Source organism: Neolamprologus brichardi, chromosome 9 (assembly GCF_056152115.1).
Source record: "Neolamprologus brichardi isolate AB-2024 chromosome 9, ASM5615211v1, whole genome shotgun sequence".
Taxonomy (NCBI): domain Eukaryota; kingdom Metazoa; phylum Chordata; class Actinopteri; order Cichliformes; family Cichlidae; genus Neolamprologus; species Neolamprologus brichardi.
Window position 1 is genome coordinate 36,681,618 of NC_142112.1, and position 63,144 is coordinate 36,744,761.

At 42.1% G+C, this 63,144-nt stretch overlaps 3 protein-coding genes across 4 annotated transcripts; 2 read left to right on the forward strand and 1 right to left on the reverse strand.

The window, feature by feature from the left end:
* Nucleotides 1–4,511: 4,511 nt before the first annotated feature.
* Nucleotides 4,512–25,656, forward strand: cip2a (cellular inhibitor of PP2A). Its single transcript, XM_087846488.1, has 22 exons — nt 4,512–4,583; nt 4,819–4,951; nt 5,151–5,298; nt 8,809–8,921; nt 9,945–10,039; nt 10,150–10,246; nt 10,477–10,599; nt 10,999–11,144; nt 11,220–11,295; nt 15,542–15,763; nt 15,888–16,050; nt 16,133–16,280; nt 18,895–18,994; nt 19,100–19,218; nt 19,308–19,488; nt 21,048–21,122; nt 21,317–21,427; nt 21,885–22,081; nt 22,537–22,650; nt 22,742–22,824; nt 23,131–23,270; nt 25,364–25,656. The coding sequence occupies exons 2-22, from the start codon at nt 4,850–4,852 to the stop codon at nt 25,508–25,510; spliced, it is 2,700 nt and encodes an 899-aa protein (XP_087702614.1). The 5' UTR covers nt 4,512–4,583; nt 4,819–4,849; the 3' UTR covers nt 25,511–25,656.
* Nucleotides 25,657–27,822: 2,166 nt separating this feature from the next.
* Nucleotides 27,823–41,662, forward strand: chrnd (cholinergic receptor, nicotinic, delta (muscle)). Its single transcript, XM_087846514.1, has 12 exons — nt 27,823–27,983; nt 30,647–30,792; nt 30,927–30,971; nt 31,081–31,190; nt 32,783–32,938; nt 33,096–33,208; nt 35,116–35,316; nt 36,472–36,583; nt 37,481–37,595; nt 38,722–38,932; nt 39,101–39,219; nt 41,307–41,662. Exons 1-12 carry the CDS (start codon nt 27,926–27,928, stop codon nt 41,493–41,495), a joined length of 1,575 nt encoding a protein of 524 aa, XP_087702640.1. The 5' UTR covers nt 27,823–27,925; the 3' UTR covers nt 41,496–41,662.
* Nucleotides 41,663–44,625: 2,963 nt separating this feature from the next.
* On the reverse strand, nt 44,626–54,307 carry LOC148101589 (V-set domain-containing T-cell activation inhibitor 1-like). 2 transcript variants are annotated; one of them, XM_087846540.1, is made up of 6 exons: nt 54,216–54,307; nt 50,016–50,330; nt 49,639–49,905; nt 48,052–48,348; nt 46,771–46,864; nt 44,626–45,263 (listed from the first exon to the last, which is right to left on the reverse strand). In XM_087846540.1, the coding sequence occupies exons 1-6, from the start codon at nt 54,274–54,276 to the stop codon at nt 45,260–45,262; spliced, it is 1,038 nt and encodes a 345-aa protein (XP_087702666.1). In that variant the 5' UTR covers nt 54,277–54,307; the 3' UTR covers nt 44,626–45,259. The 2 variants fall into 2 exon arrangements, with proteins under 2 accessions (XP_087702666.1, XP_087702665.1); XM_087846539.1 differs by lacking the exon at nt 44,626–45,263 and having other exon boundaries at nt 46,740–46,864.
* Between the last annotated feature and the right edge of the window lie 8,837 nt (nt 54,308–63,144).

Below are 63,144 nucleotides of genomic sequence, written 5' to 3' on the forward strand. Positions count from 1 at the left end.
TGCATGCTGAAGCTTCCTTTGGTTACAAGATGCAGAACCAACGTTAGTGTGAATGAGACTGTGAGAATGTTTACAGCATTCGCTCCACTTTGAATTCAGTTTGAAGAAGTAAAGAGACCAAAACACAGACACCGCAAAAGGACGAAACACAGGCAAGAAGCTAAGTAACCAGAAAAGAAAACAAGGAAATAGAAAGATAAGATCCACGTGAATAGAATAGAATAGAATAGAATAGAAGAGACAAAATACGGGTGCTCCAAGCAAACTGTGCAGGAATAAAATATAAATAGCAAACAGCAGAAATAAATAACAAATGGGGAAAAATATGTAGGATGAACAGGAACAAAGACACTGGGGAACAAAGTGGTGAGGGTTACTCAGACCAACATTAACTGACTAAATACATGAGAACTGGCACAGTGAGACGCGGTCAGAGAGCATGACAAGGTACAAGGCGCAAAATTAGACGTCTATCAGAAGTACAGAATACAGAGACAGACAGACAGTGAAACAAACGTGGAGACAAAACCCGCTACACACAGAGACAACACTAACACGGCCTGAACATGAAAGGAAACAAATTTAGACAAGCAACTAAGAACGAGAACCATGAATAATTAAAGTATTTTAATTTGGAAGGGAAATAATACTAGACACATGGTGCACTCTGAATATCACCAGTCTGTTGCACAGCTAACCTAGACAGACAAGCATTCACACCTACAGCTAATTTAAAGTTACCACTTCAGTGTCACAGCTGGGTCCTTCTCTGTGTTATAAACACACAGAGAAGCTGTGACGCCACAGTGGTTCATTTGTTGACTGATACATCGATGTAGTCTCTCAGGAACGAGGGCGAAATGCCAACGACCGCCTGTCTGTTCAGGGCTGTGTTTGAAGCCGTGCTCAAATCAGGCAAAGTTTTAAGTGTTGCACATTTCGATGGGTTTCTTTATGCTGACATAGTTTCCATTTGGGTCATGTAGCGTTAGATACCCCAGCGTGTGGTCAGGGGGTGAAGAGCCCGGACGGTTAGTGGGATTTTAGGTGTGGTGCTTTAAGGATTAACGTACAACCATACTTGGGCTGAGTTTGACACTGGTTCTCATCAGTAATTAAAATAGCTTTTACACATGATAAGATCAAACGTCAGCTGCACTGTGACAGTCGAGGGGCCACACTCAGATATATTTTTTCGCTTGTTCTCTTTGTGTGATAAGAGTTTCCATCTGAATTTAACCCTTGTGTGGGGCTGATCTTTCATTTCATTTTATTTCAAGCTCAGATTCTTTGCCTTTGGCACATTTTCTGTGACGAGACTTCAAACCATTCCCACCATCTTTATTAACCAACACGGTGAAGTGATTCTTCGGAAGGTGATGGGATAGGAAGAGTTTTCAGAAAATGAGGACTTTTGTCTTTATTGGAGAGGTCAGTGCAGACAGGACGGATGGGGGGAAGGCGAGGGGGGAATGACACACAGGAAATGGTGTTGGTCAGACCCAAAGACAGGCGGAGGAGTGAGGACTCCCACCTTCAGCGGCTCTGTCTAATCAGTCTGACAGTGAGTCTGAAGACAGAGCAACCCAACAACACACGTTACTATGTTACCGCTAAGCAGGACATTAAATCAAATTAATGAGACACCAAAACAAGAGCTGGAGCCCAAGACAGCCATGAAGTCACAGTGTACACAAATACTCAAGAAACACAGAAACCAGCTGGATGGATGTGGCTCGGGAACCTTCTGTTACCTTGAATGTTTTGAACGCTGGCTGCTCCAGTCTGCTTGTATTTGTCCAAGATTTCCCCTCATATCTTGGTTATGTTTATTTTTTCTTTTATTAAACTGATCACTCATGAATGTGCTCTAACCATCACATAACCATCTACACAGTGTGTATTGTCTGGGAGTGAGAACACTACACAAAGGGTTGATCTCGATCGTACTTTCCTCGGTTTCTGAAACCTTTTGCGCTTCAAAGCAGAAGAAATGTTGGTGTGAACCCTGCTTTCACTTCACAGCACTCGCTGGTTACATTTTTGGGTGCTATTGTGTGAAAATCTGAAATATGACGATTCACATCTCTGCAGCTACGTATCTCAAACAAGATTTACATTTAGACGCAGGTTTTTCCCCCTCATGCAAGCGGAGTTATCGCTTCTATGATTTCAGTTATTTTTAGTACAGAGAAAAACTCTGCTGTCCTTTGTACGTGGGAGTTTTTTTTTAAGCTATGGAACCTTTTAAAATTAAATGAGTTTTAAATAATGTGATTATAATGAGGAGGCAATCGCTAATCTGCATATCTGTCTATTTTACTTCCTCACCCGTTGTGTTTGCTCATTGCTGTTACATGCCGTTAAATTTCAGTCTTAAAGGAGCCTGTAATTCGGCGATTGTCTATTATTTGTGCAAAACGAGCTTCTTTCTTCAAAGTGAAGAGCTTAAGCCTCGTTGTCGGCACGGGCAACACACAGTTGCACATCCTGTGTTTGTTTTCACACCCTTTCAGCACGAACTGCTTCTGTTCCTCACTGACCTTTGTTAAACATAATGCCCGCTGTGCCTGAGATCAGCTGGGGTTTAATCACTGGGCGCAAATTTTTTTTATTGAACATCATCATCCGTTTAAATACATGCAGTCTTTTTTTCTTTTTTTAAAATAAAACCGGCAGACAGGAAAACGCCTAAGACACATAAGAAGAACAGAGCGCGGCAGAAAGCAGTGATGGGCCCCTAAGACCATCAGCATGGTCTAACCACAGTTTCCACACTCAGACACTGAATCAAAAAGATGCGCACACCACACACATCCACCCACCATTGTCTGCAGTCAGCAGTCTGCAGAGAATTCAATTAATTTGATCAAAGTCACTGCAGCTTCTCTTGTGTTCTTTCATTTGTTAGACTTCATAGTGTTTGCATGGGCTGCTGAGGTCAGCTGCACATGCATCATCATGTGGATGCAAAGTGCTTCTTTTTGTCTGCATGTGTCCTAAAAACAACATGCGACCTATATATGGCAACAAGAAACCTCAGTGCTCGATATCCTCTTTCGGCTAGTCACGTCACCCTTGAGACATTATTTATGTTTCCTTATGTTTACCTAGTTATGTTCATGTCATTTATTATTATTATTTCTTTCTTTCTGTGGAATTTGGTCACAGTTCTTGAGCTGCTTTCCAGACTAAAGTGAAGTGTTGTAATTGGTATGTTTAACTAAATGACTCATATTCTGATAACACAACATGCATCATTTATTTGCCTGCTTCTAAGAAGCCGGCAAATGCAAATGTGATTTTTTAAAGCAGTCTGAGCAGTAGTTTTCAGGGTCTCTGAAGGACTTTCAGCTTTTCTTTTCTTTTTATTTCAGTGGCTACTTTACCACTTATCTTCAGTCACTCGTACTTTATCAGTATCAGATTAATGTTTGTTTTTGTTTGTTTGTTTATTAGATATGACAAATACTACAAGAACTGGACTGAAACATCAGTGGCAGACGGTCTCGTAGAGTGCTGAATCCAGATTTAGGAGGAGAGAGTTACAATAATTAATTTCCACAGCTTTCTGTAAAACACAGTGGAGGCTCTGTTGTGGTTTGGGGATGCATTTCAGCCAGGGATGTTGGTCTTTACAAAATTAATGGAATTGTGGAAATAGAAAAATACAGACTGGTTTTGAGGCATTTTCAGCACAATGATGAACCCATACACACTGCAGCCAATGCAGTTAAAGCATACCTGGATAGAAAACACATTGGAGCACTATCAGTCGTGGATTGGCCTCTCCAGACCCCGATCCCACTGAAGAATACTGAAAGAAATAATGAGAATGGTTGCCTAAGAAATTTCAGACCACGTTGAAGAAAACAGGTGGTTATATAAAAAACTGATGTATACTCTTGTTGCTATTCTAACAAGGGTATACTTCAGGACAGGAAAATATGCCCCCCCCCCCCCCCCCCCCCCCACACACACACACACACACACACACACACGCACACACACCACACACACACACACACACACTGTTTTGGTTTCTATTTTTTGGTGAAAAGTATACTGTGGAAGAAACTGTTTGCCCCTTACAGGGGTTTGTGTGTAAAAATCAATTACATTTGTTGATAAATAATTCAATAAAATAACATTTTCTGAAAGTCATGTTTCAATGTAAATTTATTACATTTAAATAAATTTAATAATTCAATTTAATTCATTTTTCACTGTTGAACTACTACGGGTAATTGTTGCTCCGCCCCCTCTTGTTACGTGTATTCTCACATGGTCTCGTCCCTGTAATAAGGGTGTGCATTTTCAACAGCTTAATCTGCTTTAAGCCATTACCGTTAAATTACTAAACATTGTTTCAATATGGCTCTTAAAACCCCTCTTCATTTTTAAAAGTTGTGTAAATATGGCACCAAATAATCAATTATAATGTCGGTAATATTGATTTCATTTATTGTCTCCCCCTTTCTCGTACATGGTACGATCTCTTCCCGTTCGAAGTTGAAGCGGGAGGAAGTTGTCGACGTGTTGCCGGTTGTTGATGTTTCTCTAAAAAAGAAAAGGCACCGCAGGTATATTATTTATCGAATTGACATTTATCGTATTTATTGTAATTTAATCCTATGTTTTGAATAAACGAGTCACAGTTTCAGGCTTTTTTGATTTGACTATGATTAGTTTATTTTCTGTTGTCATTACAATGAAAGATAAGCTGGCTAGCTAGTGTTAGCTTGCAGACTTAACACGGACGTTGGTTGAAAGCTTGTAAACTAAATAGTTTCTCTCGTGTCTCTCTCTTTGACAAAGTCTCCTTACAGTGCAGTTTTTGTTGTACAAGATGGACGTGACGACCTGTCTGAAGTCTCTGCTGCTGGCTATACAGCAGTACAGAGACAGCAGGACAGCGCAGCACGCAGCGCAGCTACAAAAACAGGTGGAGGTGAGCTAACTGTTCAGTTTATACATCCGTCAAACTGGAGAATCACACCTGAGTGGCTTTATGAGGCACCACGTGAGGCAAGCAGTGGTTTGGGAGTAGAATATACAAACTAGGGGTTTGCTGTGTAAATCCCTAAATGCTGTTAGGGATATGTGTATCCTATCCCTGTGTAGTTTACGTACATGCGGTGTGTTTGCAGAAGTTTTCAGGCCTAAAGTGCGAGCAGCTGCTGTCCTCAGCTCAGGTTCTGCCCAGCGAGTGTGTGAGTGGGCTGGTAGAGCTGGCTGGAAACCCAAGCACCAGCCCCACCCTGACGAGCTCCATCATCGCCCTGCTGTCACAGCTAGGTACAGAAGACCTCTTCATACTGTATACACACTTCAGCACCAGTAATGGACCATCAGCTGAGTGCTCTGGCATTTTGAATTCAAGTTTATTAGTTAACTAAAACTTTCTCTTTTCACAGAAATGTGAAATTCCAGAAAAGTCCCAGATTTGAGTCTTTATGTGATTGCTTCTGTCAACCCAACAAGCATTAGGGGCCTTTGTAATCATGTCATAGGGATGTAGTTTTATCTAAATGGCATAAACTATTGTGTTTATATTGTAAGCAGAGGAGTAGTTGCTAGAGCAAAAGTATTTAAAACATTCACAGACAACTTAATCTGTATCGGTTGTCATTATAAAAGTGTTGTAAAGCCTTCTTTAGGGATCAAAAAGCTGCTGGTGTCACAGATTAGTTGCTCAGAAATGAGCACACCTGATGAGGGAGTCTGTTGAAGCCAGTGATGCTATAACAAAAATAATATAGTGAACACGCAGGTTTTACACATGTCCCTCTCTGAAAACGGTGTGACAAATGAGAGGAGGTTGAAGAAGAATCAATATATTTTTCTATAAGGGTGAACTTATCTGATAGAGTTCGTTAGGGACTGTTATGAGGTCCTGTGGTCTGAGACTCGGGTGGAGCGGAGGATTTATCTTGAAGACAGCTGTATTACCACAAACTGTCCCACCGTGTACATCTGTGTGTAACAGCTGATCTGTACAATGTGCAGAAGAACACAAAGTACTTGCCATCGCCTCTGTCAGTGCACCCAGGGCGGCTGTGGCTACAATGTAGCTGTGTGAATGTGTGTGTGAATGTGTGGATGACTGAATGTGTAAAGCACTTTGGGGTCCTTAGGGTCTAGTAAAGCGCTATACAAATACAGGCCATTTACCATCAGATCTCAACTTCTCTGAAGACATATGGCGTGTGTGTGCATTTTTTTTTAACCTTGAAATACCGATCATTACATGACATAAAGAAAAGAGATCAGTGTGTCGATTTATGCATGTGACACAGTAATGTGTAACTTCAACACAGGGACAGGTTAGGATCAGAGTGTAAATAACATCTTGTGTTCTTCTTTGCACATCGACACTGTCAAAGATTCCTATGTGGTTGAATAGTTTGGAATAAAACAGCTCTACTCTGGATGAGTCCTACCTCCACCTGAGTCTTCAGATACATGTGTTACTCTTGAGGTTAATGCTAGAATAGAGGGACAATTCAAAATTCACCAGATAATGAGGCAGAGGGATGGCATTGCAGTCAGAGGGGTGACCTATCATACAGGGAAGAATAAAAAAGAGAGGAGAAAATGCAAGCACCATGTAGGAACTAATGAAGATGGGCACACAGATGACTTTATGTTCTTTAATTCAGTCTGAAGTTTTATTACTTTTCCTGTGTTATAGCCGAGCAATGTAAATTTACCGCTGTGGTGAAATAACCTTAAAAACAAGTCAAATGTGCACATATATGACCGATATGCTATTCTGCATAAAAAACTGCACTTCACATCCGATTGCAATGCCTCATTGAGCTGTTGACAAGAACCTTTCATAGTATAACTGGCCCAAACACTAAGTCTGTGAAGGTTCTCAGTCATCCAGGTCATCGTAGTCTAAGGAGCTTGTAAAGAAAAGCGTCTGGACTTCTTTAAGTTGCTTGAAGACGTTTCACTTCTCATCCAAGAAGCTTGTTCAGTTCCTGGGTCAAATGGTGGAGAGTCCAAGATTTAAGCCCTGTGGGAGTAACCCCCCCGAGAGGGACAAAAGGACCCCCTAATGATCCTCATGAGCCAAGGTGTGAAAACGGATGTAGGTCACAATCAGCCAAGGTTTTGGGTGAGCTCATTGTGAAACCTAGCCCCACCCTATCATGTGATTTCCTGAGGTCAGATGGCAAAGGGTGTGAGTGGGCATTAAGGCGTCTGGGAAGGGATCTCAAGCTTCTCAGATGAGAGGTGAAACGTCTTCAAGCAACTTAAAGAAGTCCAGACGCTTTTCTTTCCAAGCTCCTTAGTCCAAACACTAAAACTGAAAACTAAACTCAAACGAGCAAATCTGGAACTGAAATTAAACTGAGTGGAAATCAAATTCAAAGAGAACTAATGTGGAAGAAGTCATGAGAAAATCTAAAGCATCAGTAACTTTGTTTACAGCTGTGTGGACATCATATAAAGTGCGTTTTTCACTGCCACAAAGACTGTTACAGGTTCAAGCTCACACAGCAAATCTCCGGCTTTATATAAAATATTGTCGCTTTCAAAGTATTTCTGTGATGCAGTGTTATTTTATAGAACAAATGTTGATTATACAGGCATAATATATAGAAATACACGGTGCCACTGGCTTGAAAATATATCATCCTGAAACCTTTGGTGGGAACCTGAGTCTGAGACCTCTGCGTCTAACCGTCTATGTGAGCCCATTATATTGATGGGAACTGCAACTTTCACATGTTATGGCCATAAGGGACATTTAAGTGTGTGTGTGTGTTTGTTTTGTTTTGTTTTTTCAAAATTAAAAAAAGTCTTAACTTTGATTTCAGGATTTCAGAAATCTACAGTATTTTTTTCCAATTCAAAACCAAAACTTTCATTCATTGCCCTTTACTACAGTGTTCTTACTGCCTCAAATGTTTAACTCATGTCCATACTGCAGGCAGAGGGGAGTCAGACGTAGTGCTGTAAGACCGGACATTAGAACAGGAATGTTTTGAGAAGCCTGAGCATGGACAGTGTATAATCTGGGGCTTTGAAGTTTAAGTATTATGATTCCTACAAGGGAAGTAAGAACCTTGTCAGGTAATCAGTAATCTAAGATCCAGATGTTCTCATCCCTGGTTTTATCCAGTTCAGTCAGTTCAGACAGATTCTTCGATATAAGGGAGTCCAAATTAAGAAATAGTTTGTGGTAAGGGGGAGAGAATAAATCCCTCTGAAAAGTGAGACCTCTCTTAAAGATAGTTCAGCAAGTCTCCCTTAATCTGCTAAGACCATAGAAGGATGGTTCACAGCCTGGTGTTCTACATGTAGCTTATACACATATACACTCCTGCACAGGCTTCTCAGACCCTGGTATGTCCTCTGAGGTTTCACCTTCTTTTCTCAATGTCAGGCCCTCGTTCACCTCATCTCCTTACAGCACTAAGAAGCTGCCCTCCTACGGTTCTGAGTAAAATCGTGTCTGCCTCAAATATATGTGCAGTATGTGGATTTCCACTGTTTTTACAAAATTCCGATAATAACAGCAAACTATTTGTTTGTGTGCCGAACTTTTCACAGTGTGCTGGAAGCTAACCTTCGAATGCATAAATAATCAGAGGCCAGTTGGTCAGTTAGGGTTATTATCGTCTCCCAAAGAATCCTATCATATCGGGTCAGGAAGCTGCTGCATCAGTAAGCAGAGAATAGTAAACAGAATGTAAAGTGTAGTAAGAATAATAATTTAAAAAAAGTATGTTTATGATTTCTGAGACAGAAAATCCAAATGCTAACGACTTCATACACACTCATTCCTCACAGCCTGCGACGATCAGAGCCGGGAGATTTTGCACAGCAGCTACAACCTCACCAGCACCCTGGCTGCTGTCATACACTGTCACAGCAACACACCCGGGGAGCCTCTGGTGCTGCAGGTAAGCCCATTAATACAGCCGGTGTGCTGCTAGCTGGGGGTGAGACTTAAGCAATTACAGGAAACGTTGTAGCTGTTTACACAAACTGAAGCCCTGAAGTCTACTCCAGCGGTCTCCAACCTTTTTTGCGCCACGGACCGGTTTATGCCCGACAATATTTTCACGGACCGGCCTTTAAGGTGTCGCGGATAAATACAACAAAATAAAACTAGTACCGGTACCGAAAAAAAGAAGATTTCTTCATAACACACGTGAAAAGACCCAGGAAAACCGAGTTAACGATACAAACGATAACAAAATAACGCTGAAAACCGATAAAAACCCTGAAAACTATACATTTCACACCTGAGCCTCAACTCTCGCGGCCCGGTACCAAACGACTCACAGACCGGTACCGGTCCGAGGCCCGGGGGTTGGGGACCGCTGGTCTACATTACCGTCAGCTTGTGCGAGCACAAACGTCTCTGCCAGTTCACAGTGACAGCACGAGTGTCGTGTGTCAGCTATAGGACGTCAGATTGTAGATGAAAAAATTCAAAGACATAATTTTCATTAAGTGTAATAAAACTACTGTCCAGATAAAGTCATGTAGAAATCTAACAAGGTTGGTTGTTTTTTAATGCTTTGGTGCTTTGTGAAAATCACTGCAGTGTTTCAGAACTAGCAGAAAGAAAGTGCCGTGGTGCTTCTGCTCTTGGTGTCCTTGACATTTATACAAGTTAATGCATATTTCATGAGCAAAATGTAAAATTGAGAATTGTGTTTTACAAGAAACTCTTTACCCCTTGAAGGCATACAAGGACTAAGCGTTGAAGCCCTTTTCTGTACTGAGCAGAACAAACTGTGTGCATCAGGAGCTCGTGAGCGTAGTTTCTGCCTGTGTAGACAAACCCAAACCTATTCCAAGAGTGGTCAAACCAAATCTTTATTAATATAGATGTAGTAATTAACTGAAGCAGATTCATGACTGTACTGTCTTTCTCTAAAACTGTGTTGTCTGTGTTGTGTTGCTCTGTATTTCAGTGCCTCCAGGTGCTGCAGAAGCTGACCTACAACACTCGCATCTTCCAGTCCGCCAGCTGCATCCACGAGCTCATCACTTTTCTCATGACCAACATGTGAGAAACACATCTCATCTCTGCCTTTATGTTATACTGAATTACTGCTCTTTATTTTTTGATTCAATTATGTTTCAATTAACGAGATTACCGACGGTCTTTCATCACAGCCAATCTCAAAATGAAGACGTTGTCATGTCATGTCTCGGCCTCTTGGCCAATCTCTGTCGCGACAACGTCTCCGTGCAGATCTACATCAAGTCTCTGGTGAGTTTCTGCTGATTCACATACAAGAGGAAGACTTCTAAGAATTGGAGGCCCGAGAAATTCATGAGCCGTAAACCACAATCGTCAAAATTAAACCAGAAAGGCCTTTAAATATTTCACAATACAATAATAGGATACTCTGTTTTTGAGATGCACTATTCAGTTTTTTGGGCCACATGCATTTATTGTTGGTGACCAGTAGGAGTGAAACTGGTTATGTTGTTTTGTAGGACAACGTGAAGCAGTTTTATCGCACACTGATCAACTTTCTGGCGCACAACAGCCTGACTGTGGTGGTCTTCACGCTGTCTATACTGGCCAGCCTCAGCCTGAATGAGAAGGTTGGAGAGAAGGTAGGTGAACGCTGCCGCGATCTGCGCTTAACAAAGTGTCTAAAGACGAAACAAAGAAATCTTTCTGTAAATGTTCAGGTGCACAGACTGGACTGAAAAAGCAGCTAACGTCCAAAAATAAGAAAACTTTGAAAGAACTCCAACAAACCTGCAGAACTTTTGCTCAAAAAACACTTTTTTAAACATTACAAGGCAATCTGAGAAAATGTCATCAAACGAGACTCAAGACTTCTGCAGGTCTCTGCCATGACTCGATTTTTTTTCTTAACAGCAGAAACAATTGTTCCTTTTTTACTTTGTTCCTATTTTCTCTTCTCGTTTTTATCTGTTGAACATATAAACAACATTCATGCTGATTCACACAACATCCTGTCTCTAATCTCTGGGATTTCCTCGTAGCTCTTTGATGCAAAGAACATCCATCAAACGTTCCAGCTTGTGTTCAACATCATCGTGAACGGTGATGGTACTCTGACCAGAAAATACTCAGTCGACCTTTTGGTTGATTTGTTAAAGAACCCCAAAATAGCTGATTACCTAACAAGGTATGCAGATGATTCACAGCTCTTTTCCTGAATAGCTGCTTTAAAACTCTGCTGAAAGCCTTTGTCCGTTTCCAGGTATCCCCACTTCTCGGCATGTGTGTCTCAAGTGTTAGGACTGCTGCATTCGAAAGACCCAGACCCTGCAGCCAAGGTGAGAGACGACAAATATGAGAACCCACAGCAGCTGTGCTTAACTCTGTAAGTTCCCAGTTTTCCCTGAAACCATCACGCGTGACACAGTTTGCATCAGACGTGATGCAGCTGACGTCAACTCTGACCTTCTTGTGGCAACAAAGTGGGTCGCTCTTAGACAGTAAATTCCAGTGTGGTCCATGATGAGTCCAGCCATGTGACTTCCTCGCTACTAAATATTCCACAGTCAGCTGTTAGTGGTATTATCACAAGGTGGAAGTGATTGGGAGTGACAGCAACTGAGCCACAAAGTGGTAGGCCATGTAAAATCACAGGGCGAGGTCAGCGTATGCTGAGGAGCAGTGCACAGAGATCACTACAGACCTCCGATTTCACCTGGTCTTCAGATTAGCTCAGAGGCAGCGCATAGAGAGCCTCATGGATTGGGCTTCCATGGCTGAGCAGCTGCGTCCAAGCCGTACATCACCAAGCGCAACGCTAAGCTTTAAATGCAGTGATGTAAAGCACCACTGGACTCTAGAGTGGGGAGTGTTCTCTGGAGAGACGTTGGTGGAGGGGGGATTATGGTGTGGGGTTGTTTTTCAGGAGTTGTGCTCAGGCTCGTCGTTCCACTGAAAGCAGCTCAAGGTACCAAAACATTTTGGACAATTTCATGATCACAACTTTGTGGGAACATTTCATCTCTCTGCGTTCCAACATGGCTGTGCACCGGAAACAATACAAAGTCCATAAAGACGTAGATGAGTGAGTTTGATGTGCAGGAATTTGACTGACCTGCACAGAGTCCTGACCTCAACCTGATAGAAGGCCGAGCCTATGAATGAAGAATGGGATGTCACTCAAGTTCATATGCACATGAAGGCAAACAAGCAAGTCCTGCTCAAACAAAAGGTAGCACTCAGGTAAACTTGAGGGATATGAGCATGTCCAGGTAAGAAGCAGAAGCCTGGGTGGATCCGTTTCACCTACTTTGATGCAAATCACAACAAGAGGAGCGCATTCAGCATGGCTGAGGGATAGAAAGCTGTACTTTAGTCTTGGTTTTGTCTTTATGGCTCTGAGACGTCTGTCTGAACATCAGCAAATTATTGTTAGCGTCTGCACCATCACGCCGTCTCGTTTCAAGCAGCACAAAAGCTTTGCATCAAATCACGGAGCAGCTTCAGGATATGCTCACGTCTGTTCAGTGCAGCCACTGAACCACAAGGCTTACAGACACAAACTCACTCATCTCTGCACTTTAACACATAAAATTAATATATTTAAAAATATATAAAACAATAAAATACATTTCTGACGTAAATACAAATGTTTTTTTGTTTGTTTTTAGACAAATAATTCTTTTAAATATTTCTTACTGCTCGTTAATAAGACAGAAGTATTTCATATCCTGTCACTTAATCGATTATTATCAATTTTTCAACTCACTCCACACTTGTACAAATCATAGTTTCAAAGTTCTAAACTTGTCTGACATCGAAGACCTTTGAGGTTTGACCAGAAGAACGATCGATGCAGCGAACGCTGAGGTTCACAGAGCTGCTGTTTCAGCACTGCAGAGAGGCTGTGATGTGTTTCAGTGGGGATGGTTAGTGTTTGGTTTCACAGCTTATTTTGGGACCTGGTGTTGAAATTCTAACATAAATATCTGTGTTAACTCAAAGTGATTAACTGAAGTCAAACGGACAGAAATGTCCTTAGTGAGCACAAGAGCTGAGAGGAGTCTCACTGTGGATTACTGAGCGTGCATACAGATGGTCCAAATGTGTTTCTGTGTGTTTACAATAGCAGCATTTTGCTGTTGTTGTTTTGTTTTGTTGTGCAGCAGTTAAAGAAAGCTGTTCTCACACAGACTCACATGTTTTTTCTTCCTGTTGTAACTGGACAGCAGCGTTTCTGATAAACCGGTGTCTCCTATTAACTGATGACAGTGAAACAACGCTTACAGGAGCTGCTGCCGACAAACCAGCAAATAAATGCAAGGAATATTTAGTCTTTAAAAATGTTAATGTTGTTTTTTTGTAACAGCCTGCTCTCTCATTATTTGTGCGTGCAGGTTTAAGTGGTTACGTTTGAGTTGAACGATTCGGACACGACATCTGCAGCTGTCGGCGTTTTTATCAACTGCTGCCTTATAAAGAGACTGTGCAACACATTAGATGTCATGATGAGTTCATTTTTTGTTAATCTGGAAGAACAGAAGCAGAAATGACCTCATACTTTCTTAAACTGAAAAACTAAACTGAAATGATAAAAATCTTCTATCAAAAACTGGAACTAAACTGAACTAAAAAGAAACAATAAAACGTCCCGAAACACGAAAGGATTCAACTTGAATTTCGAGGTTTTCTTACATTTGTTCAGGAGTTTAAACAGAAACTAAAATTGATTTATAAATTTAGGAAACTGTTGATTTTAAAGTCACTCAGTGTGTTTCCTTGAAATGAAAACGTGATGCTGTAAAATAACCAAAACCACGAGCACAAGAGGAAGCAGGGCGGGGGCTTCACGGCACTTTGGTTGCACTTTACCTTTGATGTTTGAATTGAAAAATGAAACGCTGTAAAAACTGTAGTTAATAGTTTTAATATTAACAAGCAATACAATTATATTGTTTAACTGGTTCATAGCTGGTTTGCAAACCTTCTTTTTGTGATATCAGCTGAAGAGCTGTTGGACATTTGTTGGTTATTATTTGGTCGATGGTTTTATATCACAAGACCGAACTTGTTCAGTTTTGCTTTCATCTTTCATGTTTTGCTTTCGCTACCTTTTCCATGATGCTCAGGAACTAATAACACAGGTTTAGGAACTCATCATGGTTTGGGTTAAAATATCAGGAGTGAAACCGGTGACAATGTGTAACGTCACAAAAGCAACGGCAACAGATTTCTTTTAATAGGCAAGTTTATTTGTATAGCACAATTCAACAACAAGGTGATTCAAAGTGCTTTACAAAGACATTAGAAACAAAAACAAATAAAAAGCATGATTTAAAATTGATTAAAACAAGCAAACAAACAAAACAGTATATAAAATCAAAACAGATAAAATCAGAACAGTAGATAAAATCAGTAGTTAAAATGTAAGTTTTGAAATTTAAGCTTAAAAGTGTGGATTTGGTGTTTTATTCAAATGCAGCTGAGAACAGGTGAGTCTTCAACCTGGATTTAAATAAACTGAGTGTTTCAGCTGATCTGAGGCTTTCTGGGAGTTTGTTCCAGATATAAGGAGCATAAAAGCTGAATGCAGCTTCTCCGTGTCTGGTTCTGACTCTGGGAACTGATAAAAAAACGGCTCCAGATGACCTGAGGGATCTGGAAGGTTCATACTGGGTCAGGAGGTCACTGATGTATTTTGGTCTAAACCATTCAGAGCTTTATAGACCAGCATCAGAACTTTAAAGTCTATCCTCTGATGAACAGGCAGCCAGTGTAAAGACCTCAGAGCTGGACTGATGTGGTCCACTTTTTTGGTCTTAGTGAGGACTCGAGCAGCAGAGTTCTGAATGAGCTGTAGTTGTCTGACTGATTTTTTAGGTAGACCTGTAAAGATGCTGTTACAGTAATCAAGCCTACTAAAGATGAATGCATGGACTAGTTTTTCCAGGTCCTGTTGAGACATCAGATCTTTTATCCTTGAAATATTCTTGAGGTGATAGTAAGCTGATTATAATAATAGATACTTTTTATATACATACTAACATAAATATACAAATGTGCCATAATAATATTATTAATGTTTAAATAATTAAAATAATTTAATAAAATTTTGTTATATATAGATTCGTCTGTTCACAATTTATCAATAAATAAATGGATATCCAAGTTTCAGTGGTACAAAACTGAGAAAAGTATCAGATGTTTGTTGCAGTTTTATTAGATTTTTAGTCAATTCTGTGATTATTATAAGCCTGAAGCTGCTGCTCGTATTACTCACAGGTTATGTTGAAATTTGGTTGTTTTTTCTCTGAAGTTTATCTAAAGATTGTGAGCAGATGCATGAAGATGCTTCTATCTACTGTGAATATTATCAGACTGTTCCTACTCTTAATCAGCATCCATTCTAACATATAAGACAGAAAATGGAAAAGCATTATCCCCCACCTTGAGTTTTACTGCATGATTGCACACTTGCCTCTTTCTGCAGCTTATTTTTGGATAAAGGGGAAGGAAAGCCTTTGTAAGCCATGCTCAGCTGCTACAAACCTTCATCTTGATGTGTGTTACGTGTGTGCTTTGCAGGTGTTGGAGCTTCTCCTCGCCATGTGCAGTGTCTCAGGTCTGCGCTCGCTCCTGTGCGAGGTGGTTTTCAAACCGGCGGGACCTAAACTCAGAGCCGCAGGAGGGGACGGTGGACGCAAGGCGCAGTGTGGGCTGGCACTGGTGCAGTGGCTGAGCTCGGCCGTGGAGGGTGGCGAATCTTGCTCTCTGCAGGTCCTGCAGCTATTGAGCGAGTTACTGGAGGTAAGGTAGACCCACTGGGATACAGGGGAGAACGTTTTCTTCTGATTACCTGGAAGCCGTAGTCATGATTAAAATAAAATGTGTTAGCTGTCCACCCACTTCTCTTCCTGTCCTCTCCATCCAGGAGACGCTGGGAGCAGAGAGTATGCCTGATTCTACACTGAGCTTTGTGGAAATGCTGCTTCCGACACTGTTAGGGCTGCTGAAGGGCCTCAATCTCTCACAGGGAGATGCTCACCTGAGAAAACACTGTCTCCGCATCAGCTACGTCACCAGCCTGCTGCTAAATATCCTTCACGCGACCCTGCCGCCCTGCAGTCTGTCTGTATCTGCACATGTCTGATTCCTTCGAAGCCTTAACTCTCCCACTCCTGTGCACGGAGGAGGCCACCAGATCCTCGGTGTCCTGTCAGATAAGCGCTCAGCTGTGCCTCTCACAGGTTGAAGCGCTCCTCTCATGTTGCCATAGCAGCAATCCACTCAGCTGTCTACCTCCCAGCTCTGACGATGATCTCAGGTGAGTGAAAGCTCTGACGATGTTTTGCTCAGCTTTTTCTGGGTTCAAGTGATTTTTAGAGATGCTAGAAAAGCAGTGGGATTTCCAGACCGTGCATTATTAATGCAAAATACAGCTGCACTGCTTTATGTGATCAGTGCTTTGTACTCACATAGTCCCTAAAGATCTTTAACTCTTTACCCCTTGAAAGTTTACCATGAGTAATACTTGAAGCTCTTTTCTGAACTGAGTGGTTTCTGCCATTTTTCAGGTGTTTGCATCAGACATTAGTGAGGGCGAGGGTGGTGTCTGCCCATGCAGCTACCCAAAAATGATTCTTAGTGTTGTCAAACTGCATCTTTTTGATATTTACTGACGTGTCAAACCTCGTCGGTAAAGGTGCGGTGGAGATCATCAAATGTAATTATGGAGGGAAAAGATTTCAGAAAATCCCCTAAAACAGCCGTGCTGAGCCAAGTCAGCCATGTTCCATTTATTGGTCACTATTGGTGGTTGTTATGAAACTTCACCCACTGGCTCTGATATGTAGAGAAAAACCAACCAACCATCAACACAGCCCACGAGCTGAACCAAAGATGTCAGCAGCCCAGGTGACTCCTCTGCTGGGATAAGCTGGCTAATGCTAACACGATGCCCAACAAGCTGTGGGAGAACGTCTGTTTGTTGTTGTTGTTTCTTTAATTCTCAATTACACAAAGAGCCACAAGCAAGAGTAAACATGAGAGACACAGCGCTGATCTACATAACAGATAAGGAAAGCAATCCACTAAATGCTGTATCAACTTTTATTTTTATTTTTAAAGAGCACATTCACTTCACTTCTACAGAGGCATCCGCTAAGTAATCCACTATGTAATTAACTGAAACTAGACTAAAAACTAAAACTACATATGAAAAAAAATTGAGTTCATTCAAATAAAAATATAACAAACAAGACTTTTGAGAAAAGTTTAAGCTATTTTAGGAACTCGAAAAACAAATAAAAATATAAAAACAGGAAATATCCTCAGTTTTACTGCTTGTTAATCTGATACAGTTTGGTGTCATAACTTAGCTGATGAGGCTTTGGTGGACGTGTTTATTGAGTCATTGGATGTCTACAGACTGAAGACTGTCCTTCATACTAGGGCTGCCACGATTAGTCGACTAGTCACGATTAGTCGACTATCAAAATCGTCGACGACTGATTTAATAGTCGACGCGTCGCTTGAAGCTTTGTAAGATCACAAAAGACGCAGGAATAAGTAGTAGGATTTAAGAGTGTAATAACCGACTGAAACAGAAGATGGCAGCACTGCATGTACAAGGATGCAAGCTGCCGTTAAACCCCGAAGAAGAAGAAGCTGTGTCCCAGAATTCATAGCAGCCCAGCTCAGTTTCCAACAATGGCTAGTTAGTTTTAATATTACTCTTATTATTCTTTCTGGGTCATAAAATAAACGTTTAACATATTTTCAGGTGAGAATGTAGCAAAAAGCAAATATCTGCTCAGTTTATCAAGACACCACATATTTTCAAAAGCGCTCCGACGTTTTCGGAGACGTCTGTTAGCCACTAGCTCGATAGCTAGCCGGGGGCTAGGCTAACTAGAGCCGGGAGAACACCGGACTCCCGGCTAATCGTTTTCAAACCCACCGCCATCTGTCGCTACTCACGTTAAACATGATATATGAGTCACTTAGATAACTTAAAAATGTTATTGTTTGGCTTTTTTTAGTATTTTATTTGTTCCTGAGTAAATCGGTTTGGCTGAGATTAAAGTTATAGTTTTTACACAGCTGAATAAACGTCAAGCAGACAACTGATTATCAGAAGTGTGAGATGCTCGAGAATATACTCCGGTGTCCTGTTATATTTTAGATAGAAAGGAGTTTATTAAACTTCACCGAAACAATCTGCAAATTTCATTAAAATTTAATAAACTATCATCTTGTCTTTATTTTTAGTTAGCACATACCTTAAACACTTAAAGCTGTAAGCTAATGATAGTTATATAAGAGCAGATGCTGCTGGTGCAATAAGCTGCACGCTGTACATCCAATGGATGATGATCTGATTAGCCGACTATCAAAATAATGGTTTGTGGCAGCCCTACTTCATACAATAACATATTAAACTTAACGCTGAAACTAATCTAATGAGGCCCTTTTAAAAGGACAACACACTTGTAGACCACTGCAGCTGGCGTGCAGACTGCACAGACGACGTTCAGAGAGCTGCAGTCTGTGCATCAAAAGAAGAACTGACACGGGCTACTTTACACCACCAATATAGATGTTTCAGCTGTGACTTAACAGACACATGTGAAATGCGTCACTCTATACTTAGTATTGTTACTATTGATAACAGCATTTAAGCGAAGGCGTTTGCCCACTTACATACTTAGAAAGGCCTTAAAATGCTTACTTCCCACAGAGCTGCAAATAACATTCAGGCACAAAAGTAAGTTTGAAAAGTCAGCTGCCACCCTGATCCTTTAAATCAGCTTTTCATGATGAATTAAAGAACTCATAGACATAATGTTATGTTATTATTTTGAGTTAATTTAGCTGATGAAACTTTTCTAACTACTTTTGAGGTATTTTAAGATATTAAAGCGTGTGTGTGGTTTCAGTCAGGTGTGTGCAGAAGCTCTGCTGAAGACCCTGGAGTTGATGAGCAAACTGAGACAGCATGTGAAGGACATGGAGACCAGCTTCTACAGGATGCTGCAGGTATTACATACAGGCTGACGTTATTTACCTTCTGTACGTTCTCACTGACTGCATGTTTTTAGTGCACGCAGGGTTTTGTGTTATTCTCTCTGTTTTATCCCTCAGGACCAGAGGATTGTGACGCCGCTGTCTCTGGCCCTCACGTCCCACCACAGAGACCGTGTGCAGACCGGGCTCTCTCTGCTGTTTGAAGCCACTCCCCTCCCAGACTTCCCCTCGTTCGTGTGAGTCATGATCCAAACTACACATTTTTATCCAGAAATATTCAATAGTTCTGTGATTCGTGGACAACATCTCTTTGTTTTTTCTCAAGTCTGGGAGAAAGCATCGCCGCCAACAACGCTTACCGCCAGCGAGAGGCCGAGCTGTCTGTGAAGCGTGTGGCAGTGCAGGAAGTCCCGCCTCTCAGGACAAACGCCAGCACGCTGGACTCTTCCAGTGTTTCCAGCAAAAGTGTCCACAGTCTGGTGGAGAAGATTCAGACTGGGCTGGAGGTAGAGTGTGCAAGAGTGTTTCTCTGGGACTTTTGAAGCGTGAACATTTTCATGGGGGAGGCAAACAGCTGTGATCACAAGATGAAGCATTTTCTTCTTTCATTCAAACAGATTTGATCTTCAGGTTATTTGCTTCTACGGATTAATTTTTATTAAAACCGTTAAATTTTTAAGACCTAAAAAGATGAAAAAGTTTATAAGTTTTACAATAAGACTTAGACTTAGAGCTTTTTATTGTCATTGCGCAGTTTCTTGCACAGCGAAATTGGGTAGCTGAAGTAAGAAGAAGAGAAACCAATATACAACGAAGGCGGAAAATAAATAAATAATTAAATAAATAGAATAAAATAAAAAATAGTGTATATGTATACATATGTGAGTGGAACTATATACATGGTGTATACATGGAAACATTGAAACAGACTGGGACCAAAATAATTGCACGTGAGCCAAAATTATTGCACATAACATGGAAAGACTGAGATATTGCACATAGATGATCAACAGCAGTGTCAGGGTGGATGTGTTGGGGAAGTCTTTACACTGTCTTAGTTTGCATTGAGAGTTCTGACAGCCCACGGGATAAACGCCTTCAGATCGACTCCTGGAAACTGTGGGATGGTTGGGTTGGTTAGTCTCTTTCTTTGTTGTTGTTGTCATCAGATGCTTTACAGACTACACGTGTACAAACTAGATTACAGATGCTAGTCAAGGATCGTGGCGCACAGCCTGTATCGTGGCCTCTCGTTGGCTCACAGCGTGAAGTCCTGCGTTCATTAGTCATACACGATGAGGATCAGTCAGATCAACACAACCAAAAGGGGGAAGACGCCATCTTTTGGTGCACTTTAACAAATACAAATTAAATTTCATCCTCAAATTAACTATTAGGTAATGTAAATTATTCAAGAACACCACCAGGCTAGCAGTGACCTGTTTAGGCTTTTATTTTATTTATTTTAATTTTAATATTCACATTTTTCAGAAACCATAAGTTGTTACATAAGTTGTTAAAATGTCCAAAATTAAAATCAATTGATACAAAATAATTTAAATAAAATTACCTTTTGAGGGTTCTGCAGATTATGGGTTCTCTGAAATGTCGTGCCGTCCAACCACATGCGTGTCCTGCATCCATGTTTAACTTTTACTTTGAAGTATTTTAAGGACCAAAATGTTTTTGCTTGATTTTTGTGGGTCAAAACGATAAAACGTTGCTTGGACTGCTGCTAACAAATGAAACGTCTTAAATTACAGAAACAAACGTGATTTATCAAACTTTATAATGTAGCTACAGGCTGTGCACACACAGTGCAGTTTTATCAGATAATGTACAGAAGTAAAAACACTCAAATATTAGATTCTGATATTATTTTCCACTTTTCTTTGTTCCCTGGATAATTTAAAGTCGTCGGGCCCTCGAAACTGTTTCACAAAGAAATATTTTATTATTTAAAGTCTTTAAAGGTCGTAAAGTTTGGGAAAATTAGGTGTAACCCCTGGAAACAGTGTGACAAACAAAACTGTGTTATAAACGTTTTCAATCTTCCCGCTTGCAGCTGCAGGAGCAGGTCAAAGACTCGCACGTGTCCGAGATCATCGACGTGTACGAACAGAAGCTGGTCGCGTACGCGGTGAGTACATCAGGCCTAAGAACAGCGATGAACACTGCTGTAACGTTGCAGACGAGTAACCACGCAGTTTAAAAATCTGTCACATGTTTGCAGTTTGTTTGTTTTTAACCGAAGCCTCTGCAGAAGCATTCAGACTTTATCTGGATTTTAGCATTTCTGTATCTGATGAAGGTTTCTGTGCGTCTCCTCCTCAGTCTAAGGAGAGCCGTCTGCAGGACTTGTTGGAGGCGAAGGCTCTGGCTCTTTCTCAGGCCGACCGTCTCCTCGCTCAGTATCGCCTTCAGAGAGCTCAGGCTGAGGCCGAGGTAACATGTTGTTATTGTTTTTATTCTTTCCTTTAGATTTTGATAATACGCTGTTTGCAGTGCCAGCTTCTTAAATGTGAGGATCATGTGCTTTTTCTTTATTGTGATGTTACAACATTAAAAAAACATCATAACGAGCTATTTAAACTTTGTTTTTCCTGTTTTTTTCTCACATTTTGTGCTAGAAGATCAATAGTGAATAAATACATTTAATTACGAGGTTTAATGCAGTCCCAGGTTGTAGTTTGCAGATGCACTGCGTCACGCTGTCCGTGCCAAATGATTTTCTGATGTTAAATGTGAAGCAGTGTCAGTGTGAGCACCTCCTAAAATCATTAAATTAAATCAAGCCATGGAAAAGTTCATCTTTGCTTAGACGTGTAATCACTGATCCTCGCTGTTTTTAGTAAAATCCACTTTTCCTGTATGTTATTTTTGCCCCGTGTTCTGCCCGCAGGCTCGTAAGCTGGGCGGTCTGCTGAAGGACGCCGAGCGGCGGCGAGAGGAGCTGAAGGTGGAGCTGAGCGGCCAGGTGCTGGAGGTGGAGCGCTCCAGAGCTGACATGGAGGAGCTGCTGCAGCACAACTCCAGGCTACAGCGGGACTCTGAGGAGCACCAGGCTCTGAAAGGAGCCTACAACACCCTGCTCAACAGGTCAGAGGCACTTTGGTGAAACCATGGTGGGATTTATTTATTTATTTGTTTATTTTGGCTCTTTTTTAATAAAAGCTGTAGTTAAACAGTGAAGGTTTTTCTCCTCACACTCCTCTCTCTGAGCCAACACAGTTCAATCTGCACTATTTCCTTTTAACGCCAGTAAGAAGAGGAAAAACACTTTTTTGTGTTTTGATGACGTTACGGACGCTGGGGTCAAACGTGTTTTGACTTCTTAACCACCAAAGTCTCTTTTTTCTGTTCACTTTTAAAGTCCACAGGCTTGATCTGTGATCACTGCTGCACATTTAACCAGTACTGTCCTGTTTTGTTTCCACCTGAGAGAAATGATCTTATAACACGTGAATAACAAGACTTCAAAGTTCAGGCTGTAGAAATGAAACTTTGGGCTGGTTTATCAGGACGTGCAGATGTGTGACAGTTCTGCTCTGCAGGTTCAATGAGACGGAGCGGCTGCTGAAGGAGGTGCAGGCGGCTCACGTTTCTCTCACCAAACACACCGACACCCTGAAGAAGAGCCACGAAGCCCTCCAGCTGCAGCAAAACAAGTGTGCCACACACACACACACACACACACGTGCGACACTTGTTTCCTTTGACCTGAAGACGAGGTTTCTGACGCTCGTTGCTCTTTGTTAGGACGGCGTCATTGTTGCAGGAGAGAGAAGAGGAGATCAGATCGCTTAATTCAGATCTACAGAAGAAAAACGGTGAAATCTCAGGTTGGTTTTCAGTTAATTTCACAGTAACAGACTCATACAAATGTGTGTATCCTAAATATGGCAATCTTTCCCCCTGAAATCTGATCCCGAGACTCTTCATTCATCAGAGATGTGAGAAAATCTGTGCAACCTTTATTTGTTTATTAGAGAAACGTTTTTATTATCGCCTGTTTGTCTAAAACCACCTCTGACTGATAAAGTCAAGATTATACGATATGTTTTTATCAGCGCTGAGATTAAAAACAACTTAAAGGATTTGTAAGCTATCCATGAGCCTCAGGCAGCACTTTGCTTTGTTCCTGTCAGGTCTGCGCGCTGAACTCCAGGCTGAGGAGGAGAAGGTGAAGGAAAAGGAGCAGGAGAGGAGAGACCTGGAGGAGACGGTGGATGTTTTAAGGAAAGAACTCAACAAAACAGAGCAGGCCCGGAAGGACACCAGCATCAAGGTAACAACAGGAGTGCCGATCAAACACGACACGTTTGCTCCAAGCTACACCTGCAGCTTCTACACCTTTGTTTCCTTAACCCTTTAAAGCCGGTCGGAGCGGGCACGCTCCATTTTGCACAACTATTTTTAAATCCCGGTAGCTCTGCAACCACGTGAGCTAGCGCAATAATTTTTTTTGCATATGAAACCGGAGGAGTTGTACTTACATCTTATGCCATCAGCTTGTCCTCGGTCACAGTTTCCTTCCACATATAGTTTTGCAAAAACTGCATAAAAAGCACTTGCAGCAACAAAAACATAATATTCCAGAAACACGCTTTGCCGATCCGATCAGCTGTTTGTAACACTTCCTACGTCCATCAGCGCAAACTATCGCATGTCCGCCATGACCTGCCCGAAACCGGAAGTGACGTCATTTTGCGGAAATGTAGTTTTTTACCATCAGGGCCTCATGAGCATATACTGGTGTTTTTAAAAGTTATGTTTGACTTTATGACTTTCTGTGTGGTTTCTGGGATGCTTAGGACTCATATTGCACTGCTGGAAATAGTTTATTTTGATGCATATGCTGCTTTTTTGCAAATTTGCATTATAATATTTATTTTCGTTTTTCCTGCAGTGTATAAAAATTGGTGTATTTCAAAAATAAAACTATGAAGACACTCAAAATAAATTTCCTGTGGTGGGAAACTATTTTGTGCAACTTTTTTGTATTTACAGTTTTGAGGGATAAGCCTCTTAAATTTCTCTAACTAGAAATATATGTTAAAAAAACAAAAACGATTTTCAATTTTTTTGTAGTTTATTGCACTTTTTTGCAATTTATGTAATTACTATGCACTTAATGCAGACATATTATTAAAATTTGGGCTATAATGGTTGTATTGATGTATAGCAACTTGAAAATGCTCCCAAAAATGGCTCCACAGCATGTAAAAATATAATATAAGCTCTGGCGGACTTGGTTCTATGGTAGGTCTTAAAGGGTTAACATGTAAAGTATTTTGTTGGGCTTCTTTTTCTTTTATTTGATGCCTTAATTTTAGCTCATGTATGCACCTGTGATTTGATGACAGACTGTTATCCACGCTTTTATAACCTCACGCTTGGATTATTGTAACTCCCTTATAATAGGGGTTGGACCGCGCACTCTGACACGCCTGCAACTAGTACAGACTGCTGCGGCACGCTTTTTATCTGGTAAAAGGAAATTTGAGCACATTACTCCGGTCCTGGCCTCCCTGCACTGGCTTACAATTGAATTTAGGATTCATTTTAAATTGTTTTTAAATCTTTAAATGGTCTGGCACCTGCGTGTCTGATTTGCTGAAGCCCTATGTCCCCGCTCGTTCGCTCCGGTCAGCTGAGCAGCTGTTGCTCTCAGTCACCAAATCACAGCTGAAACTGAGGAGACAGAGCGTTCTCTATCGTGGCTCCTAAGCTTTGGAATAATCTTCCTCTTCACATTAGGCGATCGACATCAGTGCTGGTTTTTAAATCCAGATTGAAAACATTTTTTATTCACTGGCTTTTGACTCAGAGGTTGACTGACTTGTATTTTATTGTTTTCACTAAGTTTATTATTTTATCGTATTTATTATTATTTATTATTATTATTCTATTGTTCAGCACTTTGGTCAGCCTTGTGTGCTTTTAAAGTGCTATATAAATAAACGATGATGATGATGACGATGATGGACAATTGACAGAAAAGTCGTTCTCTGTTCTCACTTGTGTGAAGAGATGCTGATAAGAAACAAATGATGTTTGGAAAATGAACAAAGAAACTAAAATCCTCCAAAAAGGGAAAACAAAATGTCCAAATTCACATGAACGCCTTTTTGACAACTTAATAAACTTAATAAAATAAAATAAAATAGCCTTTTAGATTCAGATCTTTAAAAAAAAAATCCCAAAATTGAAGAGCTTGTAACCATCGAGGCGTGAGACGGAGTCAAAAACCGATTCCTGCAGCCTGTCCCAAAGCTTCCGTCCACAGACGAATCCAAGCTCGTCACGGTTTAAGTCGATGATCAGGCAGCAGATAAACCCAGGCTGGTTTCTTGATGTGGAACATTTTCTGTTTTCCAGGCGTCGTCTCTGGAGCTGCAGAAGAGTCAGCTGGAGACGAAGCTGAAGCAGAAGGAGGACGAGTTGAACAAACACTCTGCGATGATCGCCATGATCCACAGCCTCAGCAGCGGCAAGATGAAGAGCGACGTCAATCTGTCGCTCTGAGCGGCGGCCGAGCTGCACCGGGGAAAATCTGATTTTAAAAACATCCCCATCAACTTTCAAGACTATAAGCTTGAGCTTTAAACCTTCAGGAAACTTTTTAAGAAAACACGTAATGAACTGTATTAAACACAACTTATATTTTAAAATATGTCCGTTTGTCTGTGTCTGTGTTTTTATTGGTAAATAAATGATAGATATGTGTGTACATCCTGAACGTTTTTGTAAATTCCTCTTTTAAAAAATATTTTAAAACGTAACTAAAATAAACTGTAGCCTCGGCCTGCTGTTTGAAATAAATTTTTAATTATCATTTACATTTTTATAGAGCTGACAGATGTTTTCAGGCAGATGTTTCTGATTTGTTCAGTATTTTTTCATAATTCTTGTGAACAGAATATTATCTGGATCAGATCAAATAGTGAGACGGTCCAGTCGTCTGATAGGTGAGCCGCAGATTTAGGGATGCAACGATACCAATTTTTTCCAAACCAATACGATACCGATACTTGGATCTGAGTACTTGCCGATACAGAGTACAAAAACTGATACTTCTACCACACACACAAATGCAATTAATTGGAAGACACGTTTTATTTCTTATTCTCTGCCGATAAAAAAAATCTAAAAATGACCACAAAAAAATTTGAAGTGAAAAATAAGCACTTCTGTTAAATTATTGCAGAGTCTCCACATTGTAATTTAACAAAATATCACTGAACTATTGGCACTGTCTCGAGCTTTCAGAATAATAAATAAACACTTCTGTTTGGAATAAAATAAACTTTTAAATTATTGCAGAGTGTCCATATTGTAAACAAACAAACAAAACAGCGAAAGTATTTGGCATTGATGAACAAACTCCCCATCTGCCCGTGGATCATCAGTCCACTGTGCCGTTAAACTGAGGACTGACATCGCACACACTGCTTGTCTTTACCTCTTCAGAAAGTTTTGGCACCATTATCTCCCTGATGTGTGGGCGGTTGGTCATATCGCAGCTCCAGTATGCTGAGAAGACGGTGCAATCCTCTGTTTTCCACGACTTGCATTGGCTGGTCATCCAGAGCAATAAAATGAGTCGAGCCTCTGTTATTTTAACTGCCTGTGGATTTTCTCTTGACATTTTTCATCGCTTTTCCAAAACCTGAGTTAAAGTTGGCTGTTCCTCACTGCTGACATTTTGTTTAGCCTAGCTACAGCAGCCTCCAGTTTCTCTTTTTTATCTGGAGCCACCAGTCTCACTCGTCTAACCCTGTGCCTGTTTAGCGCGGGATGTCCCCCTAGTGGCCAATCTAAAAAACTACAACAGAAATGACAAGCCACCCTCTGATTAATGAAATAAGTTAGTATCGGTTCATGGTATCGGTTAACTTTTACGAGTATGAGTACACACACATTTTACAGTATTGGCCCCGATACCCGATACCAGTATCGGTATCGGTGCATTCCTAACAGTCTTGTTTAGCCTCCCTGTGCTCTAAGCAGGTACAGAGGATGGCTTTATCAGTCCTTAAAAATGGTTCCCATCCTCTAAGGGCTGAATTTCAGCTTCTTTCCTCAGGACGGAGGTTTCTGTTTCCGAGATGCAGGACAAAGCGTTTTAAAAACAGCTTAGTGCTTATTTAATTCAGAGACAGCAACAGAGACAGTTTTTGTTTTTGATTAGAAATGTTTAAATTACTCTACATGTGCTACAGTGAGGTTTATGTTTTTATTAGGTATGTGTGTTTTTGAAGGGATGCCAAATGCTGTCATTTTTCTTGCCTGTGGGTATAAATAAAGTTACCTTGAACCATGAGAGTCAAACACAGCTTAAAGCTTACTGTGAAAATATTAGAATAATAGTAACTAACGATGTAATGGTATGAGCTTTGAATCCAGCAGGTCAGCAGGGAGAAACAGGAATCAGGATATAAATTAGAGGGATAATTGGATTTATTTGTACCTGCTTCCATATTTATTGGTGTTTGAATATCGCCTGTCTGTGACATCATACAGACCCAAGAGTGAAAAAAGTGTCTCAAACTGTGTTGTTGTTTTTTTTAAACTTATTCAGATCTCATAATTTAAAACTCCATGTTTATTATCAGTGTCCAGACTGGTAACAGTTTACATATGAGACGTCAAATATAGGCCCACTGTGACATCTGCTATGACAGTTGTGTCCACAGTTTGAGCTTTGTGTGAATCTGAACGTTCAGCTCTTGTGTTGCGATGAGTGTATCCGACCTTCTTCGTGGCTCTTTCTGTTTCCCGTACGGGGTGGAGGTGACAGCAGCCGGCGGCTCAGGCCCGCTCTGTGCTTTCTATTTTCTGCTCAGTGTGTCTGCAGCTGTTGTTTGTCACTCTGCCTCTCGGGTTCTGGCAGGAGGTCGGTGGGTGAAAGGGGTCTGAACCTCTCACTTCCACTCAGCCATGGAGCTTCAGCGTGCAGCACTGGCCACTCTGTTCCTGCTCACACTGCTGTCGTCGGGTAAGTTAGTGAAAACGTTAAGCTGATAACCTGACGAAATGTTTTCAAAGCAAATCTTTTATTTTAAAGGTTGAAAATATCTTTAATCATAAAGCAGGAAGTTTTTTCTTACTGGAAAATGTCATCTACAGCTAAAGCAGTTGGTCTTAATTGATTATGTGACCGACTAAACTTTTGTGTAAGACTTATTTTGTTTTTTGGGGGTTTTCTAAGGAAGGACTCATTGAGCAAATAGTTGGGTATTGAGACAGTACAGAGGTTTTTTTAAATCCAAATTAAAACCTCGTTAGTGAAAAATGATCATCTCAAATAGAAAAATGTAAACTCAGCGATGTGCAGCGTGCCCTTTGAATCAGATTGGTGAAAAAGCGCTGCTGTGTGGTGAGCTGTAGGATGGGAAGCCGGTTATCACAGCAGCCGTCGTGGTCGATCTGCAGAGCAGCTGTGAAATCCGAGCAGCATGAATGCTTCACGCTGCTCTCGTCTGTTTTCCTCTGTGAATGTCATGCTTGTTTACAGTGTATTTGTGTCACTAGGCCTGGCTGTCAGTCAAAAAACAAACTAAAAACAAACACAAAAAGATGTCACCTGGACTTTGTGGGATTGTGGATTTCTAAATTGAGCAGCACGTTCTTTGAGTTTAGAGATGAGTTTATGTTTGACCTTGGAAACAGGAGCTGGAAGCCCATTAGGAAGCTTTCGAGTGTCTCACCTCCTGAGTCGCTCTGATTCAGCTTTGGACTAATACTGGGATCAGACTCCAAACTGTCACTGCTGATACCGTTTGATTTATTTTGATCTTAAGACTCAGATTTTAATTTCTTTTAAAACAGAGTAAACGTGTCTAAATTCAAACACCGTCAACAGAAAGAAGCTGGTTGGGGGGGTCTGAGCTAGTGCAGGGATCTCTACACGCCTCATCCACATCATGTCATAACCCACCTGTCCCTCTGATGTCAGCACTGCTGCACCCACCCAGCATCCACCTCTAATGATTGCAGTTGATCTTTAGACCTTCCCATTGTTCTGAGCACTGGTCAGTCCAAAGAGTTTACTTCAGCTTACAATATAAAACACCCTGAAGTGACTGTGGTTGAGATTAAGCTCAGTGTAAGTAAAACTGAATTGAACTGAAATTATCAGTATAATATGAAAGGCGTGTGTGTTTTCATCAGTGTTGGTCAAGTTACTTGAAAAAAGTAATCAGTTACCAATTACTGATTACTTCCCCAAAAAAGTAATCCTGTTACTTTACTGATTACTTATTTTCAAAAGTAATTAATTACTTAGTTACTTAGTTACTTTTTAAAAACACGATTTACAACCTGAATAGGTGATAAAGCGATAGATCTTTCAGCCCAATTCTACTTTTTCTGCATAATCATCATACAAAATGTAATCAAATGGAAAAGTCTCTTTTTAAAACTTGTTTTATTAGTTTTAATCTTTTAACTTTATGCATCAATAAAAATGTAATTATATGCAACATTCTCTGACTGGAAGAAATTAGTTTAACATTTAAACCTATTTTCTGCACATTCCAGCACATAAAATAAAATATTTTGTGTGTTTACACTCAGTCTTTCAAATAGATGCAAGTAAAACACAGCAGAAAATAAATAAAGTCAAAGACTAGCGGTCCTGTTGCTCTATTTTCACCTGTAAAGCAGGAGTGGGGTAGGCGGAGGTTTACCCTGGTGCAGGTGTGCAGCGGTCAGTGGAAGAATCCGCGAGTTTCTCTGTGAGTTTCCCATTACGTCGTAGCTACTCGGTGGTTGCTCGGAAGTTTAGAGTTTTTTTTCGCTGTAAAAAGAAGTTTTCTTCCCACGCACAACGGACACTAATGTTTTTGTCACTTTTTATGGAATCAAACTCAAAGTAAGGTCAGTACTTCCACGCTTTAAACGCTGCACGCTCATACTCTCTCTGCACTCGATATATGATCCATTGTTGACCTGCACACAGCTGTTGTCACGAACGTCGCACTCGCTTACGTCACTGTCATGAAAATCACGGTTTTAGTAACGCAGTAACTCGTTACTTGAAAAAAGTAATCGGATTACAGTAACGCGTTACTGCCCATCTCTGGTTTTCATGTATGTCTTCCTTCCATATTCAGCAATAAATGGCTTTAAGGCTGGAAGGTGACGAGAGGAGCTGGGATTAAAATCACTGAGCAGGGTCAGAAGTGTCAGCGTGAGCAGCGAGTCAAGGAAAAAAGTGGCCCGTCTAATCATAAAGATCCTGAAAAGCATTGGACTGCAACCAGAAATGATTAACAACAGCAAAAAATCAGAAAGCTGCTTTTTAAATAATAGATTATTACGTGATGAAAAAAAAAGAAAACTGACATCTTTGTGCAAAATTTTAAAGATAACTTGAAAAATGGTAGAAAAAAGTAAAGTTTTTCTTTTAACTCATGTTTAATTATAGAAATAGATTTACTGTTGCTTGTCTCATTGCTCCTCCACAGTACTGGTTGGTTTTTTAGGTTTCCAACAGATTTTTTTGCCCACTGGCTCCTCAGCATCTTAAATACTGACATGTGTCCTTTGTTGGCCTGCTGGACTTTTGTATAATCTCTCCCAGTTTTAGTAGAAGCAGCTTAGAGAATATGAACAGCAGTAGTAAAACGTGTGTGTTGTAATCTGTGTGTGTGTTAGAGTGCAATGGCAGGAACGAAGAGGAGCGTGTTATTGAATACGTGTTCAAAGAGATGGGATACAACAAGGAGCTGCGCCCCGTCGAGAAGCAGCAGGACGTTGTCGATGTTAACCTCGCCCTCACGCTCTCCAACCTCATCTCTCTGGTTCGCAGCTTCTGTGTGTTTATGTTGTTCATCGTGTCGTTAAAACTTTAAATGTGTCCGTTAGGCTAAAAGTTTAAATCGAACACCTTCAAACAGAAACATCATTCGATGTTTGTCTTTGTTCTCCTCTGTAGAAAGAAGTAGATGAGACGCTGCTGACGAACGTGTGGCTGGAAATTGTGGGTAACAATTCATTTTTTTACATCTTCATATTCAGTACTTGCAGCTCTCTATTTACTTCAGTGTGTGTGTGTGTGTGTGTGTGTGTGTGTGTGTGTGTTCTGGCAGACGTGGACTGACTACCGGCTGACGTGGAATTCCACAGAGTTTGGTGGCATTGAGATACTCCGGCTGCCGCCCAGCATGGTGTGGCTGCCGGAGATCGTTCTGGAAAACAAGTGAGGTCACACACAAAAACTCATTTTTATGCCAATGGAAAATTAAAAAGTTTAGATGTATTTGTCCATCTCTATGAGATAAGTAAATGAAAAAGAATTTGTCATGATAAGCCCAGTCTGGAAAAAAGGTTTTCCAAACCTGCCTGGCCCTGTTTTTGCCACCCTGAGTGAAAACCACTGCTGGTTCTGTGGATTTATGAGACGAAAGCTGAACCTTTTGGGAGGTTTGAGTCCCGTTACATCTGGTGCTAAACCAAGCCAACAGCAAAGGAATGGTGGAGGGGCTGCTTTGCTGCTTCGGGACGATTTGGTGTAATTGATGGAACCATTAATTCTGGTCTGTTTGGCCATTAATTTGCTGTCTTGAACCTCGGGAGCACTTGTATTATACAGCAGGACAATGATCCAAAACACAGCAAGAAGTCCATCTCAGAATGAGTGAGTCAAATGCTTTGGTGTGACCTTAAAGCTGCTGTTCATGCTCAGAAATCCTCCAATGTGACTGTGTTAAAACAACTCTGTCACAGCCTGGGTCTCTGACCCAGCGCTCTGAGTTCATTTTGTATTTGTCTCATTTTAGATTTGTGATTAGTTTATGTGTCATTCCTATTTAGTTTTAGTTAAGGAAAGGCAGTTATTATTTATTGTTTCCTTGGTTTCTATGTTTGAGTTCTTGTATCGTTCGTCACGTGTTAGGTCTGTTAAGCTTGTCATGTCTAGTTTCAGTGTTTCCTGTTTTATTTTGAAGGAGTCGTGTGTTCTTTGTTCATTGTATTTAGTTTCACTTCTCCTGTCCTGTCATTAGGCTCATGTCAGTCAGCTGCTCCTCCATGTGTTCCCACTTCCCCTAATCACCTCCTGTGTATTTAAGTCCTCTGTTTTCAGTGTCGTTGTCAGATCGTCTGCTTTGTTTGCAAGCCAAGAAGTTGTGTCAAGTTTCCTCATGTCAAGTCCATGTTCCTGTTGTAGGTTTTTAGTTAATTTAGCTCACCCAGTTTAGTTTATTGTTAGCCTTGCATTTTGCCTTTTGTTTACAGTTATTTTGCCAGCCTCAATAAACGGCTCGTTTTCTGTTATTCAAGTCATGTTTCACATTTTGTTTCCGTCTGCATTTGGGTCCACCCTTCACTCTACACACAGTCAGCCCTGCTGATTGTGACAAACTCTGCAAAGTAAAGTTGGCCAAACTTCCTCCACAGTGATGTGAAAGACTCACTGGCATCTCAAACACTTGACTCAGTTCTTGCCAGTAAGGCTGGCACATGTCATTAGGTTGTTTCACGCAGGTTTGAATGTTTTTTTCCTTTAATAATTAAAATCATAATTTAAAAACTACATTTCTGTTTACTCAGGTTGTCTTTAAAGATCTCAAACATTCAAGTGTTGCAAAAACTTTTTCACAGTAGTGCAAAACCAAATCGGTTTTAAGGTTACACTTTGTGTTGATCTCCTTAAATTACAGCTGAAAGTCTGCACTGATGTAAAACCCACTGTGGTGGAGTAAAGAGCCCAAAATAAATAAATAAATAAATCATTGTGCAAAAACAGATTTTCCTAACTGCACGTCCTTTCCTCCTTCCTCCATGCCTCAGTAATGATGCCCAGTTTGAAGTGGCCTACTACAGTAATGTACTGGTGTATGAAAATGGTTTCTGCTACTGGTTGCCACCGGCCATCTTCCGCTCCTCCTGCTCCATCAACGTCAGATACTTCCCCTTCGACTGGCAGAACTGCACGCTCAAGTTCACGTAAGAAAGAATTATTTAAAGCTCTCTGTTGACAGTTATGCATCCAAAATCAGAACTTACAGTCTGCTGTGAAGCAAATCTATAAAGTTTTTATGGTGTTTTTCTCCTGAAAACATCTCAGATTAATTTAATCCGTGTTTGTCACGGTGCTTTGCAGTTCTCTCACCTACAATGCCAAAGAGATCCGGATGCTCCTGAAAGAAGAATACGCCGGAGACGTCGCCAACTATACAGTAGAGTGGGTCGTTATTGACCCTGCTAGCTTTACAGGTAGATGCTCCAGTGTCCCTGTCAGAAATGCCCATGCCATACTGTAACTGTCTGACCGATGTTGTGATAGACTCCATGAATGTTTCCTTCTGAAGACGTTTCTCTTCCCATCATTCCAGTAAAGCTTCACCTCGATCCCGTTGTAACGTCAGGTTGTGTTTAGTGGTTGAGAGGAGGCGGCAAAACACTTAGCAGGATAGTCGAAAGATTGCACACTCGCTCTGGCTTTGACAGCGTATTCTTTAATACACGTTCTCTTCGTCAACCATATAAGCCCGGTTGAACGGCTGCAGCTTAACAAACAGCGCACAGTGTTTGTACAACCCATACGTTGCAAAAAAAAGGGTGTGTGGAGAGGTAAAACATAAAATCCGTCCCTCCTCATGCACTAGCGTGCAAGCACATGTCCACACAATCACAGAGAGAGTCAGTGGCGCATACGGATGACAACATTAACCCTCGACAGGTTGTCTTAAAGAGAAACCACACCATTGTGACTGTTACACCGTCCAAATATATATTTTTGGCTCGTCTGGAAAAGTGTCCGTGCAGCCGCCTGTCCACAAAGAACCACACCTCCTCCCACAGTATTGGTCAGGATTTAACTTGCATATAAAGATCATGTAGCTGGTCTTCTTGTCTTGAGCTTTGCGTCTTGTTGTAAACCGTCTGTATTTGTATTCATGAAGGCGTCTCTTGATTGCTGACAGTGATACTCTTACCTCTTTGAGTCTCTTCTTAAGGTTAGATCTTGTGAAGTTAGTTTTCTTAACCATGGAAAAAATTCTGCCATCATCCACTTTAATTGTCTTTTGTGGTCTTTCTGGATTTTTGGTGATCCTGAGCTGGTCAGTGGATTCCATCTTTTTATGAATGAACCAGACTGAAAGTGTTGCTCTTTCTTCGATGGGTTTATTCAGTTTTTTCAGCCCAACTCTGGCCTCTTTTATTTCATCACCAGTACATCAACACCTCATATTAGGGATGCAACGATACCAATTTTTTCAAACCGATACGATACCGATACTTGGATCTGAGTACTTGCCGATACAGAGTACAAAAAACGATACTTCTACCACACACACACACACACACACAAATACAATTAATTGGAAGACAGGTTTTATTATATTCCCTGCCGATAAAAAATAAAATCTTAATAAAAATGACCACAAATAAAATTTCAAGTGAAAAATAAGCACTTCTGTTAAATATTGCAGAGTCTCAACATTGTAATTTTACAAAATATCACTGAACTATTGGCACTGTCTTGAGCTTTCAGAATAATAAATAAACACTTCTGTTTGGAATAAAATAAATACAAATTAGGTTTGCGAATAAATTAAACTTTTAAATTATTGCAGAGTGTCCATATTGTAAACAAACAAACAAAATAATTATTATTAAATAAATAATAAAATATAAAAAAATATAAAATAAATAATAAATAAAATAATAATTGGCCCCCTAGTGGCCAATCTAAAAAACTACAACAGAAATGACAAGCCACCCTCTGATTAATGAAATAAGTTGGTATCGGTTAACTTTTATGAGTATGAGTACACACACATTTTACAGTATCGGCCCCGATACCAGTATCGGTATCGGTGCATCCCTAGCCTCATATGAAGAGTTCCAGTGAAACTCCAACACTTTTATTGCATCTTTATAAAAAATGTATAATTACTGTAGTGTGCAAGGTTTGAACTTCACTGCATTTAAATACATTTTTCACAAACATGGACATGAAAAACACATTTTAGTGCTTTAATGTCAAAGAACAGACATCTTTTCACTTTAGGCTGAAACGACGCAGTCAGGTTTGGCAGTCAAACGTGGAGGAAGCTCCGTTATGTAAACTTTCTTCTGTCTGGGTCTCATCTCATGTTCTCCACTAATGTTGGCAGAAAACGGCGAGTGGGAGATCGTCCACCGGCCGGCCAGGAGAAACATCTACAAGCACATCCCCATGGACAGCAACAAGCACCAGGACATCACCTTCTACCTGATCATCAAACGCAAACCTCTGTTCTACATCGTCAACATCATCATTCCCTGTGTGCTCATCTCCTTCCTGGCCTGCCTCGTCTACTACCTGCCCGCTGACAGTCAGTGCACATTTAAAGAGCAACTTCAACCATTTCTCCGTAACCTGTGGTGTTACTGAGCTGTGCAAATATTCCTCGACATGCACAGAGACACACTCAGTTTTATTTTTTGTTTATAAGACAGAGAAATGTGCCAACTCTGAAAGCTTAAAATCTTCTGCAGGCTGACAACAGGAAACTGCAGCAAGGCAGATTAAATGTATTTGTAAACTAATTATAACTAGAAAAAACTGCTGTGTGGATGCCTTAACGCTGAAGATGTCTGCTGAAAAAAGCTGAAAAAGTTAAAAAAAAATTGCAAAAAGTTTTATGGCGGTGAAGAAACTGAAAATTCTGCTGAAAACAGGTGAAGAAGCAGAATTTTTTGCTGAAAAGTGGTGAAAAGCCAAAAATTCTACTGAAAGGGGTAAAGACTGAGAAATTTTTGATGAAAAAAACATTGCCCTAAGCACAATTCGAACCTGGCCCTCCTGGTCTCAAGGTAGCCACTCAGCTCACTGAGCCAAACTCATTCTGACAAAGAATAGGTGGAGAGACTGACAATTTTGCTGAAATGAGCAGAAGCTGCTGAGAATTGTGCTGATAAGAGGTGAAAAGGTTAAAAATTTTGCAGAAAAGAGGTGAATGAGCAGAATTTCTGCTGAAAAGAGGTAAAGAAGCAAAAAGTTGCGCTGAAAAGAGATGAATCAGAATCAGAGTTTCAATATTCAATATCTCAATATCTCAATATCTCAAATTCAATATCTCAAAAAGTATAGAAGTTATGAGCACCAAAAGTCATAGCACCCATTAGCAGAAACAGCAGAATTTTTTAAAAGTTTGAACGGTGAAAATTGGCTGAAAACTGTGGGAGTAGTTAAGTGCCAAAAAACGTACGGAAGCAACTAAATTATAGTGGAATAAAGAATAAAGAGAAACAGGAACTCAGTGGTGTGGATGCCTTTGAGGGCATCCACACTATTAAATTTATATTTATATTTTTAAACATTAATCTGGGAAAAAGTCTCCTGTCGATTCCTCTGGTCTTAGTGTAAACAGAGCTCACCTGCAAACACTCTTAAACTGCCCAGAAATACTTTGTTGGAGGTTTAAAATGATTCCAGTCTGAACTGGTTTCCTTCACTTGTTGAAACAGTTTGTGCGTTTTGTGTGCAGGTGGTGAGAAGATGACCTTGTCCATCTCTGTGCTGCTCGCTCAGTCTGTCTTCCTGCTGCTGATCTCTCAAAGACTGCCGGAAACTTCCATGTCTGTGCCGCTTATTGTTAAGTAAGAAACGCAAAACATACTCCCAACAACAGCTGGAAACATCAGCTTCTTTATAATATGCTGGTTTTCTTCAGTAAACACGAATGATTTCTGTTTGCACACAGCAACACGATTATTTCAGAGAGCAGTCAGAGTTACCAGGGTCAGTGTTTGTAGCCTTCTGACACCCTTTTTATTGAGCCAGAGCACAAACCACTGCTGTGCAGGGATGTACTTAAACTTTGCACTGCTCAAAGTTTGTAGGAGTGAGTTAAACATGCAGTATAAAAACTTCAACAAGGCTTTAACGTGTCACCTGAGAAAGCGTCATGCCAAAACCAGATACATTTGTTTAGATTTGAGAAAAAGAATCGTTGATGCTCACAACGCAGGAGATGAATATTCAAAGTTAGTATCACAGCGTGTAACTGGAGTGAGAAGTGTCGTCAAGAAATTCAGAGACACGCAGGACAGAACGAGCCTGGCAGAGGTAGGAAGTAAAAACTACTGAGATATGTGACGTCCAACAGTTGGGAATTGTAGCCTCAAAGGAGAGAGTCACGAGAGGAACGGACTGCAGGACAGAAGCCTTCAAACGAGACTGAAGTAATAATGAGAACTTGGAGAAAGAGTCTGCATACTGGAAGTGCATCATTAGTTCAGTAAAGTGTAGCACAGCTGTTTGCTTTGCAGCCAGTTTGATGCCCAGAATTACAGTTTTCCCGTTTGGGGTGAAGACTCTCCAAATATGGACTGCTGTTTTTTAAAATTCCCAGTCTGTAAACACTCGCTGACAAATAACAAGAAATGAAAAGTGAGAAAATAATGTGTATATTTAATTTAAAAAAGAAAGAAATAATTGACCAAAGAGGGAAAAATAAATAGAGTCGTACTTAAACCAGTTAAACTGTCTCTCAGGTATTTGATGTTCATCATGGTGCTGGTTACTGTGGTCGTTTTAAACTGTGTGGTCGTCCTCAACCTGCACTTCAGGACGCCGAGCACGCACGTCATGACTGAGTGGACTAAGAGGGTAAAACACACACACACACGCACACACACACACATGAAGCCTACAACATGTGATGTACATCCTGTCCAGGTGAAATGAATTGATAAAATGTACCATTCAATGCACAAACATATTACACATTTTAAGCAGCAGCTTAAAGAATATTTCTGTGCATTTATTTTAAATATCTGTTGCACGTTTTAAAAACTTATTTATTTACTTACTGATTTATTTATTTAGAACTTATTTATATTAATAATAATGCATTTTATTTGAGGGCGCCCAAGGTCACCTTACAAAAAACACAATTAATAAAAGGAACAGTAGTCATAAAATACATAAAATAAGTTAAAATTACAAAACAGAGCGTGACAACAGATAAAATCAGCATTAAAGCGAATAAGCCAGTTTAAACAGACGTGTTTTGAGCTGTGACTTAAATATGGAAATATATTTGTTATGGCTGGAGGACGAGAGCTCCAGAGCCGAGGAGCAGAGCGACTGAAAGCTCTGCTCCCCACAGTGATAAGGTGTGAGGATGGAGCAGTAAGATGAACAGCAGATGATGATCTGAGAGGGCGGGAAACAGTGGTGATATGGAGCAGGTCACACAAATATGAAGGAGCAGATTTATGGATACACTTGTATGTAAGAAGTAAGATTTTAACATTTATTCTGGCTTCTACGGGCAACCAGTGAAGCTGCTGAAGAACTGGGGTAATATGAGCTCTTAACAGAGCGAAGTTATGACCCGAGCTGCAGAGTTTTTTATTTGCTTTGCATCTTTTTCTCACAATATTTCCCAGCTTATTTTAATGCATTGCTGCTTATTGATGTGTATTCACTGATTCACACTGACAGTGCTGAGGCAGCACAGCTGAAAATAAAAGAATAAAGTCAAATTCATTCAAAAGCAAAAATAGGAGAATCAATATCAAGGTACATAACTACAGAATTAAATACTCCAAATATCTATTTATGGCGTGTTTGAGCATTAATTCAATGACTACATTTTTAAGAATATTTGCCAACTTAAAGTGTCAGCTTTCAGACGCACTGCAGTGTAGTACTGTAATAGTGCCATACAGTAACAGTAATGTATTAAATATAAAACTTTCTTTAAATAAACGTTTCTGTCCACGTCCAGTTTTTCCTCGAACGGTTGCCTCGGCTCTTGCTCATGTCCCACCCTGCGGAGGCAGAGCCGGCGTGGGATGGAGCGTTGCCGCGACGATCGAGTTCAGTGGGTTACATCGCCAAAGCGGACGAGTACTACACCGTCAAGTCTCGCAGCGAGCTGATGTTTGAGAAACAGTCGGAGAGACACGGCTTCACCACTCGAGTCACCCATGCAGCATGTATGCACCGTCATCTGAGTTTGTTTACAAGATGCTGCGTTATTGTGACAGGAAATCAGAATCAGATGTAGTGATGTTGCCAGGCTTTAGCACATCAGTGATCAGTGGACTCTGCAGTAAAACCTGCAGAGAGGATGTTTAAATTGAGGTGTGTGTGTGTGTGTGTAGTGGTGAAACCCCAGGATGACGGAGGTGTGACGGATCAGCTGTACTCTGAAATGAAGCCAGCTGTGGACGGAGCGAACTACATCATCAAACACATGCGCAACAAGAACGAATACAACGAGGTGAGAGCGAACAACCACAACGTGACGATGCTCCGCTTGATGCTTTGAATTGTGTAAAAAATGTTAGCACGTTTTCATCAAAATTTTGCATTTTTTTCAGTATTTCCCACACGCACATGTTTCAAATCAACAAACAAATTCTAATATTTGTCAAAGTTAATCCAAGAAAATACAAAACACAGTTTTCAAATGATGGTTTCATTGATAAAGAGAAAAAGCTGCACAAACCGACCTGGCCCTGTGTGAAAGTCATCGCCCCTTAAGCCTCAGAACTGGTTGTGCCAACCTTGGGGGGAAGGTTCATGCATTCATCCATCCATCCATCCATCCATCTTCATCCACTTTATCCGAGGCCGGGTCGCGGGGGCAGCAGCCTAAGCAGAGAGGCCCAGACCTCCCTCTCCCCAGCCACCTCCTCCAGCTTATCCGGGGGAACACCAAGGCGTTCCCAGGCCAGCCGAGAGATATAATCTCTCCAGCGTGTCCTGGGTCTGCCCCGGGGCCTCCTCCCGGTGGGACATGCCTGGAACACCTCACCCAGGAGGCGCCCAGGGGGCATCCTTGTCAGATGCCCGAACCACCTCAGCTGGCTCCTTTCGATGTGGAGCAGCAGCGGCTCTACTCTGAGCCCCTCCCGGATGGCCGAACTTCTCACCCTATCTCTAAGGGAGAGGCCAGCCACCCTTCGGAGGAAGCTCATTTCTGCCGCTTGTATCCGCGATCTCGTTCTTTCGGTCACTACCCACAGCTCGTGGCCATAGGTGAGGGTAGGGACGTAGATCGACCGGTAAATTGAGAGCTTCGCTTTTACACTCAGCTCCCTCTTCACCACGACGGACCGGTGCAGCATCTGCATTACTGCAGCTGCAGCCCCAATCCGTCTGTTGATCTCCGGCTCCCTTCTCCCATCACTCGCGAACAAGACCCCGAGATACTTGAACTCCTCCACTTGGGGCAGGAACTCATCCCCGACCCGGAGTGGGCACTCCACCCTTCTCCGGCTGAGAACCATGGCCTCAGATTTGGAGGTGCTGATCCTCATTCCCGCTGCTTCACACTCGGCTGCGAACCGTTCCAGTGCGAGCTGGAGGCCATCACCTGATGAAGCCAACAGAACCACATCATCCGCAAAAATTAGAGATGAGATTCTGAGGCCACCAAAGCGAAAGCCCTCTGCCACTTGGCTGCGCCTAGAAATCCTGTCCATAAAAATTATGCATTATTATCACGCATTAATAATAAATAAAAACAAATGTTACACATCACTGGGGAGGAATTATGGCCCCACTCTTTTTCGCAGATTTCTGCCACATTGGAGGGTTTTTCAGCATAAACAGCATCTCCACTGGATTTTAGTCTGGACTCCAAAGCCAGTCCAAAACTTTCATCTGATTTTTTGAGAAATTCTCAGGTGGGCTCATCATCCAGCTGTATAACCCAAGTGATCTTGAGCTTCAGTGTATGAACTGATGGTCGGACATTCTCCTTCAGGATTTTCTGGTACAGATCAGAATTCACGGTTCATTTACTAAGTCGTCCAGGACCTTAAGCAGCAACGCAGCCCCAACCCATCACACTACCTCCATGTTTGATTGAAAAGTTGTATTTGTTTTAAACCTGATGTAACTGGACTTAAACCCGTTACATCTGGTCAGTCTGGGGATCATCCAGATGTTTTGTTGGTCAGCAGTGGTTTTCGTCTTGGATCTCTCGCATGGATGACATTTTTGCCCAGTCCCTTTCTTATTGTTGAATCGTGAACTCTGACCTTAAGTGATGCCTGCACTTCTTTAGACATCCTAGATGAGTCGTTGATGTGCTCTTGGAGTAACTTCGGTAGTCCGGCCACTGCTGGGAAGATTCACGTCTCTTCCAAATCTTCCACTGTGGTTCACTGGAGTCCCCAAACCAGCAGTTTTTAACACTGCTGTGTTGACCTCATTATTCTTGGATCTGGGGCCAGACGGTAACAACATCTGATGAGAGGACTAGAAGCTCAATAGTTCCTTTGGTTATGGCTTTATTGTTTTTATTGAATAAAAAATGAGGTGAAACATAAAACTCTGCCCTCGCTGGTGTCGTCACAGGAGAAAGATAACTGGAGCGGCATCGCTCGCACCGTCGACCGTCTCTGCCTCTTCCTGATCACTCCTGTGATGATCCTTGGCACCATCATCATCTTCCTGATGGGAGCCTGCAACAGTCCTCCACATCTGCCCTTTGAAGGAGACCCGCATGACTACATGGAGAACCATGCACGTCTGCTTAGCACATGAACAAAAGCACCCAACACAGCAGAGAGCTGCTGCTGTGTTCATATCCTGAGGTTTGTTACTCTGTATGACAAAATACTGTAGCTGTGTGTTTTCTTGTGTCGAATGAATAAGTCTGTATTTGATTTAATCCAGTGTTTGTGGTTTGAATAAACATTTATAATCAGAAATCTTTGACATGATTTGTTTCTGTTCACAATGATTGAACCAGCAGAGAATATTCACTTTCACTCTTTAACCTTTTTTTCTTTGCATGAACCAAAGACTGTTTTTTTAAACTCTCCAAGGTTCGGTGTGTAAAACATCACCACTAGATGTTATTAGATTGCATAGTGCAGTCAGTTAAATTCTCTATTTGTAACTCTCCCAATTCGAATGCATGTCCAGCTGCAGCAGGACAAACAAGTCTATGTTGTGACTCCTCTGTCAGTCAGCTGTTTACCTCGGCTCCACGTCGATTCACTCTGGAGAAAGCTGTCCAGTGACACAGATATCAAGGTGAGCTGGTGAGGATATCCTGCATGTTTCTGTCTGCTGTTAGTCAGCATCAGTACAACAGTCTGTAAAGTGGATGTAACTTTGTTGGATTCGGAGACTTGGATAATAAACTCGTATGATGTGAGAATGTACTTTACCTTTAAAAAAACTGTTTAAGTGTGATTTTTAGGACACTTCAGTCCTACATTACCTGTCATGTTAGTTTATAACCAGCTCTGCTCAGGCAACGGTTAAACAAGAGCTGGCAGGTAGGCAGAGGTGGGTAGTAACGAGTTACATTTACTTGAGTAACTTTTTTGACGACTACTTTTCACTTTTACTTGAGTAATAATATTTTAAAGTAATGCTACTCTTACTTGAGTACAATTTTTGGATACTCGACCCACCTCTGCAGGTAGGTCCACAAAATTTGGTCCATTTGGTAGGTCCAGCAGCAGGTGAGGCTGAAGCGCATCACATCCCACACATGGACCATTAACACCGGCCTCCCACAGGGGTGCACTCTCTCCCCGCTGCTCTTCTCCCTCTACACTAATGTTACAGCAGAATCATCTGCAAAACCATTAACGGCACCACCGTCATGGTTCTGATCTAGGATGATGATGAGGATGCCTGCAGACAGGAGGTGGACCAGCTGGTGCAGTCAGAACCACCTGGAGCTGAACCCGCTGTGGACTTGGAGAACCTGCCCCCTTCCATATTTTTTTAAAGCAAAACAATAATTTTTTTCCCCCACACACTTTATTTTTTACCGGCTATACCACAAACATTTTTGACGTATGTGGAAAACTTGCTGGACCTAAAACACAAGAAGAGATGACGTTTCTGGACTGGACTGTGTCAGCCCTTTAACGCCTGAACCAGGAAATAATTGCCAGAAAATTCAAAGGTTTTAAAAGTGGAATGTTTATTAAACCACCAGACAGATATGACAGTCATGATGTAATGTGATGGATCAAATGTGATACACTAAGTATTACAGGGTTGAAAAAATAAAGTCTCAGTTCTTCACTTACATATACATCATGACAGAAATCTTTATTGGCTTGCAACCACTGTTTTTTAATTAAGACATTTACAGAAATTCACATTTTCATTCAAATCAATTGTGCAAATATCAGCAAATTACAAACATATATCAATCGAAAAGGCGTTTTTGACGTTCTTTAAATGGGAAACATTTCAGTGTTAAACATTAGGCCAGAAAAACGTCAGCCCCTCGTCAGAGCGTGACGTCCCGTCCGCTCTATAGAGGTCTGCATCAGCAGTTTAGATGCTGAACCTGATCTGTGTTTAGCAGTGTTGTGATCATAGTGATCATAATACTGTCAGAGTATTGGCCAAAAATGTTTTCTAGACTAAACAACATAAAAAACTAAGCACTAAAAACTAATAAGTAACATTATTTTAGCTGTTAGCTCGCACACACAAACTAACAGCTGTGGCTGTTTTGAAACCTTTGTCTAAACTGACAGTTGGTCACATTTTCACTGGGATGTTTTCACCTCAGGTAAGAATAAAACTGGAGACAATTCTTGAAAGAAAAGGAATAAATTGAAGCATAAACACATTCAGCACATCCTTTAAACACAACCGATTGTCAAAAGCAAGACTGCTGATTTACAAACGTTGTTTTCAAGAGTTCTCAGTGATGGTCCTCCATCAAACATCTTTGAACAGACAAAGATGCTTATGGTCCATTTCCCCACCTCTAATAATACTGATACAGCATGTTTATCACTTGTTTCGTAGACTAAACAAGTACGAGTCAAGTTGAACTAGTTCTTGTAATTAAGACCTTGTCCACCAGGGGTCAGCATTTTTCAAATCACAGCAGCGTCTGATCTGATCTGACTGCATACAGAGACCGTTGGTGAAAACAGCCTAATGGTTAACTCTACGTCACTATGTTTTTACTTTGTTCTTCATCAGGTAGTAAAATAAGGTTTCTCTTTGTTGTGACTCTGAACAAAACAGAGTCCATCCTGGTTTGTGACGACCAGAGATGGGCAGTAATGCGTTACTTGTAACGTGTTACTGTAATCCGATTACTTTTTTCAAGTAACGAGTAAAGTAAGGGATTACTATTGCAAAAACAGTAATTAGATCACCGTTACTTTCCTGTAGGAACGCTGCGTTACTAAAACCGTGATTTTTTGCGAGAATGTCTCATGACAGTGACGTAAGTGAGTGCGACGTTCGTGACAACAGCTGTGTGCAGATCAACAATGGATCATATATCGAGTGCGGGAGAGAGTATGAGCGTGCAGCGTTTAAAGCGTGGAAGTACTGACCTTACTTTGAGTTTGATTCCATAAAAAGTGACAAAAACATTAGCGTCCGTTGTGCGTGGGAAGAAAACTTCTTTTTACAGAAAAAAAACCCTAAACTTCCAAGCAAGCACCGAGTAGCTACGACGTAATGGGAAACTCACAGAGAAACTGCCGTATCCTTCCACTGACCGCTGCGGCACACCTGCATCAGGGTAAACCTCCACCTACCCCACTCCTGCTTTACAGGTGAAAATAGAGCAACAGGACCGCTAGTCTTTGACTTTATTTATTTTCTGCTGTGTTTTACTTGCATCTATTTGAAAGACTGAGTGTAAACACAAAAATTATTTTATGTGCTGGAATGTGCAGAAAATAGGTTTAAATGTTAAACTAATTTCTTCCAGTCAGAGAATGTTGCATTTAATTAAATTTTTGCTTGATGCATAAAGTTAAAAGATTAAAACTAATAAAACAAGTTTTAAAAAGAGACTTTTCCATTTGATTACATTTTGTATGATGGATTATGCAGAAAAAGTAGAATTGGGCTGAAAGATCTGTTTTTAAAAAGTAACTAAGTAATTAATTACTTTTGAAAATAAGTAATCAGTAAAGTAACGGGATTACTTTTTTGGGGAAGTAATCAGTAATTAGTTACTGATTACTTTTTTCAACTAACTTGACCAACACTGGTGACGACGATACAAAGGCCGCGTGTCTGCAGCGCGTTAGCAGCAGTGGGTAGCTGTATATTGTAATACACAGAAAAAGAAGGCTCGTGTGATTATTGCTGTTCTAACTGTCCTGCAGATGATTGATGAATCCTTTCTTAACTTCCTGATTATTAAATTTAGTACAATTAATGAAGCAATGTAGTATTACATATTTAAAATCAGAAAACAAAGGTTAACTATGTATTAGAGACGTTGGCAATGATGAGGTGAACTCAGCTGATGCCATGAACAAAGGTTATAGATGAGCCTCGGCTTCATTACGCGGTCACCTGCAAAATAAAAAGTCAGTAAGACACCGATTCGTCCTCAGAATAAGAAGGTCAGAAAGTCATTCATGTCTAATCTACAGTAGCTGTTACATCATATCAAGTAGAAAAATTATTTAGATTTTTTAAAATCTATTTATAGGATCCGTTAGTTTAGTATTAATTTTTCTGTATCCACAATGAATTATTTCCTGTTTCATTAAGTTGTTTGTTTCTTGTTATATTTGTTATACATTTTTATTGTTTTTGTACTTCACTGATGTTTTTGGTGCTTTCTTTTCACCCTATTGTAAAAAACCCTGAGAGTTTCATTGTCTTGATGCATGCTCAATCATCCAGGTAAGTAAATCTCCAAAAGTTGATTCTGCACGTAGCGTTTTGTGGGAGCAGGCGTGCACCGTAAACCTACACATATGGATCAGTATTTAAGGTTTGACTCTCATCGTCCACTGGAGCACAAACTGGGTGTCATCAGGATGCTACAACACAGAGCGAACACCATCCCCACAGACACAGCAGCCAGGGAGGCAGAAGAAAGCACATCAAGAAGGCCCTGAGTAAATGTGGTTATCCCAGCTGGACTTTTGTCAAAGCTGGGAAGGCGCCAAAACCCCCCCCAGAGAATGACAACCGCTGCCTAAGCAAAAACTTGTAGTGATCCCACATGTGTCAGGAGTATCGGAGCAGTTGAGACACATTTTTTCTAAACACTGCGTCTCTGTGGCTTTTAAACCCCAAAACACGCTGCGCCAAAAATTGATGGACAGAGTAACATAGTTCCTGAGTTCCTTCATCTAAACCATAGGTGTCAAACTCTGGCCCGCGAAGCCATACCAAATTACTATTAGAGCTGGCCTACTGGTATTATACAGCTAATATATACATTGTTTAGTATTAAGCTTTGCTTGTTCCATATTCAGTTTTTCAGCAAAACGTGTTTGAGTCCATAAGAAAAGATTCATTCTTATATCTGAAGGAATAAATATATTTCAATAAATATTAACGTTAGCCCGCAACTTTGTTCCAGTTTTGAATTTTGGCCCACTATGTATTTCAGTTTGACACCCCTGATCTAAACTCTCTGATTAAGATTAAGGAACTGACCTCACAGCCCTTTGTTCCCTCAGTGGGCTGGTTTCAGTCATTATGCAAATGTACTGTTTATAAGATTGAAACCTGCAGTCAGCTGAGACTGAAGAAGTCACTTGGATGAGTGACAAAACGTTTCTCCCACAAAACGCTACGTCCAGATGAACAGAATCAACTTTTGGAGATTTCTCTGAGATCTTTTCTTTTCTTTTTTACTTGAACAAAAGTACCAGCTGTTCAATATTTATCAGCTCAAACTGTGACATGAACAGATTCGTTTCCCTCATGATGGCAGAATGATGCAGACAGACCAGCACAAACAAACGCCATCATACTCTATGGTGTGTAGACACTGCAGTGATTCAACCCTGGACTATAAACAACTCAAAGTCAAACAAAGTAATCAAAGTGTAGCACAGACCTCCTGATGGAGATTAGGGCAGCGATCGACAGGCCGATCAATACCAGTCCACACATAACAGCTGCAGTAATGACTGCAGTGTTAGAGCGAGCCCCTGTGGAAAAATGTGTAATGAAAGTAGAGTTAAAGACTGTACATGATCTTTATAAGTACAAACACAGCTGACTTAATACTTCATATTTGCTAGTTTGAGCACCAGAATATTACTGTAATCCTGACAGGCTTGTTTTACTGCTGAATTATTCAAAAACTGAAGTGCATGATGACTAAGTGACAGTAAAACTTGCTGCTGCATCAGGATTAGTTATGTTTTCTATTTTGGTTCAACTGACAGATTCACTTCCTCAATAAGCTTCAACCTGTTAACCGAACCATGAAGAGAGAAACTTGTAAAAAAGAAAAAGGTCCATTTCCCCTCCAATTGTTCTCCTCACAGTCGCTCACATGTCTTATTTTAGGAAATTATGAGTAAAGCTCACGTGCAGTAATAACACGAGGTCATAGCTGCAGAAACACTGATAGGTTCACTTTTGATACGGTTACACTGAATCTTTACTTTTACGTTATTGGTCTGTGTAGTTATGTTTCAGCAGCAAACATTTCTGAGTAGAATAAGTCTTTGTCTGGCTGAATGTCCCCACTTTACAAATGCAATAATAAAAGCTCTGCACGGCTACACATTTAGTCAGGACTCTACAGGTAAGAAGTTATTTGTTACGAGAAGTTGAGATTTGGGGTCATGTTGTTTCACTTTTTAAATCAATGGAAAGAAAATGTCCAAAATACACATTTAGTAGTTTATTTTATGCTTTTGTCCAATTATCCAAATTTATTTGCATTTTGCGATTGAAAACTGATTAATTATATCAATGGTAAATGGCCTGTATTTGTAAAGCGCTTTTCTAGTCCCTAAGGACCCCAAAGCGCTTTACACAACCTGTCATCCACCCATTCACACACACACACTGGTGATGGCAGCTACATTGTAGCCACAGTCACCCTGGGGCGCACTGACAGAGGCGAGGCTGCCGGACACTGGCGCCACCGGGCCCTCTGACCACCACCAGTAGGCGGTAAGTGAAGTGTCTTGCCCAAGGACACAACGACCGAGACTGTCCAAGCCGGGGCTGGAACCAGCAACCTTCCGATTACAAGGCGAACTCCCAACTCTTGAGCCACGATCGCCCCAATCATTAATTAATTTCTTTTGAAATCTGGCTTTATCTGGTCATCAGCCGGGCAAGTTTCTCCCTGCAGTGTTTTATATCAGCTCGATCTTACCTTCAGTTATTCTCAGGTGGATGTGGGTAATGTGCGTCTCCTCAGCATTACTGAGCTTACAGGTGTACATCCCCTCCTGCTTTGTGGATAAGTCCTTTAGCATGAGGCTGCCTGACTTGGACACATTCTCCACCTTCTGCCTCCACCCGTCTGACACCGAGTAGGTGACGTCGGTCCAGGACTGGCTCAGGACGGTCTGAGTGTGGTTGAATCTCCAGAGGAGGGTGAAGTTGGTGAGTGAAGTGTTTGAGGGGGTGCAGGGGATTGTCACACCAGTGCTGGGACCATCGATATCAGCTGAAGGCATACAATGTAAATGATTAACAACAATATTAAAAACTACAGTTTTGGGAAATTACTAAGAGGTCCACGCAGCCCCAAGCAACACCGAGCCGAGGCGAGCACTCCCACACAGAGCATCATGTATCCATGGTAACCACATAGTGAACCCTCACCAGCCAAAAGACCCCAGCAAAGAGTGTTGTCCAGCACTCATCAGTTATGTGATATTTGCTTGAGTTTTCAGGTTCTGTTGCCACAGCATCTTACATCTTAATGCAATTGGACGAGAAGCGAAACTTAAACTCACCGACAAAAGTTAAGGATACGAAGTTTGTGTTTGGTGATTTTAATTCTGTAACTAAAAGCAGGAAAATGGTAAAGAAGAGGAGTCCTGAATCTGAGGGACTCTCAGACAGCCATCAAGTTGGGATATCAACAGGAACTCGTAATGTCGTCTACGAATGTCATCACACACCCACTGTTGTGCTTCACTTCTAGAACAAAAGTCAATATCCTCAGATATTTGCAACAGGGTATCAGACTGATCCATGCTGCACTGTTCCCCCTGAAGCTTGGAGTCTTCCTAAAGGTATCGTAGCACGGATCTTCCCAGGATGGCTGAGAAATGTGAACCCTCTGGTTCCTCTGTGGATCCAGAGCACCAATCCGGAGGAGCTGTCCCCAAACCCCCACTGATGTCACCCAGGAGAAGCCTACAAGACCCAAAGCCTAAAAGAACTTGGGTTGAATTTCATCCACCTCTGTGCACCAACCACCAAACAGCTTAATAAATCCCTCAGTGACCTCTGCCCCGCTGGCAGGCCAATCTTCCTTGCACTGCCCATGTTCTCACTGAGCTCATATATACCCCTGCAGCTGAGCCCCAAACCGCACCCCTCCGCATACTGATATATGTATGTTATTACTGATATTTAAAGAAATTCACGCATTTTCTTACAGTGTTTTGATGAGAGAGAGCTCAACAGTTTTTTCTTCTTTTTTGCATAAAGTCCGCCTTTAACTTTTCTGCTTTTTGATCATTCTGGTGCACCTTGTTCATCTTGACACATTTTAAAGGTCCACAGTCTTTGTGTGGATGCTGCATTTTATCTGAAAGTGCAAGGTGATGAAGATACATCACGGATAGAGATTTCCTTGCATTGTTTCATAGATAAACAGGTTTTGTGTTTTTTGTTTGTTTGTTTTAATTTTACAGAAAACATATTTAATGCAGTTTTCCTTCATATGTTTCCCCAGTTATCTACGTTCCATCTGCAGTTCTCCTAGTTTGGTTGAAATACTCACATAGTCTCTGCAGAGTGGCTCTCCTCCTGTTCCTGCGAGCGCTGATGGTGCAGATAAAGAGCAGGTCATAAACACCGGCTGAAAGCATCTGAGAGCTGCTGATGTTGTAAAGCAGCTGCTCAGTCCGCTCGACTGTGGTGGTGTTAGTGAAGGTGATGTTGGATGGAGGGCTGGTGGACCAGGTGAGCTGAGGTTCAGGGTAGATCCCCTCTGACCTGCAGCTGATCCTGTTTTCAACCTGATTAATTTTGACCTTATTAACTGGAGCTGCAACAAAGGAAAATCACGGACCAAAAACTCATCATTAATCTGATGAAATCCATTCATCTGACAGTGCACGGAGAACTGAGCTGATCTTTACTGCAAGTTTCTCCTACCGTCCACTTTTAGGTTGACAAATGACTCCTGGTTTCCCTTGATGGTGCTGGTGTGGCACTTATATCTGCCCTCATCCTGAACCGCCACACTTGTCAGCTGGAGTGAGGCATTTCCACTGGAGATCTGGTCCTTGAACAGTGAAGTCCTGTTTCTGTAGTACTGGTCCTGGTTTCCAAGCTGGTCTCTGCTGTAGTAGAATGAGTGGACATGAAGGTCTCTTGGTGTCTTAAACCAGTGGATGACGATTTCATTCCCAATCTTGAAACTGCACGGTAAGACGCATCTCTCCATGAAAACACAGGACACCTCAGTATCTAAAACATCAGAACAGACAAACAGTAAAACTAAACACATACAGTGGCTTGCAAAAGTATTCGTCCCCTTGAACTTTTACACATTTAGTCACATTACAGCCACAAACATGAATCAATTTTATTGGAATTCCACGTGAAAGACCAATAAAAAGTGGTGTACACGTGAGAAGTGTAACATTCATACATGATTCCAAACATTTTTTAAAAATAAATAACTGCAAAGTGGGGTGTGCGTAATTATTCAGCCCCCTTTGGTCTGAGTGCAGTCAGTTGCCCATAGACATTGCCTGATGAGTGCTAATGACTAAATAGAGTGCACCTGTGTGTAATCTAATGTCAGTACAAATACAGCTGCTCTGTGACGGCCTCAGAGGTTGTCTAAGAGAATATTGGGAGCAACAACACCACGAAGTCCAAAGAACACACCAGACAGGTCAGGGATAAAGTTATTGAGAAATTTAAAGCAGGCTTAGGCTACAAAAAGATTTCCCAAGCCTTGAACATCCCACGGAGCTCTGTTCAAGCCATCATTCAGAAATGGAAGGAGTATGGCACAACTGTAAACCTACCAAGACAAGGCCGTCCACCTCAACTCACAGGCCGAACAAGGAGAGCACTGATCAGAAATGCAGCCAAGAGGCCCATGGTGACTCTGGACGAGCTGCAGAGATCTACAGCTCAGGTGGGGGAATCTGTCCGTAAGACAACTATTAGTCGTGCACTGCACAAAGTTGGCCTTTATGGAAGAGTGGCAACAGAAAACCATAAGAAGTCCCGTTTGCAGTTTGCCACAAGCCATGTGGAAGAAGGTGCTCTGGTCAGATGAGACCAAAATGGAACTTTTTGGCCAAAATGCAAAAAGCTATGTGTGGAAAACTAACACTGCACATCACTCTGAGCACACCATCTCCACTGTCAAATGTGGTGGCAGCATCATGCTCTGGGGGTGCTTCTCTTCAGCAGGGACAGGGAAGCTGGTCAGAGTTGATGGGAAGATGGATGGAGCCAAATACAGGACAATCTTGGAAGAAAACTTCTTGGAGTCTGCAAAAGACTTGAGACTGGGGCGGAGCTTCAGCTTCCAGCAGGACAACGACCCTAAACATAAAGCCAGGGCAACAATGGGACGGTTTAAAACAAAACATATCCATGTGTTAGAATGGCCCAGTCAAAGTCCAGATCTAAATCCAATCGAGAATCTGTGGCAAGATCTGAAAACTGCTGTTCACAAACGCTGTCCATCTAATCTGACTGAGCTGGAGCTGTTTTGCAAAGAAGAATGGGCAAAGATTTCAGTCTGTAGATGTGCAAAGCTGGTAGAGACAGACCCTAAAAGACTGGCAGCTGGAATTGCAGCAAAAGGTGGTTCTACAAAGTATTGACTCAGGGGGCTGAATAATTACGCACACCCCACTTTTCAGTTATTTATTTGTAAAAAATGTTTGGAATCATGTATGATTTTCATTCCACTTCTCACGTGTGCACCACTTTGTGTTGGTCTTTCACGTGGAATTCCAATAAAATTGATTCATGTTTGCAGCTGTAATGTGACAAAATGTGTAAAAGTTCAATGGGGCCGAATACTTTTGCCACTATTAAAAGCTTCCAGAAGTGAAGTCAGAGTAGAAATCTTACAGTTCTATTGTGAAGATGGAGAAAAATGAACATCCACCATGTGCCATTTCTCAGTATGACAGTGGATCCAAACTCACTGCCAAACTGCACCTGAGCCTGAACCTCAACGTTATTAAAGCAGAAAACTTGACAGAAAAAAGAACAAAAGGCAGCCAACATCCAAACAAGAGCTTTAAATCTACTTCAAGAAGCCTGGTGAAATATTCCTGAAGACTACTTTAAAATATTAGAAATAAGCTTGCCTAAGAGTTCAGCTGTGCTGAAGAATAAATATGGTCAAACCAAATATTGACTTTCAAGCATGTTACAGTTGTGTAAAGGCCGATTTTGCCCTATATGCTGTATTTCCATGAATCTTTGCAAATTCCTCAATTTTTCTAGTGAATTATAAAAACATGAGTGGTGGCTCAAAACTTTTACACAGCACTGTATACGTAACAGCTGCAGCATTTCTTCCTGCAAAGTTTACATGTTGTAACTTCGTACTGTTACTAGAGGAGAGCTTAAAAATTGTGTTGGACAGCCATTATTTCTGTCTTAATGGACAACTCCCACTAGGGTTTAAATAGTGGGAGATTTACCTGAGGCACTGACCAGAGGGCAGCAGTCAAACAGGTGGTGGACGGGGTGAGAGAGGTCACCTGAGGTGGTCCTGCTTTTTCTGAGACAGGAGGATCTGGCCATGGCCTCCAGGGGCCGCAGAGGGCAGCCAGTGATTTTTGGGCAGTGTTAATTACCCTCTGAGCAGCCTGTTCTCAGTCGTGGCCCCTGCACATCTAGCTCCAAACACCCAGGCAGGAGGAGAGCACGCTCTCCACTGAGGAGCGGTAGAAGGCCAGCAGCAGCTTCTGGTCCAGGTTGTGCTTCCCCATCACACAGAAGAAGTGCAGCTGCTGCTGGGCCTTCTTAACCATGAAGTTGGTGTTGGGGCTCCAGGTGAGATTAGCGGAGATGTGGGTTCCCAAAAACCTGAAGGTGGAGACAGATTCCACCCGTTTACAATGAAAGGGGAGGGGAGTGAACCTGTCTGTCCTGAAGTCCATTAAGAGTCCTTTGGACGTTCAGCTTCGGGTTATTTTCTGACCAACAGTGGAACTAGTTCTCTAGAACTAGAACTAGAACTTTTTGACTGTAGGTCTCAGACATTATTAACATTGTGTCTAACCCTGAGTGTGAGCTTATTATTATTACAGCCTGTACTCTTTTAACTATTGTAGATCTTTACCTATGTTGTGTTTCGATATGCTGTATTTTTACAACCTAAATGACAGAATTTAGACTTCTGTTTAGAATTTAATATTTTGTAAGTAAAACAGGGCGGACTGATTGGAAAGTAAACTGAAATGTTTAAACTTCTTAGAATGAGGTTTTCAGAAGAGGAAGGGAAAAAGGAAGTAACATTGATACTTGATCTTCGCAAATATTCAGACCCACTAAAGACATAAGGACTTCAGTTACTGATTATATTTACATGATTAACAGGCACAGTGATGCATGTCTCCTCTGCTCTAAGCCCCAATAACCAAACTACAGTTTCCTCTAATAATCAAAGTTAACTATGGAGCCCATTCACTGATGTGCCGTCCAGACTCGTGTAACTGGCTTTGGCTACGAATAAAAGCCGAGATGTGCTTTTGCTGCTGTCCCATTGTAGTCGCTCAGGAAGAGGACGTCTCCCACCCAGCCCGACCGTTAACTTCTCCACTTTAAAAGCATTTCCAGTCCCACTGATAAATACGACGCATTACCCAAATCCTGACTGCGACATCATGTCTACGTTTAGATTTTTGTTCAGCCTGCTGAGATTTTCAGGGCTTTCCCTCCGTCGCAGGAAATCCCGTGTAGTCGGACTGAGTTTGTTTCCTGATTTTTAATTTTTTTTAATTATAAAGTTTATGCATCTTTTGAAGAACACAGACGTCAAAAACATTTGTTGGATAGACCTGAGTGTCAGCTTATTATTACAGCCTGTACTCTGTTAAGATAGTTATTGTAGATCTTTATTTTCGTTACTTCTGAGCAAAAGTTCGTTGGTTCAGTTCCAGCCAGGGATAATAAATAAATAGATAAATGAACAAACCCCGCCTTGTCACGAGGGAGCAGTAAGTGCCATTACGAAACGTCGAAAGAAGTCCAAAGAGTCGCAGAGCCAAAGCGTAAAAACTGAATACAGGGAAAAGTTTCGACCAAGTTCCCTAAAATTATTTTTTACAAACGCTCTGATCAACTGACAGCAAACATCTCACTCACCTCCATCTACAATCGTCAGAAAGATCCAGATCAACAAATACGAGCTCCGTTTACCCACCATTACTGTCACATTCTCCGCTGTGTCCCGCCTCCTCCTCACCGCAGGGACCTACTGTCCACAGTTTGAATAAACGCTTTTACATGAGGTGGATAAAGTCAAACACAAAGCTCCCTGTAGTCAAAGTTTTTTTCATTAACGTTTTCATTAAAATCATAAAAGTTATGGTGCAGTGAGTTTTTTATGTTTCTTTTTTAAATTCAGAACCATAATTCCTGCTGCAAAGGTTAAAAAGGGGCCTGTTTGCACGTGAAAGTGAAGTTACGGGCATGAAATACACTTCAGACTGTGTTACAGGTCAAAACGAATAATATGCGATATTCAACTCAAAAACAAACTTACTAAATCTGCGGGTTTTTTTGTAACTCGTCGTGTATATTGTTATTTTCTGTTGAACACCCATTTGCATATTTTGTCACCAAAAACTCTCCCAAACAAACCTGAAAATGTTGCAGGATCATCGGATTAAACATGTAACTGGTTTTCAAAGCTGTGTGTGGGACTCATGTAATGGGTGGACACAGATGGAAGTATTGTAATAGATATTCCCCCCTCTCTCCATAATTTCATGCATTCTTATCATTGTTACATTATGGGTTCAGTTCTTTATTACTATTTCTGACACATACTGTGATAACTGGCAATCCAGCTAGGATATTCTGATCAATGATGATTCCCACGGGTGGCGCTCACACAGGCACTGAATCGGGCAGCTTTGGGGTCCTGTGTGTTCTACTGCACAGATAGCCTGCAGAGTGCAGCTACGCTGAACTGAAGTGCTTGTGTTTTGTATTTGCAGGTGAGCACAAGTAATGTGTTGATAAACAGAATGATGTTGACGTATGAGAAATGTATTAGAGTAAGGTACTGTCATTAATGGAACACAACGCTAATGTCGGAGTTTGTGATTTACATGATGTACCTGAACTGGTGTTAAACGGAATGTCACATCGCAAATGATTAATATGGGGATCGAGAGGGTAGTCTCCGTGCGCAACAATACTAGTTGGAGGAGCATACGAGTGTGCAGAATATTGTAATATGAACATTGGTAGGAAAATACTGAGTAAATGAGTACTTTGTTAACACGTGTTCAGTAGTTATGTGTAAAAGGGTCCTGTGTGTTCTACTGCACAGATAGCCTGCAGAGTGCAGCTACGCTGAACTGAAGTGCTTGTGTTTTGTATTTGCAGTTGCAAATGAGCAAGTAAAGAGAACCATTCTGAACTCATGCACGCCTGGAAGTGTCATTTGTCCAAGTGTGCAACAAATATTGGAGGCACCGCTGGGATTATTAACGTCGTGTCCCGCGTGATGAAAATAAGGAAGGGGTGTGGCTACAGCAACCACGATGGACCTCGAGGAGCTGGCAGAGACTGTGTCCCAGACACTCTGGAACCTACAACTCGACCAACTCAAAGGGGTATGTGCTGAAGCTAAAATCCCTAGTGGAAATGTCACAACAAGACGAGCGTTAATAAAATTAATTACAGAATCTATGGACAAGGTTATTAATGATGAAGAGCAGGATGTTGCACTCTACTATCTAAAGAAACTGTTAGAAAGTGTCGACCCAGCGATAGGGAGCTCCAGAAACACGGAAAGTGGAGGAGATACAACGAGCTCGCCACAGGGAACTCAGGAAACAAGGGAAGAAGTTGATTTAGCAGAGAGATACGCACAGCTCCAGAGAAACAGCGAAGCACTGCAGGAAGAAATTAGGAGGCTGAGTGAAAGGGTGGAGAGGACACCACCAAGTCATCCAACCACCCCCCAAAATGTGTTTCCTGTCGCAGCCAACCGCCTTTCGGAAGTGACGATAAGGAGGGAATTCAAGATCTGTGGTCAAATTGGGGAGAAGGGCCAAAAGGACAGACTCTCATACACCAACCTGATGCATCAGATTGACAGAGGTCTGAACAAAGGACACAGTGAAGCGGAGGTTATAGAGGCTGTGGTGAAGTCTGTCAGCCCAGGTTTGAGTCTTAGAGACATGCTTGAGATAAAACGTGACCTCACCCTCCCCCAATTGAAGGCCATATTAAAGGGGCATTTTAAAGAAGACAGCACCACAGATTTGTATCACAGACTAGTGAACGTCACACAAGACAGCCGTGAGTCTCCCCAAAACTTCCTCTTCAGAGCAATTGAGTTAAAAGAGAGGCTGCTGCTCGCATCGGAAGACACGGGGTCCGATGAACAATACAGCCCTGAGCTCATCCAGAAGAAATTCTTGAGGTCGGTTAGTACTGGGCTACTGAGTGACCCTATCAAGTTTCAGCTCAAGCCCTATCTGGATGACCCTCGGGTGACAGATGAAACCCTCATTGATAAGATGAATGAAGCAGCTAGTGTAGAATCAGAAAGGCAATTGAAGCAAAAGAAAACTACAGGCAGCAAATCTGTAAAAGTAAAAGAACTCCAGACAGAAAGGCCAGCCAGTCAATTGGGTCTGGGTGTAGCCGAAACTAGGTTGGGGACTCAAGAGCAATCAGCTGAAGTGGTGAAACCCAAGAGCCGCAGAACACCTGTTGTAGCTGCTTCCCGAGAGTCAGAGCTGCATGAAGCGGTCAGGCTGCTGAGAGAGGAGATGGCTGAATTAAGGAGGAGCATCACCACCCCTCAAGGCCCCACTCGCCCACTAAGAACCAGTGGGAGGAGGGGATGTAAGGCATGCCAGGAGCAGGGAACCAATGATGGGTGTGAACACTGCTTCAAGTGTGGCCAGCCAGGACACCTCTCCAGAGGCTGTAGAGGACGAAGGGGGGCAACAGAAAGATCGGAGGGCACTCAAGCGGCAATCCAGACCATTGCCCCTCCTAAATCATTAGTTCCCATCCATGCTGAAGCAGATGACAAGTTGCATGAACTGCTTTGGAATCGAATAAGACAGCTGGAGGCAGAATTAGAGCAGAGTGGCAAGGCTAAAGAGACTGTGGGTGCCACGTATGCCAGTCATCTCTCACTACGCTGTCAGGCTAAGCTAAGAGCCCTGATCGGGAAGAAGTGTATGGTGGATTGTTTCTTTGAAGGGGTAGAAACACAAGCATTGTGGGATACAGGTTCACAGGTGACTATCATTAATGAGAACTGGAGGAAGTCCTGCTTTCCACATATCCAACTGAGAAGCACAAGTGAACTTCTAGGTGAGGATGAGGCTCTGGTGGGTAAAGCAGCGAACCAAACACCCATACCCTTCGCAGGTTGGGTTGAGCTAAAGTTTAGACTGGGGTCAACTAGAGATCCACAGCCAGAGTTAGTTGTCCCCGTGCTTGTCTCAAAAGAGCCAGGAGTAGCAGAGCCACCTATCATTGGCTATAATGTGATTGAGCATTTTGTAAAGGATGGAATGGAGCAGCATCCAGACGTTACACCTGCTGTGGTAAAGGAAGCCTTCTCGATTGATTGTAAGAAAGCGGAAGTGCTAATTAACATCGTGCAGCGCTGCTACAAAAATGATGAGGAGGGTGTGGTGAAAGTTGGGAGACAAAAGATAGTAATTCCAGCTGGACAAAGCAGGGAGGTTAAGTGCAGTGTGAGGACAGGTCCCCTCCCCCTGAAACAGGAGGTTCTTTTTGAACCAGAGGACATTTCAAAACTACCAGAGGGGGTTAACCTGAATGAAACTGTCATTGGCCTGCAGAGGGGAACCCGGTCCAGGGTGGTTATTCCAGTCACGAATGGCGGCAGCCATGACATCACCCTCCTCCCTCATGTAGTGTTGGGACGACTACAGCAAGTGAAGGCTATTCACCCAGTAGACGTAAGACCAGTAAGTGCTGAAAACATGGGCAAGTTGACGCGTGCTAGTGAAAACACAGGGAGCACCGTCAGCGCCCCAGAACAGCACAAAGGGGAGTATAAAGAGGTGGGCAGTTGCAGCCAAGATTTATGGGACCCACCTGTGTCAGTTGATCACCTGACCCCAGATCAGCAGGAGCAAGTGAGAAAAGTCCTGCGTGAAGAGTGTGCTGCATTTTCAAAAGATGAGAGCGATGTGGGATGCATCCCCTCCCTGAAGTTAAAGATCAGATTGAATGACACAACCCCAGTGAGACGCACATACATCTCAGTCCCCAAGCCACTCCACAAGGAGGTGAAGGAGTATTTGGAGGACCTGTTGAACAGAGGATGGATTCAGAAATCCCGATCCCCCTACTCATCACCCATCGTCTGCGTGCGCAAGAAGGATGGAAGTCTGCGTCTCTGCGTGGATTACCGTGAGTTAAACCGTAAATCCATTCCTGACCGTCACCCCATCCCTCGTGTTCAAGACATGTTAAACAGCCTGACTGGGAGTGCATGGTTCTCAGTGTTGGACCAGGGCAAGGCGTACCACCAGGGTTTCCTGGAGGAAAGTAGCAGACCCCTCACAGCCTTTATCACACCTTGGGGCTTATATGAGTGGGTAAGGATTCCCTTTGGTTTGTCCTCGGCTCCAGCAGAGTTCCAGCGCAGTATGGAAGAGTGCCTCGCAGGCTTGAGGGATGAAATATCTCAGCCATATCTGGATGACAATTTGGTCCACAGCAGATCATTTGAGGACCACCTGCATGATCTGAGGGAGGTCCTGCGCCGCTATCAAGAGCACGGGGTGAAGCTAACCCCCAAAAAGTGTGAAGTGTTCAAGGACAAGGTGAAATTCTTGGGAAAGATTGTATCCAAAGATGGCTACTGCATGGACCCTGCTGAATTGGCACCAGTGCAAGCACTAAAAAACCGCAAACCTGAGACTGTGGGAGACCTAAGGAAAATGCTAGGTTTCCTGTCATACTACCGCCCCTACATTCCAAACTTCTCACGCACTGCCAAGCCACTATACCAGCTGCTATCGACCGGAAAGATTCAAGTGATTACTGACAGAAGATCAACGGTAATCAGGCACAAAGGACAGCGGAAAAAATCAGACCAACTCCACTCAAGCCAGCCAATCACATGGACAGAACAACACCAGGCAGTGCTATGCCAGCTTATAGAACACCTGCTGAGTCCACCACTCCTGGCATACCCTGACTTCGAAAGGCCATTTGTGCTGCACTGCGATGCCTCTCAAGAAGGGCTTGGTGCAGTCCTGTACCAGAGACAGCAGGGCCAACTGGTTGTTATTGGGTATGGGTCGAGAACTCTAACAGCTCCAGAAACCAACTACCACCTCCACTCTGGAAAGCTAGAGTTTCTAGCAATGAAGTGGGCAATCTGTGAGAGGTTTCGGGAGTATCTGTATTACGCACCTTCTTTCACGGTGTATACAGATAACAATCCGTTGACCTACGTCCTGACTACAGCGAAGCTAAATGCTACAACACACCGGTGGGTTGCTGAGCTAGCCGATTTTAACTTCTCAATCAAGTATCGGCCGGGAAGGGCTAATGGCGATGCTGATGGTTTATCACGGATGCCACTAGACATGGAGGAGTACATGCGCACATGCTCGCAGGAAATGAAACCAGAGGTAATCACACCTGCAACACAGGCGCTTCAGCTGAAATTCCATGAACATGAGCCATGGATGTGTCCAGCTACCATAACCACAGCATGTGCTGATGTAGAGCATGAACGAGTAATGGCCCCAGTGATACAGATCTCCAAAGAGACACTAAAGAAAGCACAGGAGGATGATCCAGTCATTGGCAGGGTGCGAGAATATGTTATGACAGGACAATGGCCTCCTTGGAGAGGAAGAGACAGGGGTGAAGACACTTCAGTTCTAAGCCGGGAAAAGAGTAAGCTGTACCTCGACAAAGACGACATCCTGTACAGGAAATCAGCTGCTCGAGCTCAGCTAGTGTTACCCACAAAATTCCATCAGCTGGTGTACAAGGAGCTCCATGAGGAAATGGGACATCTCGGAGTGGAGCGGACACTCGCCTTGGTCCGTGATCGATTCTATTGGCCACATATGCAAAGACATGTGGAACATTATGTGACTAAGGTGTGCAGTTGCTTGAAACGGAAACGTCCAGGCAAACCAACCAGAGCACCGTTGGTCAACATTGTCACCACATACCCTTTTGAGATGGTCTCAATAGACTTCCTGCATCTGGAGAGTTGTAAAGGAGGATATGAGTACATTCTAGTCGTGATGGATCATTTCACCCGGTTTGCACAGGCATATGCATGCACCAACAAGTCAGCAAGAACAGCAGCAGAAAAGATCTTTGGAGATTTTGTGCTCAAATTTGGATTCCCTGCCCAGTTACATCATGATCAGGGAAGGGAGTTTGAGAACCAGCTGTTTGCCACCCTGGAAAGGTACTGTGGAATCCAGGGGTCACGCACAACACCTTACCATGCAGCGGGGAACGGTCAGGTGGAGAGATTTAATCGGACACTCCTTTCCATGCTGAGGAGCCTGGCAGAGGAAGCCAAGGCAGACTGGAAAAATTCCTTGAGCAAAGTGGTGCATGCGTATAACTGCACACGCAGTGAAGCAACAGGATATGCCCCATATTATCTTCTCTATGGCAGAAACCCCCGCCTACCAGTGGACATCATGTTTGGCCTGGTTCCAGGTGACCAGAGTACTTCTCACAGTGATTATGTCCGTAAGTGGAGAAGTAGGATGCAAGAGGCATACAGATTGGCATCAGAAACAGCTCAGAAAGAGAGGAACAGAGCGAAAAGGCAGTACGATCGGAAGGCTTATGGAGTGGAACTGCAACCGGGATGTCGAGTGCTAGTACGGAACTTCAGAGACCGGGGTGGGCCCGGAAAGCTAAGGTCTTACTGGGAGGAGCGAGTACATGTTGTGTTAGAAAGAAAGCACAAGGATAGCCCTGTCTATGCCGTACAGCCAGAGAGAGGACCAGGGAAAGTGAGAGTTCTGCACAGGAACCTCCTACTGCCCTGTGACTTTCTCCCCATTCAGGAGGAGAAGCTGGAGAAAAACAAGAATGGGAAGGAGGATGCCAAACAACAAAGAAAAGGAAAGACCCAAGAGAAGCAGCAGGAGAGTGACCACGACAGCAGTTCAGAGGATGAGGGTGACTGGGGAATTATCACCACACCAGCTGCGGAATCACCCACCCAGATTAGGAGCCAGCTTGGGGCAGAGGCAGAGGAGTTCCAGCCAGAAGAAGCTAACGGAGAACTGTCAAGTGGTGGTGTCAGCAGCGAGTGCCTAGACGAGGGTGGAAAAGGTGGACTGGAGTCAAGTGCAGAGGAGGAGGAGGCAGGGCGAAGTGAGCTGTCTGGGGAGGAGGACAGAAGAAGTCAAGAACAGGTGTCGTCATCTGATGAAGAAGACGAGGGAGAGCCCAACTCACAGCCAGTTCCCACAAGAAAGTATCCTTTTCGATGCAGAAATCCACCCAAGACACTCACATATGACACCTTAGGTCAGCCATCAGTCATAAACAGACACAAATGATGTCCACAGCTAAGAAAAAAAACTAAGTTCATTGTCACATGTTGAGTTTACTGTGGTGACAGTTTAAACAGAAGGGAAGTGTTCACAGTAGCGAATGTTAAAAAGAGCAAATTTGACAGAGCAACAACTGCATGTATTAGTTTAATAGTTCACATGAGTTAAACAGGGAGTACCAGAACCAGACTAGCTACACATAGAGAGATACTGGCTTGTATGTGAGATATACAACAGTAAATGTGTGTCTGTGTAAAAGGTTACATGGTAGAGTGATAGGTCTACACCTTCAGTCTGATACAGAACACGCCTGAGTGGCGGAGAGACTTTACAGACATTGCCTGGCCAGTAGTGTCTGTTGCTGGTACATGACATAAAGGGGGAGATGTATGTCATGCCAAAGACTGTTACCGGACAGAAAGTATCTTTAGAGGCTGACTCCCAGTAAAGCTACTGCTGTAACCTTCTGTTGAAGACGTGTATTCTGGGAAATCTCTAATGTCGGGATGACATTCATTTTTGGAGGGGAGAGTGTGGGACTCATGTAATGGGTGGACACAGATGGAAGTATTGTAATAGATATTGCCCCCCCTCTCCATAATTTCATGCATTCTTATCATTGTTACATTATGGGTTCAGTTCTTTATTACTATTTCTGACACATACTGTGATAACTGGCAATCCAGCTAGGATATTCTGATCAATGATGATTCCCACGGGTGGCGCTCACACAGGCACTGAATCGGGCAGCTTTGGGGTCCTGTGTGTTCTACTGCACAGATAGCCTGCAGAGTGCAGCTACGCTGAACTGAAGTGCTTGTGTTTTGTATTTGCAGGTGAGCACAAGTAATGTGTTGATAAACAGAATGATGTTGACGTATGAGAAATGTATTAGAGTAAGGTACTGTCATTAATGGAACACAACGCTAATGTCGGAGTTTGTGATTTACATGATGTACCTGAACTGGTGTTAAACGGAATGTCACATCGCAAATGATTAATATGGGGATCGAGAGGGTAGTCTCCGTGCGCAACAATACTAGTTGGAGGAGCATACGAGTGTGCAGAATATTGTAATATGAACATTGGTAGGAAAATACTGAGTAAATGAGTACTTTGTTAACACGTGTTCAGTAGTTATGTGTAAAAGGGTCCTGTGTGTTCTACTGCACAGATAGCCTGCAGAGTGCAGCTACGCTGAACTGAAGTGCTTGTGTTTTGTATTTGCAGTTGCAAATGAGCAAGTAAAGAGAACCATTCTGAACTCATGCACGCCTGGAAGTGTCATTTGTCCAAGTGTGCAACATGTGGGACAAATGTGCAACAGAAACAAGAAAAATGATTTAATGTGATGGGTCCTGCAACACTGACGCACCGACGCAAGTATCAAGCTCAAGCAGCAAAGCCTGCGTGCGTCACTTTAAGAAAAAGTCACGTGATCGACACAGCTGCTGTATCGCTCATTGCCAACGCGCCAAACTGTGTTTAAAAGGTACCGCATCTGCATC

Bases quoted from the DNA above. Each gene is read 5' to 3' on its own strand.
- cip2a (XM_087846488.1), top strand. From the start codon at position 4,850: ATGGACGTGACGACCTGTCTGAAGTCTCTGCTGCTGGCTATACAGCAG. The intron at 19,219-19,307 runs GTGAGTCATGAT...TTTTTTCTCAAG, and splicing joins CCAGACTTCCCCTCGTTCGT to TCTGGGAGAAAGCATCGCCG. The intron at 19,489-21,047 runs GTAGAGTGTGCA...TCCCGCTTGCAG, and splicing joins AGATTCAGACTGGGCTGGAG to CTGCAGGAGCAGGTCAAAGA.
- chrnd (XM_087846514.1), top strand. From the start codon at position 27,926: ATGGAGCTTCAGCGTGCAGCACTGGCCACTCTGTTCCTGCTCACACTG. The intron at 33,209-35,115 runs GTAGATGCTCCA...TAATGTTGGCAG, and splicing joins TGACCCTGCTAGCTTTACAG to AAAACGGCGAGTGGGAGATC. The intron at 35,317-36,471 runs GTCAGTGCACAT...TTTTGTGTGCAG, and splicing joins CTACTACCTGCCCGCTGACA to GTGGTGAGAAGATGACCTTG.
- LOC148101589 (XM_087846539.1), bottom strand. From the start codon at position 54,276: ATGGTGGGTAAACGGAGCTCGTATTTGTTGATCTGGATCTTTCTGACG. The intron at 49,906-50,015 runs GTAGGAGAAACT...CCTTTGTTGCAG, and splicing joins TGTCAACCTAAAAGTGGACG to CTCCAGTTAATAAGGTCAAA. The intron at 48,349-49,638 runs GTGAGTATTTCA...GTATGCCTTCAG, and splicing joins AGCCACTCTGCAGAGACTAT to CTGATATCGATGGTCCCAGC.